This window comes from Phoenix dactylifera, chromosome 7 (genome assembly GCF_051530095.1).
Source record: "Phoenix dactylifera cultivar Ajwa chromosome 7, Ajwa_hap1_PhDact_Kaust_v1.1, whole genome shotgun sequence".
Taxonomy (NCBI): domain Eukaryota; kingdom Viridiplantae; phylum Streptophyta; class Magnoliopsida; order Arecales; family Arecaceae; genus Phoenix; species Phoenix dactylifera.
In genome coordinates this window covers 9,095,412-9,167,500 of record NC_143196.1, presented here as the reverse complement: position 1 = coordinate 9,167,500, position 72,089 = coordinate 9,095,412, and the positions used below count along the sequence as shown (strand labels likewise).

Here is a 72,089-nt window from a genome sequence, read left to right as displayed (position 1 = left end):
CTCCACTCTTTGTGCTGCATTTTCAGTTCATTCCAGATCTCAGCATCCTTGTCATTGTACTCCTCTTTTCCAAGTCTACCTTTCAAATTAAATCTGGGTGTCATTTCAAATTGGAAAATGGAACGGTGGTTGGTTATGGGTTTGTTTAGGACAAGAGTAGGACATGAGTTTGGTGCAACGGACTTCTTGCCACCATTGATGTGAGCCGTTGTCTTTTTGAGTCATTTTATCTGTTATCCGAAGGAAGGTTGTTTAAGGGTCATGGACTAAATAATTTGAGACAGCTTAAAGTCTCCAGACAAGTATAACAAATTGTCAATTGCAAGATGAGTGGTTCTTTGGCTTATTCTTGAAACAGAACAGGTGTGGGTCCTCAGTAGGCAGAGCAAGATCCAAAAGAATTAGAATAACACAGGCAACAAAACATTGGAAATAATAAACCTAACAATACAAAGCTTAAAAAACAAGTGAAATTTTTTAAAATTTTTTGGGTACAGCGAATTATGGAAGAGGTTGGTATAAGTCTTCTTTTTCTTTTTTTTTTGATGGGGTGGGGAGAGGGGAGAAGATGGAATTTTGTTACCTACTTTTTCCAGGTGATACATGTACATGGGATTTTTAATAAATTATGTTAATTCATAATATAGGGTCTTAACCTTCAGGAGTAGGTTATTTTTCAGGTTATGCTTATCAAAGAGTTGAATTCTGTTTTTAGGTGAGTGCTCATCAAAGAGTTGAATTCTTATGCCTCACAAGAGTACAAAGATTGTTAAGTGCCTTCTTATTAGGATGGCAAACCTGTTTGCAAGCTAGCTTAATATTTGGTTTTTACGGATTTTTTTTTGTATAGAAAAATATGAGTTGAGTTTGGCTCACCCAATTGAATATGCGTGGAGCTTAAACTAGATTTAGTCAGCTAAAATTAAATGCACATCACTCAAGCTCGGCTTGAATTAGCTTAAAAAACTGTTATATTAATCATATATTATTTTTATTACTCTTATTTAGATGAATAATTATTTTTATAATTATTCATTATTATATAAAATAGAATATACTTCAATTGTAAAATTAAAATATATTCAAAATTATTATTCTAAACTATATAAACGAATGTTTCAAGTAACATCGAATTTTACTTCTTCTTTTTTAACAAGTTGATCTCCGCGGCCTCCTTACTCAAGATCATCTTTTCAAATCATAAACTTAGTTACTAGACACACCAGTGCTCATCACCCTGAGTCATTGCTTCAGTTCCACAAGAACCTCAGGATATTTTTTATTGCTTATATCCATCGGTGCAGTATAACCTGATGGGTCTACCTGAAAAAAAAAGAATCATAAACTCAAGTCTCCCACTGGAGATAATTTCTTTGCAATTAAAGCAAAAAAGAGGAGGAAATATAAAAAGTTTAATTGTAAAATTAGTAAACAGAAGTATTTTATCTCTAAAAACAAGAAAATAATGGATGAAAATATGAGAAACGGGAGCAAAGTATTTGAGTTGCAGAACCCACCATGAGAACGATACTTGCTGCAGTTCCTATTTGACACAGAACTTTATTTGCCACCTATTAACCATGGCCCAAGCAGCCCCGTCTACCAGCAGTGTTTACGTACAGGAGTAGCCATGAAAAGCGAAGAGAATGTACTAAATCACATGCATGAAACTATGAAAGTTATCACGGGAAGGGCTACGGTGTTTTTTTTTTTTTTTTTTTTTTTTTTTGTATGAAAAGGGAGGGACGCCCACCCGGAATATTTTATTGTCATCGATACAAAGGTGACTTTACGAGGAAAAAGGTAAAGAAAGCATGAAGGAATGATTACGCAGAAGATTACAGAGGGGCGTGGGTAGGAACTAGGAAGGGATGATGAGGCTGGGCGTTGGTCTCGAGAGGACCGCGAGTGGACCTTCTTGCCTTCTTTTCCGGACTGGGCGATACCATGAGTCGCGGAATCGGAAGAGTTTGATTAAATACAACCATTTCCTTCCCGTGATAATAGGTAGGTAAGTTGGCGTTCAGTTGGCTGGCACCACTCCCACAAAAAAACCAAAAAAAGTTTCACAAGGATCGAGGTCTGAACCTATAAAAACAAGAATATATCTCAAACGAAATCATCCTGTTCTTCTCAGAACAAGGATCGTTCATGGGATCAGTCCAATAGTGTAGCTGAATGAAAAAATCAAAACTAATAGACATGCTAACTTAATATTGATAAGTTTTGGTGCACTTAAGAACTTGTACACAAAAGCTTTGTTATTAGCTTATTACATCTTATATAGGATAGCAATAAGATGCCTTTTGATCTGCGGAAAGATAGGACTCTAAAATTAGATTACCTCAAAATATGGGAGTGCTACCCAACATTGGTACACCTGAACTTAAATGAAAGAAGATTGGACCCTTCTCCTACAAGGCGGGGGTTGCGGCGGTGGAAGAGGGAGGAGATGGGGAATATCTTTAGAAAGTTGGAGGAGGTTGAAAAGGCCATAGCTGAGCTGCAGTCGCAGGAGGAGCGGCAGGGGAGGGGGGGGGAGGAGACTGATTGAGAGGGAGATGGGGGAGATAAGGACCCAGTTATCGATGCATGACTTTCTTCTCAGACAGCAAGAGGTACTATGGAAGCAGAAGTCCAGAATTCAGTAGATCAGGGAGAGTAACCGAAACACTAGGTTCTTGCACTAGTCGACGATCATCCGGAGGCAGAGGAACATGATCAAAGTAGTGAGGGGAGCTGATGATCATAGCACAAAAGACCTTGTAGCCATCAGGGGGATTTTTAAGCAGTTCTTCCGTTCTAGGTGGACGGATCTAGTTGGGACTGGGAGCCCGTAGGTGGTGCAGCCCCTACTGACTAGGGTCTCAGAGGAGAAAAATGCAGCTCGGGTCAAACCGATCATAGCCGAGGAGATACGGGAGGCGATGTGGTCCCTAGCTGAGGATAAGGCCCTGGGGCCTGATGGTTTTTTCCTTCTCTTCTTTCGGAGGTATTGGCCAGTGATCAGACGGAATGTGGTTGAGGTTATTCAACAGTTCTTCAGAACAGCTGCGATGCTGACGGACTGGAAGAGGACGTACGTTATGCTGATTTTGAAAAGACAGGATGCCATAGAGCTAGCCCCTACCGACCTATCAGTCTTTGCACAACCTTGTATAAGGCCACGACAAAGATACTAGTGGCCAGATTGAGATGCATACTACCGAGACTCATCATCTCGGAGCAAGGAGCTTTCATTGGGGGTTGGAGGATCTCCAACAACATTCTTATTGCTTAGGACTTTATGCATGATCTCCAGAAGGCCCTGACCTATAGAAGCCTTGTGGGTATCAAATTGGACATGGAGCGGGCATATGAAAGGATATGCTGGGACTTTCTGTAGAGCTCTATGGTGAGTTTTGGATTTCATGAGGACTGAATTGGCTGGGTGATGGGGTGTATCAGGTCTCCCTCCTTTACCACACTGGTAAATGGCATGCTTATCAGCTTTTTTGAGTCCTTGGTAGGGTTGCGGCAAGGGTGTCCACTATCTCCACTGCTGTTCATTTTGTGCTCGGATGGACAGTCTAGAGGCTTTCGGCAGGCTAAGCTACAGAGACTCGAATTCTGGAGGTGTATCATCTGGGGACTGGGTCTGCCCCGATCTCACACCTTTTATTTGCCGATGATTGTTTGCTCTTGGCGCGGGCGACAAGACAAACTGCATGGGTCATTCGGAGGATCTTGGGGGACTACTGTGCCGCCTCTAGGCAGTAGGTAAACATGGTCAAGTCGGCAATCAATATCAGCCCGAAGACCAAGCCACAGGTGAAGGCAGCTATCGGAAAGATTCTGGGAGTTGGAGAACAGATGGGTACTATGAGATACTTGGATGTTCCCATCACAGGCCGACGCCTTCGTGCTAGGGATTGCATCGATGTTGAGCTTAGCGTCGGACGAAGGATTGAGGGTTGGCAGATAGGAGCGCTCTTGATGATGGGCAGAATGACCCTAGTGCAGTCTGTGCTCAGCTCGATCCCCATATATCTGCTAGCGAACACTATTGTGCCAATGTCGCTTCTGAGATCCTTGGAGCAGTCTTTCAGGAACTTCATTTAGGGCAGTCAGGAGGGCAAGAGGAGCATTCATTTGGTGGCATGGGAGGTGGTATGTCAGCCTGTCAGTCAGGGGGGCCTGAGGATCCAGTCCGTGGTGGCGAGGTGGGAGGTGATGGTGGCAGGGCATGCGGCTCGGTATATATTGGAGTCTGACAGGTTGTGGTGTATACTAAGAGCCAAGTATTGGGCTCACACATCAGCAGCAGATTTTCAGGTCGGGCGATGATGCTCCCACATCTCGAGGGAGCTCTGTTCTTATGCGCCATTGGTGCTTGCAACGATCAGATAGGCGGTTGGTGATGGCAGATCCATTGGAGTCTTGGAGGATAACTGGGTACTCAAGTAGCCATTATGTCGAGCACTGACTCTGGTGGATGCCACTAGATTGGAGGTTTGTAGAGTTAGTGATCTGATCGTTTCGGACCAGAGCAGATGGAACAAGACACTGGTTAGGAAGGCCTTCGAAGAGCAGTTGGCAGAGAGGATCTAGGGCATTCCGTTACCCATAAGGGAGGTGGCGGACATGCTGGTTTGGGCTGCCACAGGTAGATCTAGGGTGACTGCCTCGAACTTACAAAAGGTGATGGGTGCGGAAGTTGCCATGCAGATAGTCGGTAGATGAATCTGGAGAATGCAAGTTCATCCCCGTGTGGTCTTATTCCTATGGAATGTCACATGGGGTTGTCTACCTACTAGGAGTATGCTAGCGGGGAGAGGAGTCACGATCACCCCGTGCTGTGGGTGGTGCCTGGATGTGGAGGAGTCCATCGATCACGCTTTGCTTAAGTGCCCGAGAGCTGCACAGAACTAGAGTAGAGCTGGCTTTACTTGGCCCCAGTTGTTCTGGTCAACGGACAACCTCCTAGACCAGATGAGGGAGGCAATGTGCCGAACGAGGATGATGGAGTGGGGTATCATGTGCGCCTACTTGGCGTATCACATTTAGCTGGATAGGAATGCCTGGATTTTTGAGAACTGGCGAGCGCCACTGAGCAGTATAGTGGTGAGAGCCACTATCCAGACTGCTGAGCTCACCTGAGCTACTACGACAACTTCATTGGGGATGGCTGGGGACATCTGGGGCACTCACATTGCTGATATAGTATCTAGGCTCGTCCTTGTCTCTTAGGTGCCCCCACCCCCCGACCATCTCAAGATGAATTCCGATGGTAATGTTACCAGGGCGGGAGGTCGAGCAGGTGTGGGTTTCGTGATCAGAAGTCATGATTCACAGATGATTGCTGTGTGAGGTTGAAGCATCGTCGGGCTATTAGCTATGGGGGCAGAACTTAGGGCAGCTTAGGAGGGCATCTCGCTTGCGAGGCGGAGGCTAAGAGCGGAGTGCATCATTCTGGAGGGAGACTCAGCATTGGTGATGGGTTGGATATGAGAGGAGGGGTGGAGGGGGGATGCGAGCCCTCTACTTTGCCACATCAAGCAGACTTTGAGAGGATGCAGAGTCTTTTAGGTTGAGCATATCTACTGGGAGGTGAACCGCACTGCTAACTGGGTTGCTTTTTATGTGGCTCAGCATTTCGGAGAGGTCCTCTAGGCTCATCAGGGGGTCCCTCCTGCACCTTTGTGCCAGGTTCTTATTTTAGATTCAGTTGGCTGCACCTACACTAGAGTAGCGTGAGCAGTCGTTTGTATCAAAAACAAAGAGAAAGATTGGACCTAAAACCATAGAAGCAATCTTTTGTAGGGTATTCCTTGAATAATAACACCAACAGGTTTCTAGCGATAACTTCGATGGTGAGTCATATCTCAAGCAGTACTCTTATTAAGGCTAAAGATGTTACTTATCTTGAAAATATTTTTTCTTTAGATATCAAGTCCCTGATCATCTTTTTTTGAATGATCCTTTTTCTATAACCCAAACCATATTGCATCAAAGCTTCCTTATGAACCAAAAAAAAGAGGAGAAGGGCTAGACCTGATAATAAGCATCGGTGAAGGATTCTCCACTTTTTTTTGTTGAAGATGAACCTTCCACCTATTTGGAGATGATATCTTTACCAGATACCCCTTTTTAGAAGAAAGCCATCAACTCTTAGTTCAAAATCAGTCAATCAAAATAAATTTTGAATACCGACCGACCTATCTCAAGGAAGCAAGTCATTAGGTTGTAAATGGTTATTCCGAAAGAAACTTAAATGTAATGGATCTATAGAAAAAATATAAGAGTAGACGAGTAGCTATTATAACTAGAAAAAAGGCCTAGATTGTTTTGACATCTATTTATATGTAGCTAGAATTATAGCCATTGAAATTCTTCTTAACAATGGTTCCATTTTCATAAGTTAATAATTCATCAAATGGATGTGAAAAGTGTATTCTTAAAAAGAGATCTAGAAGAAGTGATGTACATAGAATAGCTTGAAGGTCTTATAATAAATGGATAAGAGGATAATATGTGCAAACTTGTTAAGTTCTTATATAGTCTAAAATAGGCTCCTAAATAATGGCATAAAATGTTTGACAAAAATGTGCTATACTTTGATTTCATCAATAAGGATCATGATAAACATGTTTATTCCAAAGTCATCGATTATCATTATATAATTTCTTTATTTGTATTTCAATTATATTTCGATCTGTGGAATATCCTAAAAGATCATTGAAGATTAAATCATTTATATCCAACAAATTTGATATGAAAGAACTAGGTAAAGTTGACATAATCTTAGGAATGAAACTAATCAAAATCCCTGAAGAGGTAGCTCTCTCCCTTTCTCATTCCACTAAAAAATGATTAAAAATTTGGTTTCTCCAATTTAATTCAATATCCACTTTGTATGATCCTAGTATACACCTTAAGAAAAACTTAGGTGTCTTTGTTGATCAGTTCAGATTTTCTCAAGTTCATAGGTTCTCTCTTTTATGTGGTAAATAGAACATAACTTGATATTAGCTATGTTGTAGGGAGATTAAGTAGGTAAAGCAATAATCCAAATCAATCACGTTGGACTGTTCTAGAAGTGTTCTAATATCCTAAGGGAATCATTGATATTTTTTTTCTCTCACTAGATTCCTTGAGCTGGTTGAGGGTATTAGTGAAGCAAACTAGGTTACTAATCTCTAGATTATAAATCGACCCCTAGTTATTTTTTTCTACTTAGAGTTGCTGCCATAGCTTGGTGATCTTCTAAGCAAACTAACATATCTTAGAGCACTATGAAGGCCAAGTTGATTGCTCAGTCAGTTCCAGTCATATCAATCTATTATAATAATAATGTCGTAATTAAACTAGCAGATCAAAAAAGTACTAATAAAAAGATGAACTGGTATATCTAGCTTCATGAAAAATATATAAGACGATATAAAAAAATAACATAATTTTCTTGGATTAAGCAAGTCATAAAAAAAATTTGGCAGGTTAGTTAACCATAGATTTACTTAGGAGTGAAGTCCTAGAATCATTGAGGGGAATGTGCTTAAATATACCATTTGGTCACCAAAAATGGATACCCAACCTCTATGACTAGAGTACCAGGAAGGATGCCATATGGTAGGATAGAAGCTAAATGATCATGTTAGAGAACAACTTTCGGATAACATCTCCTTCCATCCTTGCAGTGAGTACTCATATCAATGACAAAATAAACTAAAAGGTTGAATTACACTCTTATTAGGTTCAAGATAGGAAGGCTACATGGTATTAGATCATAAATGTCCTTGGAGGACTAACTTACATGAGAACCGTCATAGAAGCTTGGACTAGGGATTTATTTTAGCCTTAACAAATTCTTACGAAAAGTCGAAGTACTAAATGTAAGGCCTTTAATATGCATTTACAAAGACTTAATTAATTTGTACTCTATGTGTGTGTGCAGAACTAAGATAAGAAGCTAGTTCAAAGTCTAATTGACATCCTAGGCTACTTGGACCTTGTGGATGTTAGGTGGGCAATCACATGAGCCTACACACACTCGCTTGGCTAGCTTGGTTGGCCTTGCCTTTCACATGCACATGCACCCGGCATGGCATGCACTTGCGCAATGCATACATGTATGGCTAGCATATTTTGCCATACACCTTAGCCAAAATTAATTTATATTTGACTTCATATTCATAACACAAGCATTACATATATCAAAATTTTTGATATGTGATCTTATTTGATGATTTTAAATTTGAATTCAAATTTGAATTTGAATTAGGCTAACTCGCACACCATAACATAAATCAGGCATTCATGCACGTGCTATCAGGCCTTTATGAAGTGCCAACACGTACAGGCAGGCCATTAAGAACTTGATGGAGAGCCATTAAGGCCTTTATGGGCCTCTCCATACCAAGCTTACATAAAGGCTCCAACGTCAAGGTCTTGAATACAAGCCAGGAAAAAGTTTTGTGTTAGTTAGTGAGCTTTTTTTTTCTTTTCTATGAGTTATCCTGCTTTGAGCCTCTTTCTTCTAATTTTCTTTTATTTTTCCTGCTCTCTTCTCTTCCTTCTTGGGCAATTGAAGGAGTTATTTGAGTCATTCCTCCACATGATCGTGCTTATGCTAGGAGGATTCGGGCTAAACTAGCTTCGCCGTACATCGGGGACAATCTTGTTGTATGCTTGCATAAGGGGCTGAAATTCATTCTTAAGACAATATCTTTTCACATCCCATGCCAAGAATGCCTTCAGATTTCTTTTATTATTTATTTTTATAATTATTCATAAATTTGTTTTATGCTATTGCTAGCAATTCTAAGAAATAGTATCCAAGGAAGCATCCCTTATGTTTTCATACCTGTTCCTTCATCTATTCGGCCTTTCTTGAGTCCCATAATTCTCATTACTGTTGCTTCTCCTGTTCACTGATTTATTTCTCTTATCTAGTGCCCAGCATTTGTAGCAGCCTTAAAATTGATATTTGATATTTGCCTTTGTAAAGAGATGTCTAGTCCCTAAAATGGAACAAGCTTTGTTGGAGGATTACTGTAACACCCAGTCCAGCTAATAAGAGATTGGGCCTGGTCTACTTGACTAGCCTAGTGTAAGATTTGGAGTAGGACATGGAAAAAAAGTAAGAGTTCTATTCGACTTGGAGTAGGAGACGTGCTTCCCCTCCATTCTGATTTTCTATGGGAGTTAGAAAATCTGGCCTCTATTGGTTATTTAAAGACCCCCACATCTCCTTTGCTTCGATGCTAATAGGTTTTGCCAATCACCACTACTAGACCACCATTGGTTCTTTCTCCTTCTTCTCTTGACATCTGAGGCCTTGACTTATCATACTCATTGGATATTTTAATTAAGCGCTCGCCGGAGTTTTAGGTTCTAAGGGAGATTTTTGAAATTAACTGGACTTGTTTGGTTTTGCTTGCAAGGTAAGTAATGTAACTCGTTTCTAGATTTATTTGCAAATTATAAATATTTTTTGAATCAAATTATTCTTGATTTATGAATTTGATGCATAGTGTTTATTATTATATATGCCTTTTCTAGAATATTGTATAATTCTTAATAGAACGTATTGGCTATGCTCGATTGATTTTGAGTCGTATGATTTTATGTATCTTATAATTTTGAATACTAAACGTGCTTTTGAGAAAATGAGTTTTGATTCGAAATAGATTTAGACTTGCAGCTAGACTATATTTTGATACCCTATACGTTGGCATTTCGATACTCTGCCAGTGGAGGTTGTATGTTAGCACTTCGATACCCTGTTAGTAGGAGTTATATATTGGCATCTCGATACCTTACTAGTGGAGGTTGTATGTTCACACTTTGATACCCTGCTATTGGGGGTTATGCAGTAATACTTTAATGTGATCATAGTTCATGGTTGATAAGATGAACTTGATGTTTTGAAAGAAGTTAATTTATAAACGATTAAACTTTTTAAATGACTGGATAGTATTTAAATTTGATTTTGAATTAATATATTTTGCATGCTTAATTTCAGCATATTATTATTATTTTTATTGTTTCATTTATCTAGCTAAAGTGTATATTGCTTACTGGGATATTTTGCTCATCATACGATTACTATTTTTGCAGATTTGAAGAACTAGCTTAGCTCGGAGATTTATCATAGGATAGCGACTAGATATAGAATTTTGACATCTTTATTTAGATTAGGTTTTTATTAAAGTTGATGTAAGATTTTAAATATTGTTGGTTCTACAAGATATTAAAATTTGGTTCTAGTTATTTAAATTAAAGTTTGAATATTGGTTATTTAAATTTATTCTGCTATTTGCTTTATAATATTGTGATGAGATGCCTCGTTTGCTTGTAGGAAGAGTTTTTTATGAGTATGCGACAGGTTGTCATGACCCCAACTCATGAACTCAAGTTCGTGGCGTGACAATTAATATGGTATTAGAGCATAAGTGGATCAATCATAAGTTATACAATCAGACATAGAAATATTAGGAATATTGGGACATTAATTTATGCTGATTTTGATAGAACTTAGAAACCTAGATTTGATATAGGTGTATTGGTGGGTTTAAATCAGAGTGTGCAGTGTTAATGTAGTGGTTTTAATTATTTTTTTAAGTCGATTAGAACAACAATTTGATGAAAGACTTGTTCTTGAAATTAGAGGGTTACTTGAGGCAATAACCCTTAAATTTGGAAGACTCTGGAAAGAAAATTTTGAGGATAAATTTTTTTTAAGGAGAAAGAATATAACACCTAGACCAGCTAATAAGAAACTGGGTTGGTTCATTTAACCGACCTAGATGTAAGAGTTAGAGTAGGAGACAGGAAAAAAAAATGCAGAGTCCTATTCGACTTAGAGTAGGAGACGAACTCCTATTCCATCCTAGTTTTCTATGGGAGTTAGAAAAAAATCTAGCCTCCATCGGCTATTTAAAGACCCCTACACACACTACAAGAAAATACATATTCAGCGACTAAGATTCGAGTCGCCGAATAACCATATTTGGTCGCCGAAACCTTTTCGCGACTAGAATACGCTTCGTCGCCGAACCCTAGTCACTGAAAGGTTTTGGCGACCAATATTGTGTGGTCACCTAAGGTACACCAATAACGACCAACGTTTGGTTGCCGAAGCAACTTTTCAGCGACCAAATTTGTTGTCGCTAATTCCCACGCCGACCAAATAGTTGGTCGTGGAATGTTTGTCTTCCGCTACCAAAAATATGGTCACTGAATGTCTATCTTCCCCCACCAATAGTTTGGTCGTAGAATGTATTGGAATGCATTGGCAACAAACATTTTTTGGTGGCAGAAAGTATTAACATGTATTTAATTAATAATTCAAATTATAAGCTTAATATTTATTTTTGGGCTCGTTCCAAATCCTGTACAACCAACACAGCCTATCCATTATCCATATTGCACAATACATTTGCTCATCGAAATAGAAGTATACACAATGTTGGAGAATCCATAATCATTCATTATAAATATCATCATCTATAAGTCTAAAGTCAAGCAAACCTATTAACCATTCATCAAAATGTTTCATCCATACCATATGTTAAGGTGATAATCATCACCAAACACATCAAAATGTAAATTAAAAATCCCAAAATATCTGATCTTGCAATTCATCCAAACAACCATCATGTAGATAAAAATATGAATAAACAAAAAATTGATTTCTGCTTGTAGACAACTCCACCATGATCATCTGAACAAAAGCTATCCATGTACCAAAAACTAGATTCACATGCTCATAACTCCACCATGTATCTGAGAAAACAAAAAAGAATACACAATCAATAACCACATGTGAAAAATAATAAACTAAAATTCAAGTATAAGTTCACAATGATATTTCGCTTAATTTGGTCCAAATCTCTAAATAACCTACGTAATATAAATGAGAATACATACCAACGAGTATTTGTGCCACCAGTTGATGACATGGCCCCATCATGATGGATAGACGACTTATGCGTTTGAGTCTTTTCCTTTAAGAACTCTGTCACCAAACTTGTAAGATGTGCAATTGCCAATTGCCAATCATGATGGATAGACGACTATATGACACTTCTGTTCTTCCTCTCGCTCTTTCTTTTCCTCCTCACGCTCTCTCCTCTCCTGTTCCAATTGCCTCCGCAGCTCCTCACGCTCCATCTCACGCTCCATCTTCATCTCCTCCATCTCAGCTTTAAGTTTCTGTAACTCCCCAACATAGTCTTGTGACACACGACTAGGTGTGGAAGAAGATGAAGAGGGCTTCGGCCCATCCCCAAATCCAAGAATGTATCTCTTCCTTTTTCCAAGTGCCTGCCTAGACATCTCCTCTGATGTTAATTGCACACCGGATTGGGAAGATTCTTCTCGCAAGCTCAACATCTTTGACTGTCAATGCAAAGGTAACAACAGAATTAAATGTATATATAATTTTGCAAAAGCATAAAGTGATTTAAATTATTATTGAGATTTTAGATACCTACATGTTTCACGGCGCAAATAGGATCAATCCACTCTTTGTTCTTCTTGGTATGAGTTTTCTTATAGAATTCTGGAAATTCAAGATTTTCATAACCATTAAACTCCGGCTGCAAAGTGTAATTTAGATTAGCATATAGCCACTATATAATAAAAAAACTAGAATAACTGTCAGATCTACTTGCATAAATGATTCCAAAAATATACATGCAGCAAACTAGAATAAAAAATCTACTTGCAGCAAATTATCCATTTTACAATAGCCAATGTTAATAGAAAAATTCTTACATGTACAATAATATATATGATTACTATTCCTACTATACGGTTGCAAATAAGTACTTTTCAATTGGATACATCCATCGATATTGCACTGGCCCTCCAAGAATAGCCTCGCGAGGCAAGTGAATAGCTAGATGAACCATGACATCAAAGAAGGCAGGAGAGAAAATCTTCTCAAGCTTGCAAAGAATAAGAACAATTTGGTCCTCTAATTTTTTCAAATCAGCTTTTTTTAATGCCTTGGAGCACAATTGCTCAAAGAAATTGCCTAACTGAAATAATGCAGTATTAAGTTCTTTGTTGAGGTACCCACGCATTCCAACTGGAAGAAGGCGTTGCAAAAGAATATGATAGTCATGACTTTTCAGACCCGATAATTTACCACCTTGAGTACTTACACAGCTAGATATGTTTGCCGCATAGCCATCTGGAAACTTAATCGATTTTAAAAAATTACAAAACCCTAGTCTCTCTTGCAGGGACAATGTGTACAATGCTGGAGGCTTCTCATAAGATCCGTTCGCCCGCTTTTTTAGGTGTAACTCCTTCCGTATACCCATATCTGCCAAATCCATGCGTGCTTTTTCTGTATCCTTGCATTTCCCATCTACGGCCAGTAATGTCCCAACAATATTTTCTGCAATGTTCTTTTCTATGTGCATGACATCCAAGTTGTGACGCAGCTTGAGTGTTTTCCAATAAGGAAGATCAAACAAAATGTTTTTCTTGGCCCAAATCGTGTCAGCATCTTTGCCCCTTTTTCTTTTCTTATTAATGCTTGGATGCTTGCCCAACGGCTTGTATGTCCCTGAATTAATTTGCTCCAAGATCTCTTCTCCCGTGAACTCTCGTGGCCTTGACCTGTCCTCACTTTTACCATTAAAGAGCTTGCTCTTTCGCCATATGTGGTTCTCAGGCAAGAAACGCCTCGCACCCATATAGCCAATCTTACTCCTCAAACGTTCTGATGAAGCATCTTCGTTACAAATGGGACAAGCCAAATAACCTTTTGTTGGCCATCCAGACATGTTACCATATGCAGGAAAGTCATTAATGGTCCACATGAGAGCAGCACGCATTCTAAATGTACTTCCACTAGAGGCATCATAAGTTTGCACGCCATCCTTCCAAAGCTCTTTCAACTCATCAATTAATGGCCTCAAGTAAACATCTATTTCTTTACTGGGAGCCGTTTTTCCAGGAATAAGCAATGACAGCATACAAAATTGCTCTTTCATACACTTCCAAGGTGGAAGATTATAAGGCATCACGATAACGGGCCACATACTGTACGATGTGCTCATATTTCCAAAAGGATTGAAACCATCGGTGGCTAGCCCTAACCTCATAGTGCTTGATAAACTTTCGATGCCCGCCTGATGTTCTTCTAGCTGGAAGCAGCCAATCCAATCCCATTAAAGGATATTTAACCCTTAGTGCTTGTAGTTGAATCGAGATTGGCGATTAGTACAAGAAAATCTATCTCTTTCTCGCAGCTCGTGCCACATTCCGCGGATCCTTGGAAAACTCAGAATGTTGCCGATCAAAGTTCTTCCATTCCTCCCCATCAGCCGGATGTCTTAATGTTTCGTCATCCACTCGCTTCTCCTTGTGCCATCTCATATCTACAGCTATTTTCGGAGACAAAAATAAGCGCTTCAATCTCGGTGTCAGGGGAAAGTACCGCAAAATTTTATGAGGAATCTTCTTACCGTTACCATCATTCAGCTTATATCTAGGCTCATCACATATAGGGCATTTCTCCAGGTTCGCATTCTCCTTCCAAAAAAGAGCACAATCATATTTGCATGCATGAATTAGCACATATCCCAAACCCAAATCTTGTAAAAATATCTTGACTTCATAAAGGGTCCATGGAACAGACTTATCACACTCCGGTAGAATTTCCTTGTATACCTTCATGTTCATGTCAAAAGAGGAATTGCTCCACTGGTTGTACATCTTAATATGAAGCATTTTAATAACGAATGATAATACTGTAAAAGTTTTGCAACCAGGATAAATGGGTCGTTGAGCATCATCGAACAACTTATCAAAATTCTGTACATCCTCCCTCCCCAAGTTATTAGGCAATTCGTCAATATCGTCATTCATGAAAGCGCCCATGCAAACATCTTCCAGCATATTAGACAATTCTTCCCTATCATCGGTGCCATCCCCAGCCATTCTATCCTCAACACCTCCACCATTGTCACAGTTAGCATTATTTGAAACACAAGATTGATGCACGTGAACCGATTCTCCATGTTGCACCCAAGTCTTGTAAGAAGGCGAGATTCCTTTCAACATTAAATGAATCTTGACAACTTGAATGCTTTGTTTTTTGTCATTCATGCACTCGACACAAGGACACCAAATATCATTTGCTGAGCCTATATTTGCCACCGCAAATTCAATAAAGGACTTCACCCCTTCTCTATACTCTTTACTCTTCATTCTATTTTTTATTGTCATCCAACTCTTGTCCATTTTGACTGACCTACAAAGTACTTCATCAAGTTAGATTGATTAGTTTATAGATTTATTTTTGTATCCTGCAAAAAAAAGTTGCAGCAGAAAACCAGAGACGGCCCAATACATTTGGAGGCCTAAGACAAATTCAGTGAATGAGACATTTTCTTTTTTTATTATTATAATAATAATAAATTTTAATAAGTACAAAATAGTTAAAAAATGATATAAAAATAGATAGCTGTCAAGTATACTATTTCAACAAAGATGCATGAATCTAACAAAGATAAAAAAGCCTCTTCAGTTTAATATAATTCTTGAATAGGAGCATGAAAATATATTTAGTTTAAAAAAAATCCCATCTCCCATCTTCCATCTCCCCTTCGATGCCACAGCATGGCAACCATTCAACCCAAATAGAAATGGGAATAAAAAATTAAAAAAATCTCCAGCCTCTGAGAAGTCCATCTCCAATCCCCCTATCTTTCTTCCCGATGGCCCAGCTGGATCGGAGTAACGTGAGGGAAGGAAAACCAAGACCAAAACATCCTCTGTTTCTCTCCACCCAAAACAAAACCACCGTCCCCAAATCCCTCCTCGCTCTCTCTCCCTGCCGGCCCAAGAAAAGGACCTCGCCCCAAATCTCCTCCCCGGTGGCGGCGGCGGCGGTGAAGGAGGAGAAGCCCTCCGCGGTGGATGCGGCGGCGGCGAAGGAGGAGAAGCCCTCGTCGGTTTCTTCTTCTCTCGCCTCGCCTCCAAATTCCCCGGTGGCGGCGGCGGCGGCGGCGAAGGAGGAGAACCCCCGAGGACCCCCGGCCACCGCTCCCTCTCCCTCTCCCTCTCCCTCCCGGCCTCTGCAAAATAAAAGGGTTTCTTCTTCTCCCGGCTCGCCTCCACTGGTTCCCGACGACCCCCGACGACCCCCGGCCACCTCTCCCTCTCCCTCTCCCTCCCGGCCTCTGTTTCTCTCCCAGCTTATCAAATCCTCTCCCGGCTGGCCTCCTAATTTCCCGACGACCTCCGGCCACCTCTCCCTCTCCCTCTCCCTCTCCCTCTCCCTCCCGGCCTCTGCTAAATTAAAATCGAGAAGAGAACGTACCTTGGGACTCCGACGCCGAAGGGATGACCGAACGGGCGAACCGGCGAACGGGCGATGCCGACGTGCAGACGTGCGGGTGAAGGCAGGGTGAAGGCGGGATGAAGGCGACGTGCGGGTGAAAAGGAGAAGAATGGAATTAGGTTTTTTTTTATTTGGTTTCCCTGCATTCATACTTTTCACGACTGAATTAGTTTAGTCGCTACTAATGAACCTTTAGGAACCAAAATTTAGTCGCCAAAACTTTTACCTCCAGCCCGCGCGAAATACTGGACTCGCGCCAACTTGGTTTTGATTTTCTACGATCAAATATGCATTTAATTGATGTAAAACAATCATTCAGTAACTAAAAAGGATGCGTGCAAATTTATTTCGGAGCGGATTTTCGATCCTGCCCGTAGGATGTCCAAGAATTCTATATATTTTTAAGCGAATTTTTGTTCCTGCCCCGTCCGCATGTCGCGTATCCTGTCGATCCATATATTTATTTGATAAGGAGTCAAGCATCGAGCTCGAGCTTTTAAAATTATATTATAATAATAATAAAAAAAAATTTAAGTATGAAGAAAAGTTGTGGGATTGAGATTTAGCCGAAGAGACAAGAATATGCATGCCTAAGTGAATTAAGATGTCAAATGGCACCGTTTGAAAATAAGCAGTTTTTTCTTTTTTTGAACTTAGAAATTAGCATTTTACAGGGGCTAGCACAACATCGTTAGTTTTACCTCCAGCCCGCGCAAAATATTGGACTCGTGCCAACTTAGTTTTGCTTTTCCGCGACTAAATATGCATTTCGTCGGTGTAGGATATTTATTCCGTCACTAACAAGGATGATGGTCGCAGATAGCCTTCTTTTCCGTGACCAAACGTTAGTCGTCCAAAGTTTTACCGCCACCCGCCAACTTGGTTTTGCTTTTCCGCGACCAAATATGCAGTTCGTCGGTGTAGGATAATTATTCCGTAACTAACAAGGATGGTAGTCGCAGATAGCCTTATTATCCGCGACCAAACGTTAGTCGCCAAACTTTTACCTCCACCCCGCCAACTTGGTTTTGCTTTTCCGCGATCAAATATCCATTTCGTCGGTGTAGGACAATTATTCAGTAACTAATAAGGATGTTGGTCGCAAATAGCCTTATTTGCCGCGACCACTATTCATGTAGTCGCCGAAAGTGGTCGCTGAAAGTGTATTTTCTTGTAGTGACAGCCTTTGCCTCACCGCCAATAGGTTTTACTAATCACCACTACTAGACCACCATTAATTTTTTTTTCTCCTCTTGACTTCCAACGGCCTTAACTCATAATGCTCATAGAAGATTTTAATTGAGCACTTACCGAGGTATTACAATCTGAGAGAAATTTTCAAAATTAATTGGACTTGTAGTGGTTTGGCTCACAAGATAAGCAACGTAACCTTTTTTTAGATTTATCGAGAAATTATAAGATTATTACACTAATAAATTTGAATCATACTATTCATAATGCATGAATTTGATGAATGGTATTTTATTATTGAACATGCTTTATTTTAGAATATTATGATGATGCATGGTCGAAAATATTGAATGTGTTCGATCGATTTCGATATTGTATGATTTCTTGTATTATTGTTGAACTGAGATATAAACTGCAAGATTATTTTAAACTCTCAGCCTGACTATATTAAGGATTCTACTAATGGAGGTTAATATATTGGCACTTAGTTAGTCCTAAATATTATGTCGCAAAAAGATGTACGACATACCACAAGCAGATATGCGTTTTCAAAGGACTTTACTGCAAGATGATGCGTGGCACACCACAAGAAGATGTGATATCATGACCTTGCCACAGAAAAAAATATGGTCATAGTTCATGGTTGATGAGATGAACTTAATGTTTGGAAAGAATTTGGATTTATAAATGAAATTTAATTTTGAGAAAAAATAAATTTAGCATGTGTAATGTTTTGATATTGCTGCATATTGGGATTTGATTTTGACTTAATGAATTTCATATCTTTATTTTCTATAAATAATTATTTAATATATTCTTGTAATGTCTTTCTTACTAGGCTGTCTAACTTATAATTTCATGTCATACTGTTTTTATAGATTCTAAGAACTAAGATGGTACAGAGTTATGATTGGAAGAGTGACTAAAGGCCAAAACAAACATATTTAATTTAGATCAAGATTTGAATAGAGTCAGTAAGATCTTTTAAATATTGTTGGTTCTATGTTCTATGAGATATTAAAATTTAATTTTAGTTATTTAAGTTAAGGTCTGAGCATTGATTATTTAAATTTATTCTACTATTTACTTTATAATATCATAATTAATTAGATGCCTTGTATGCTTGTGGAGAGAGTTTCCTACAAGTATGCGGTAGTTGCTGCGACCCCAACTCACAAATACAAATTGGGGGTGTGATAATTACTATAGAAGCACATGCTACTAACCGAATGATTGGATTGTTATATTCTTTTCAAAGGCACGAGCAGATCATTGGGACAATGCAGTCATATCCTTTGTTATAGTTGCATTTTTAGTAGATTTTTCCTTCATGATGTCCACAAGAGTTCAATGGTTGATAGTAAAGGAAGGTAAGGCACATGATATAGGATCCATCCCCATATTGACTATGAGTAGGTGCAAGTAATGAATAATCAATTAGTGGTTTCTTCTATAGTGCGATCAAGCGGGAAGGTCAATGGTGTTGTCCAGTTTCATTTATTTAAATTTTCTACTACAAGGATCTTCGTTTCTTTAAATTTATCTTATTTCAAATCCTTATCTCTCTGCAACTTTATAGGATAGCCACTTTATGGGATATAGAGAATTTAGCCAATTCTTAAAGGGTCATCCTGATTTGTCAAATTCAGATGGTGCCAATAAGAGTCTTGGACAATCTTTTTGCTTCACCTGCTTTTTCTATATTTTCTCTACAAGACTTAGTCTACAACTTTATGCATGTTATATATAACTGTAAAGAAAGGCCATGTTCTTGATCCCACTACACAAACTGCTCCAAGGATGACTGTAGTCTAACACATTTGGTATGCTTTATATGCATTGGTATATTATTACACTGCATATAGAAGATCATTGCATGTTGATTTTGTCAATTGTACTTGTTGGCGAATCCAAGATCTCTATCACATGGCATGGCCACTCTCATACTTCAAAATGTAGAGAAGTATTCTTGGAAATCCATATGATTTATTATTCTTTACCATTGTTCATGTAGATATTGGTTTTTCTTTTTTGTAGAAAGATGCTTATAAGTAATTGGCTACATAATGGGAGCTAGTCCTTTCCTAATTGCTACTAAACCCTAAGCCTTAGTGAAGATGAGATTTGATCCTAAGTCACTTGATAGAACTATCAAGGAATTCATCTGGTTATATGTGAACAACAAATTCACAAATGTATTCAAAAATCTAGAATTCTTGTGATGGTATATAATGTTGATTAAGTGTTTTTTAGGCATCTCAAAGTATTCATCATAGCAAGCTGGGCAATTTCAAAAATCTTATTTACTTATAATAATATAAATACCCTATATCATTGCTACATAGTTATATTTTAGTTTCCTAGGTGACTTTTATGCCTTGTAAGCTAGCTAGTCATTGTATTTGAGAAATTAAAAATTAGTAATATTACTCTTTCTTTTTTTTTGGGGGGGGGATTAGTAATTTTATTTTAAAGGTTGGGCATAAAGAAAGGGAGGAGTAGGAGTAGAAGCGGCAGACAAGAATGAGGGAAGAAGAAAAAGAGGGTCGAAATGGAAGTAGAGAGGGAGGAAGGGATAAAAGAGGGGGGGGGGGAGGGAGAGAGAGAGAGAGAGAGAGAGAGAGAGAGAGCTCTTAGTAAGTATGAAAATTTGATAGGTAGAGGATCATTTTGAGAACAAGGTTTCGTTGGACATTTGTCTCTCCTTTGAAATAGAGTGGCATCACCTTGAGCTGGAATAGGATTTGACCCATTCCAGCCAATAGAATGAAATTTGATATTCTCAGAATTTCAAATTAGAGCTTACCCCAACTTTTCAATAAATTGCCAAATGAACCTCGAGATAGTTTTAGCCTATTTAGGGCATGTTTAGTAATTCATTAGGCTTGGGCTGGGTCTCCCATTGGATCATAAATTACACGGTCGATTTAATTAGGGCCCATACAACCTAATCCCTCTCCAACCCATATCCTTTGGGATAAAAGAGAAGACCTCCATAGATATTTTCTTCATCCTGCAGTCCAACAGGCCCATAGATAGGATTTAGGCCGAGACTAGAACAAGCCTTTAAAAATATGGGTTGGAGAGGCTAATAGACCCAATTCCTATAAAAAATCAAGCTCAATCTTGATAGATTTTCCAAATAGACCTTTAAAGGCTATCTATTCTGTTATATGATCCAAACCGTCCGAGATCTATTAATGAAACTCCATACTTTCATAGTTCTAACTTACATACATCATATGTTCCATGTTATACTAGATGGGAAAAGTTTTGGATCATGGTATCTAGCAATAATTACATGGTAATAGCAGAAGATTAAGGAGGGCCTTGATTGAATAGAATGATATCCGATGTGTTGGATGAGAAATTGTAAAATATAGGGGAAGTGTTGGATCATATCCATGCTAACCCATATTTTGTTCTATCTCTCATCATAATCACTAATTATAGCAAGCTAAACTGGTTCCCTATTAAATGATAAGAGAAGCAACAACTTTGGTTTAATATTTAGAGTAAATTACAAAAACCTCCTGAGATAGGGATAAATTATACTTACATTCAATAATTTGATAAACCTATGCTTACCTTCCTAGAGTTTATTTTTACCCAACATTTTAACCCATAACTTAACAGAATGTTAGTCCAACTATTAACCTTAAATAAGACCCAAAAACCACATCAGAAAAAAAATTTCTGAAATAACTACAATAACCTTAAGTAATATATAATAGCCACCTAAGGATATGAGAGAATATGTGCATCATCCTCCCCACCGAAGAATTATTTTGACTTTTTACATGAGATAAATGGTTTCACTAATGCTATTAATTTAACTAGGTGTAAGTGTAGATTTTTTAAACTATTCGTATAAATATAATAAATATAAATCTCAAGGAGATTTTTGTAATTTATTCTAATATTTACAAATATGAAAAGACTAAAACCATAACACAACCTCGATGTGAGTTTCTTCACAAGAAGATGGGTGCAAGAGGCTATTAAAATTCATGATCATGAATTATGATGAAGGTACTCAACCTCAGTCACAAATATCCAACCCTAGTAACTTTAGCAAGGGAACTAATTGACAATTGGCACACTCACTAACTTTTGTTCCCTTTTCTCATCTTGCCTTTTTTTCTCGAGGGTTGTCCTTGCTTAAATTTCAATGAGGCTAAGAATTGGCCAAATAGGTCTCAAGCTAGCTCCGACCCATTTAGAAAGTTTTCTATTCATGGATCTCGGTTGTATCCTTCGTGCAAAAGAAGGATTCACCCTTGTGTGGACTTGTTCACCATCAGATCACCCACTACATAGCTCTCAAAGCACTCCAAACATTGTCATTCATTTTTCTATACAGATCTCAAAGCAAGCAATGGATGATCCAACTATGGATTCATGCGAGGTAAGATGAATCCTTCTTTCATGCAAACTAAAATCCTCTACAAGATGACCCAAACTACTTGAGTGCTCTGTTAGTAAAACTCTACACTTTGTGATTCAACGTTGCATGCACCATATATTCATCCTCTACAAGATGAAGACAGAAACAACATTCCCATACCAATAATTGTTACAATACTAAAACTAAACCATAAACAACATGGTCTCTCATTGGTACGTGACATATCTTTCAGTTATGTGCAAATATTTTGAGAATTCAATAGGCATATATTTTGAGTACCCCCTCCAATTCCACTCATTCCCTCCAAACCCTCTATTCCCATTCTCCACTACAGAAAAATGGGCATTTTCCGGCATTTTTTATAGCCTTTACCGATGCTTATAAGCGTCAGTGAAAACCTAGCCGACGCTAAACAAAGCATCGCAAAAGCGTCGGCGATACCTGAGTGGGAAAATTTTTTGCCAACGCTAAAGAAAAGCGTCGAAAAAAATCAAGCTTTACCGACGCTTAATAGTGTCGGCGTATCTGTTTTTCCGACGCAATAACGCGTCGGCATAAACGAAAACTTGGGCGTGGCGGGATTTTGTCCGACGCTTACTGCAGGTTTTTACCAACGCTTCAGAGTGTCGCTTACACATTTTTACCGACGCTTTCTTGCATCGGCGAAAGCATGCCAGCCCATGCCAGAGGAGTTTTTTAACGACGCTTTAAAGCGTCGGGAGTGGATTTTTTAAAGAAAAAAATAGAAAAACAAATACATATTAAGAAACATATTATAGCAATATGTACATTTACATCAAAACAAACATTCAGATCAATCAAAAAATTCATATTGTCATATATGATGAAATTTACATAATAAGTTTAGAATTACAATGTATTTTGAAAAATATAAGAAAGATACCTATAAAACTCCTTAGATAACAATCTCAAAAATATCAGGGACCGGATTCAGCACCATCATCATCTCTACAAGCTGTTGAAGTATCAAAAATCTACAAAAAAAAAAGAGAGAAACTTTAGAAGTTAGAAATATGAAAATCATTAACTCATGAAAATAAGTGATAATTATGTAAGTCATCAAATATATATATTTATTTACCTGAGGAGGGAGAAATCGCTGCAACATAGATGATATATGCTCAAGCTAAGACTGCAAAGTTTGTTGGTTCTGCTTCAGCTCCGCCAACTCTGCCTGATGGCGATCCTTCATATCTTCAATTGTTGCCCGAAGTCTACAAACTTCTGCATTGCTACTACCTTCTCCAGCATTTCTTGTATGCATATCCACTGTAGACAACTGAGTGGGGATAACTCCAATGCCATAACCCCTCACTCGACCATAACACTCTAGGCCCAATGATTCGGCAAGCACCTGAGCTTCAGCATGACTAGTCACGTCGAATGATGATGACTCCCCGACATGCTCTGAAATAAGAGTTGTTGCCCTGTCCTATAATGCACAAAAGAAAAAGTCATATTAATGTATAGCAATAATAGAACTAGTAATAATATCGTTGAAAGATTCAAAGATGAATACATACAACTATATCTTTTGCCTCCTTCCGAACAAAACTACCATCTCGATGGGTGTGAGTCATCTTATAAAACTCTACCTTACCATGCTCCCTCCCATTATCATTCATCTACAGCAAAAAGTATATTAACAAGCTAGTTATCATAATACATGCTATATGATAGAACAGTTTAAAATAGTTGTAAAAAATTTCAAAAAAATTTACGAATTCAGCTCTACGCCTAGCATAACTCATCGAGCCTGAAGTATGAGGAATAATCTGAGAGGCTCTTGGAGCTCTACCAATATTGAAATATGTCTTTCCAAAAAAATAATAAACAATATAATATATTTAATGTATAAATTTGTAATCTATATTATTAGTAAATACAATCTAAAGTATTGAAAAAATATACACAACCTGAGCTTTCTCTGAAAACCAGTAGTGGACAAGCTCCCTCCATTGATGAGGAATTACATCAGGAGGACAAACACGAGCCACCTCCTCTTCAGTCATGTCCACGTGCTTCCAGTCCGCCTTTAGTTTTGCCTTATATTCTTTCCATTTGCGGTTGAAAGACTTCAGCACCCAATCATGGCTATTTGCAGGAAGGACAAACTTTTTCTACACCAAAGTCAAGAATGTTATAACAATGATAAATCAAAAAATAAAATTATGATAGTAAGCAAATTCAATTCTTTACCTTAATAATTTTAAGAAGCTCAACCTTATACAAAGGAAGCATTTCATTCCATTTCGTATAGTTGAGCAGACACAACTGACCCTTCCGCACAACCGATCCTAGAAAAGTCGATAAAATGCTTGCAACCCTCTTGATAGGCTGCCCCAGTTCATTGCATTGGACGACGATCTTCTCATCCTCACATAGGCTCCACACGTCCCATGCTCAAGTGGGTCCTCGTGCCCTCCTCACTCTCCCCAGTCCATCTATAAAAATAAAATAAAATATCCATGGATTGTAAGAAAAATTAATATAAAAAATGTAAATCAAATTACCCTGGATGTGCACGTCGTTTATGTCTAGACAATCAGCAGGTGGCACGTGCTCAGACTGAGACTCGTGCTGCTGGGGCTCGTCGGGCTGCTGGGATCGTAGGGACTGATCAGAAGAAGATCCCACGGATGTGTGCTGAAACTCAACATCTCTGAATTGTTTTCTTCGCGGCATGTTGTTACCTAGTATGCACAAAAAGAAGCAATATTAGTTAAATAATAAATAAAATCTAAATGAAGCGTCGGCACAATTTGGCATGGAACCAAAATTTTTCAACGCTTTTCCCTAGCATCGAGAAAAAAGCATCGAAAAATCTTATTTTTCCTGTAGTGTCCTCAGGATGAATAAAATTTAAGCAAACTCTTGCCACCCAAAATTCATGCATCTCTCTGAATACAGCTTGAGAAGGAGTAGGGGGTTTAGCTTTTTTCTGAAAATAGAAAAAAAAAAAAAAAGAAGCAAATCTACAACCCAAATTCACTAAGCTTATTCCCTATCCACCAAAATTCTATGACCACCATAGTTCCCAGTCCATGTAGAAAAATACATGAAATAGGCATACATGTGGAATTGAAGTGGGACACTCTAAGCACAAGAAAATTTTGAGGAAATAGAATATGGAAGACCAAGATCGTAGTAGGAGGAACAAGCAAAATAGCAAGAAGAACAAGCTTGGAGAAGCGAACAAACAGTCAATATTTCATTACTCAAACAAAATTACGAAGGGACTGACTTTGAGATGCTTAACATATTACTTGCTCGCTTGGTTGTCCCACATACAAAATGGCTGACTATAAGGGTTAATATAGATGCAATATAATCTCGTGTATGTCCTTCACATAAATCTACCACTACAACCCAAAAGGCACCATTACTGAATAACTATATAGCTCTAAGAGACATTACTTAAAAGCACTAAAAGACATGGTCATGAACACTACATTAATTAGTTCTTATTAATTTGTATTAAATTTGATTTCCTTTTTTACACCTTTTTTAAACACAATTTTCTTCATTTGTCATTTTAAATAGCACTTCTAGCTATGCCTCAGCAATCTCTGATATCTCGGCATCCACTCCTACAACGACCTCCCAAAGATCTTGCCCTTGGATGTATACTTTCATGGAAAGCCTCCAATATTAGTAGTTAATGTTGTTTAGCTTCTCCACTTCGAATTGGTTTAAACTACTGCAGTTGGAGTCCATCCTTAGCAATACACGAATCATCCACAGATATGTTTTTCTGTTGGTCTTCCTCCTCGCAAAGCTGCAGATGCCACTAAGCCTTCCAAGGAATCCCTCATATTGTTTAGAGAGTAAAACCATTGTCAAAATTGTAGGTAGCCACCCTAGACTACACATTCAGGATCGTAGCAGAAGGATGAAATAAAATACCAAGAAGAACAAGTTTGCAGTTGCAGATAAATATCCAATATTTCATTACCTCAAATAAAATTATAAAAAAAATGGCTTAAAATCTATCACATCTCGACCTAGGATAGGGTTTGTATCTTTTGCATGAAAGAAGAATTTACCTCTTTCTCAGGCGGAGGGAGATGGGATCGGCTGGTCAACGCCGCAAAGAAGGGAGGATGGGAGGAGGATGTGGACGGTCGCCCAGCACCGGAGAGGAGGAAGCAGAAGAGGAGCTTGGCGTCGGACGTCGCTTGGTGCCGGAGAGGACAAGAGACGGGGGAGGCGGTGGATTGATGTGGACGCCAGAGGGAGGAGGAGAGGAGAGTGGCTTGGATTCGTGGCTCAAATCCAGGAGACAGGGGAGGTGGTGGATTGATGTCGGCGCTGGAGGGAGGAGGAGAGGAGAGTAGCTTGGCTCAGATCTAAGAGACGGGGGAGGCGGCGGATTGATGTCGGCGCCGGAGGGAGGAGGAGAGGAGAGCTAGGGCATCGAAAGGGGTTTGAGATGGGGATAGGTTTTGAGATGGTTTTGGACTCCTATGACGTTTATAAGCATCATCGTAGATCCGACTTTCCACAATGCTTAAAAAGCATTGTCGATTCCAAATCTCTACGGAAGCTTTTTAGAAGCATTGGTATAATTTGGCGCGAAACCAAAATTTTCCGACGCTTTTCCCTAGCGTCGGAAAATCTTATTTTTCCTGTAGTGCTCCATCCCACAATGGTTATCCAATGACCACCAACATCCAACCCTCTACTCAAGTCTTTTTATTCCTCCATTCTTGCACACCAAAAAGACTTCGTTGAGCCATAAAGGAAGCTTCAACTTCTTCGGCTGCTAATGCTTTTTCCTCAAAATTTTTTCTTGAAAACACTTGGTGTAGATAACTCTATATGCTATAATGTTTGTTTTGAGGCTAAAATTTGTCTGCACTCTATTTTTTTCTTAAAAACCCTAGGTTTACAGTTGTTGTGCATATGATTCTTTGTTCTATATCCTCACAGAAAAAATTCATGGTTTAATTTTATTTAAATGCATTGTTCACTGGTCAGTGGTGCATTGTCATCTCTTTTCTAATACCTATGGTCTAATGATTGGTGTCCGATAAGAAAATTTTTTTGACTTTGTTCATGTGTTGTGGTCCCTTTTCTATGATTTGTGTGCCTCATTCATTGTTATTTATGCTAAAATATGATTTGTATGCCTCATTCATTTTCTATTATTTGTATGCTCATTTTTGTGGTCCCTTTTGACCCTATGCCTATGTCTTAAGGGGTTTTTTATACTAAACTATGTGTATTCCATTGTGGTCACTGCAGTCAAAAAGCTACTATGGTGTTTTATGCTAAACTCTGTGGGGTTGAACGAAAAGCCACAATGCACATTAGATTGTATTAACTATTGAGGTTTCTTATGCTAAACTAACTAACAAAATCCCAATTGACTTGAACATTATTTCAGTTGGTTACCCCTTGAAACAGGATTCAAGGCTATATTCATTGTTGAAATAGAAGTTGGTTGTTTATTTACGGACTTGAACACTACCCATGTTCCACTATATTCATTGCCATACCTTATAGTTTGCAATGGCTACTCATAGTTAGAGCAAAAGAATATTAGCAATGGTTGCTCATAGTTCTCTTTATTAGGAAGTATGCAATCTCATGCTTAAGAATATGTCTATAAGGAGACATCAATTAAGACAATAAAGCAATTTTCTTTATGCTTATGTTTTATCATTGATGCATTATTTATTCTTTTTAATGTGATTTATAATCATTGTAGAGATAGTACATCCACATGCAAGTTTTCTATTTTTCAATATTTGGGATTACTTGTTTATGTGTAATATCTTTTGACTGATAGATGAATCATTTAATATCCTTTGTCCACTATAGAATAATATTTCTATATTGATAGTATTTGTTGCAATGGGGTTATGAGCAAATGTCGATTTCATGTGTCTATTCTAGTAGGGCTGGAGAGTCATCTATTGGCTGCTTCTTCTCCACATGCACTACAACAGAGGATCTGTGAGCCACTTCAATAATTGTGACCCAAATAGAATGAGTATTATAGAGCTTGAAGACATGATGGAGTAGCTAGGGTACAAGAATTGTATCAAATTCTACTATCTCATACTAGGACAATTTTAAGAGTGGCTTGAAGGAGCTTAGCCATGGATATGTTGGAGGCAGTGAGAGGGAAAGATGCAGTGTAAGTCTATATAGGGCATAAGGTGGATGAAGTGAATGTGAGCCACCATGATGTTCTCTTGCTTCCATCCCATCACCCTTTACGGGTGTCTACTACTTCTAGTGGTGACAAGGAAGCTAGTGGAGAGATGTACAAGAATCGTATCCAATTCTACTATCTCATGCTAGGACAATTTTAAGAGTGGCTTGAAGGAGCTTAGCCATGGATATGTTGGAGGCTGCTAGAGGGAAGGATGTAGTGTAAGTCTATACAAGGCATAAGGTGGATGAAGTGAATGCGAGCCACTAGCATGTTCTCTTGCTTCCATCCCATCACCCTTTATGGGTGTCTACTACTTCTAGTGGTGACAAGGCAGCTAGTAGAGAGATGCCTCAAAGGGGCAATGAGGTTGAGGTAGAGCTAATTATAGCTATAGCCACTAAAAAGGAAGCAACTAAGCCAAGCCAGAGCATGAAAATCAAGACCAAGAGACTTGTTGTAAAAGAGTTGGTGGGAAGAAAACAGCTATAATTAAAAAGGGGAAAGGTGGTCAGGACAACAGAGAGTTGTAGCCACTATTGACGGGGACAGAGCTAATGGGAAGGAAAAGAAGAGAAAAGGTGCAGCCACTACTAAGCATACAAATGGTAGTAACAATAGTAGTGACAGTAATGTTTCCCTTAGTAAGCTAAGGTAGTCAGATGATGAGGATGATGATTTGTTTGATGAGTATATGGATAAGGACCTTATCGATGAGCAGATGAGAACATGAACTGGGCATTGTAGGATCAACATAGATACAAATGTTCTTGCAGATGAAGAGGCAGTGGGCCGGGAGAGGAGAGGAATCTAGTAACAGCTACAAGCTCAGGAACCTGAGTGGTAACAGTGAGTCAGAATAATAGGAGTTAAGGTACACACTATCCTACATTCAATAAAATTTCCGATTTGAAGAAGCATATCAAGCTTACGATTGGCATGAAGTTCAACTTTGCAGCTATATTCAGGAAAATGCTCAAGCTTTATTCAATTCAAGAGGGATTTAAGATCATCTATAAGAAGAATGAGAGAAGCAGAGTTACGGCTATATGCAAAAAGTATGGATGAAGGATACATGCTTTACCATTGCAGAGGGAGGACACCTATTAGATTAAGACTTTCCAACAAATTCGCAAGTGTGGAAGGCATTTGAGAATCGTTACGTGACATCCATTTTTTGTGCAGGAAAATATCAAGGAGATAAGGGCTGATACAAACTAGAGTCTCAAAAGCTTCATTTAGGAGGTGAAGAGAGATATGAAGGTTTTTGTTTCTAGGTCCTAGTGCTATAGAGTCGACGCAAGAGCAATGCAAATCATTCAAAAAAGGCACAAGAAGCAGTATTTCTACCAATGAGAGTACTGCCAGATCATTAGGAGGATAAATCTTGGAAGCACCATGTTGTTAGATGTAAAGAGGCCGAATGACACAGCTAGGCCACTTTTAGGAGGTTGTATTATTGTCTTGTTGTATCCAAGAATAGGTTTGTAAGAGGATGTAGACTCATCATTGGCCTAGATGGATGCAATCTAAAAGGATCTTCTAGAGGGCAATTTCTAGCTGCAGTGGAGAAGGATGGCAATACCAACATATTCTCCATTGGATGGGTTAAGTGTAATTATGCAGTTATGTGCCCATATTTTAGAACTACTAGGGTACCTCTATTTTGCCAAACTATGGCGGGTGTGTTTGTAATAGCTTAAAAGTAGAAGAGGCATCGTTGCAACCGAATGAAAGAAGAGATGGTATTAGTGGAACTACTGGAAAAGTAGAGGGGGTGGAATGATGTAAAAGTTTAGGAGGTGACTTTATTGGATAAATATCTATCTTTGGTTATGTAATTTAACTTGAAAATGTGTGAGGCATTTGGAAGATGCTTGGGATTAGAAAGCATTGGAGTAGTTCCGGTGCAAAATTGCTCTTAGTGTATCAGGTAAAGCCATTTATTTAAACCAACAATAGCATTTTCATTGCATAGGTAGTTTAGAGGTTATGAAAGAAGTTGGGGATAGTCTCCAAAACAAAACATCCATCCTTACCTACAAAACATCCAACCTGCAACACTCCTCAAACCCCAAAAATGTTCAACCTAGGACCCTTAACATATCAAACATTCAAAATCGAGATACTATAAAACAACTAGCCACAACAACCTAGGATGCCAGCATATAGAACACCGCCCATTTGATCTTTCTTTTGCAGCTTAAAAACTGGAACTCGAGCTCCTTGTTCTGCTGCAAGAGCCTGTTAATGACCTCCTTGTCCCTTGCATTTGAAAGTGGATCATGCCAATGGAAGAAACTATGGCCATCATTTTCCTGGAACACCAACTTAAGATTGGAGATTGAAACAAAAATTGGAGAATAAATATGAAAATAGGACCAAAATGGCAACATACATCATATATTATACATCCAAAGAAACATCAGCTATGATTTGTGCTAGTCCATGATGTTCTCAAAGGTGACCTTGTTCCACCATGGTAGAACTTGATAGGGTGGGAGAAAAAGAAACCGGAACTTGCGTGAGATGCCTCCATGGCCTCTCCCTCTCCATTTTCTGCCACCCTCCCTCTTCCATCCCATTTGCTTTGGGGTTTCTCTGGTAGTTGAAGCAGTGATTATTAGAAACGAATCACGTGTGATTGCATGATTTGCGATATCTTGGCACTAGGACTTACATCCCACAAACAACCGATACAAAGGGTACTTAAGTCATAATATAATTTTATGCTACCATGTGATGGTCATGTAACACTATATTGTTAAGGAAGAAGAATGACAGGACCAATTTGGAACAATTTGAAAACTTGAAGAGCCTGTTTGGAATATTTTTTTTAAAGTCGAGGGGGTGTCTCTCTAACAACTCTAAGTTGAGGGGGATCTCTATAACTTTTGCTTATTCTTTAAAGAAAGAAAATTACTAAAAAAGAAAAATAGTAAAGGTAGAAACCAGCAAAAAGGAAGTCAATTATCTACATAGATAGTAACTTCTTGATTCTCACCCTCCTAACAGGGTGGGTATTAGTCGGACCAGATCCACGTGGTAGACCAGTCCAAGCGTGAAGCAATACGCACAAAACCCAAAAAAAAAAAAAAAGAGCATGCAATGCACGTGCATTTGTGCGAGTTAACTGGTCCAGACCTCTAAGAAAAGACCTCACTACCCCTACATGATCTACTCAACAGTGCTCTGAAAATCCTACAGGATGACAGCTTGCTACGATAAGCATATCCCACCCAAACCGCAAGGCATCCTAATATTCTTTAGCTGCATGCAAACTAAAGCATCTACCATGGCAAGGCTATGAAGGGATCGAATGGCTCTTGCATACCGAGCCACATGCAATCAAAGGATAATGATTCACCAACGCTGCAAGATTTGTTCCCCACCGTATCTACTTTTTCCGCGGTGTGCAAAGGGTATACCATTTATCACTCTTGCACTCACTGGTCGCTCTAATAATACACCACCGCCCTTCCCAGAAAATGGCAAATTTGTTTGAGAACTGCAAACTTCTTGGATCAGGTTGTACTTTTTGTATGAAATAATGATCGATCTTTTTTTGGCAATATCAACTGATAAATTGCATCTTGCACAAATTTTAAAATAGTTTAATTTTTTTCTTTCATCTATCTCTATAGATCTTGAAGCGATTACCGCAAAATCTAATGGTCAATATGTCATGCAACCTAAGAAGTTACAAATATGTCTCTCTCTTTTTTTTCTTTTTTTCTGAAATAGATGGTTCATACGGTTCTAGCGTGAATATATCCAATAAAATCACAAAATAATAAGTTATGGAGCATTCTAGGCAATCCTTTTTTTTCAACCCATAGAATTTCTTAGGAATAACTAACTACATATAAAATCATCCAGTCTATAGTTTCATTTATTTTTTTTAAAAAAAATTTGGTCTGAAAAGTCTCACCGAGAATTCACAAAAAGTTCTGCAGTGGCCCAGGACTCATGCGGGCTTAGCAAATTAAAGGCACCACGCTGTAAACACCGAGTCCATGCAGAGAGAAACGGGTACGTATCACAACCGCCTTCAGCTCCGCACCAACAATTGATGAGCTGAATTCCTTATCCATCGTCATGCACAGAGCACTTGGCCACAAAGTACGACACCACAGTAATTGACGTGCGTCAGGACTCCACGCGTGCACAAAGAATGCAGCCACTTCAAAACATCTCAAGACACGTGTCACCAGCATGATCCACCAACCGTTGTTCTCCTTACTATATATATATATATATATACACACATATAAACACAAGCCGCCGCTCTGCCGTCCCGTGTCCTCTTTGATCTCTCTCCTTCTTCAGAGTTCTAACAGATAAGGGAAGGTTATCTGAAAGCCTAGCATCTAGTTGGGAGCAGCATGGCATCCGCGGTGGGCGAACCCCCGAGCATCCTGGACCGAATGGACCGGCTGGACGCCTTGCTGGGATATCTAGAGAGGAGGGAGAGCCGAGCGGCGGCAGCGGCGGCGAAGAGCCCACGCGCATCCACGACGTCCAGCGGGACGGTCACGACGAGCGATGGCGGCAACTCGTCCGTCAACTCCTCCCCTAAGTGCTTGTCAAGAAGGTGGTGCCGCCCGGTCCACGACGTCCTGATGGAGGTCCAGGCCAAAGGCAGCCTCATGGACCGTGTCGACCACCTCGAGCACCGGCTTCTCAAGGCAAGTTGGTTTCATATATAAATCTTACTCTATCTATCTTTTACTCTATCAAGTATACGCTCTACAAGTTAAGCTAATGAGCTATCATTTATTGGTGAGAATTGGGTAGAGTCGTCATTTAGTTCTATGTCTGTTCGAGAAAATGGTTTTAATTGGGTGATTGATGATTAGTTGAACTTTTGCAATTGGAGGAACAGATAGAGGACGAAAAGAAGAGGGAAGAGGCGGAAAGGAGCCCGAGGAGCGGCGACAAGAGCAAACATGGGAAAGGGTTGAAGAGTCTGGTGAAGTCTTGTGTGAAGGGGAGCCTCAAGACGAAGGACTGAGCGAACCAAGTCTTCCCGAGCTTTTTCTGGAGCCGCTTCTCGTTTCATCCGCTCGCTCACTCGCGAATAAGCACCATGTTTTTCCGACCTTGAGAGAGTGTTTGGGCTTTCTATGTCGTGGTCCAAAAATGGGAGGAATGGATGTCTTGCGCTCTGTGCAGGAATCCCTTAAAAGCGTCATGTAAGTATACATAAACAACAAATATGTAATAAGAAGCAGCAGTCAAGGTTTTTGTACAGTAGGGATGGGTAGCCACGTGCTTACAAAATCATTACAGGACACATGCTAATCAAAAGATTGTTGATAATATGATTTGGGGTAAGCAAAATAATTTTAAAAAATAATGATTTATATCATATTCATTTAATTAACTCTTTTATGTGCTGAATCCTCTCGTCCCTATTTGTCTAATTGTGTTCTAAATTGTTCTATATTATTTTGTATCTTGTTTCTGGATGAAATCAAATCGATTAAGAGCTGTAGATTTAACTAAATATCTATTGGCATTTTTTCTCTCCTACCTAGAGGTGTGCCAGAGAAAATTTGGAGTTACAGGAAATTTGGTTGGCTGGTGAAGAAAGATTAAATTTTGGTACCACCGATATTTGATCAATTAGAAAGGTGATGATAGAGATCGAATATAGGATTAAATTTTGGTACTTAAATTTTCTAGAATTCTTATCATACTGCTATTCGAAAATATATAAAGAGTTGTAGAGAAGGATAAAAAATTATAGTGTTGGGTTATAATAGAGATATAGTATTAGGCTAGGTAAAAATGTAGTGTTGGACTATAATAAAAAAATTAAATTATATTTTTTAATATAAAAAATAGATTAAAATAAGATAAAAAATAAAAACTCAATGTATCAATCATCAAAGAATAATTTATATAGAGTAGAAATTTAATATTCATAGTAAAATAAAATAATTGTTCAGTATGATTCCTGCCCACACCTGCTTCATTGCTGGTGGTTGCGGAAAACAACATCAGTGTTTTCCACTACTGCACGTCTTCATTTAGTACCACCTATCCACTAGATCTTGTACTATATGTCAGGCTAATAGTCTTACTCAATCTTGTACTATATGTCAGGCTAATAGCCATCCCCAATCAGTTGAATCTCTTTTGATGTAAATATTATCACAAATTAATAAAAATGCATTTATGAACTCAAACTAGCCAAACCAATCGCAAGACGCTTGGCAAATAATAGAATATGATTCACGGCCAACTCCCACGTCAAAGAAAAAACAGAAATTTAATTGCCAGTACCTCCATAGACGCCACTGTAATAGAAAGCCCCGTTGACTGACTGTGTAATTACCGGTCCATATATAGGACTATTGCTTCTATAACATCCGATCCCTATCCCATCCCTCCCCACCATGAAATGCCAACTCTACCCTTCTCCACCCATTCCCTCACCTACTAAAAAAAATGCTATCATATTGTGCTCATCCTATCCATCTTCTTTTTTGGATTCCTTATCCACCAACTCCGTAGAAAATGGGTCTCTCTCCACGAAGTAAGGATGGATAAATACCATCTCCTGTATCCTCACTTCGGGATAAAGCTCTATCGCACCAACGCACAACGCCATGTGTTGGGCTATGTTGCCTCTCGCATTGTAGCTAGTCGAAAAAATGCATCCGTAATCGCCAACTATGCCTCAACTTCGCCACCCACTGCATGGGACGCCACCTACTTGAGCTTCACCCACAAATCCTTATAGGCTATAGGCAACCGATACTTGGGCCAGGCGGTTGTCCATCAAGACAGCACTACAAAAAAACTTTGTCTTTTCCGACACTTTATAATGTATATATCGATGCTTTCTAAAGCGTTGGAAAAGCATCGGCAATATCAGGGTGGAAATTCTTTTACTAAGCGTCGGCAATATCATGGTGGCAATATCAGGGCATTATTAAACGTCGGACAACTGTGTATCTTCTCATATTCAAGATCCAATTCTTTTACTAGTTTTTTAGCTTCATAAAAAAATGATAGCAAGGTAACACCTTCCGAAAATGCATCATTTAATAATTAGAAAAGCATAATAAAAGACTTGCTAGACCACCCTTTCAAATATTTCTAATGAAATAAATTGATGCAACACCGATCACTGGAGGAGGCTGCTGTGGCGACAGAACAGGAAAATCAGGAGAAAGAGGGAGGAAGAAGAGGAGGGGAGGAAGAGAAGGAGAAGAAGGAAGGAGGGAGAAAGAGAAGAAGGAGAGGGAGAGGGAGAGAGAGGAGAGAAGAACGTGGGGAGGAAGAAATCTTAATTCACTTTTATTAAAACCCTAATCATAATGAGGGTCCCCTATTTATAAGGCTCAAAACAAGAAATTAACACAAAACCCCTTATACACAAATAATTCCCAATAAAGCCCAAAATAACACAAATAAAACCCTACAACCATAAAGATGCAAACAAGCCCAAAAATAAAACAAAAATAAAATCCAAAAATAAGAATAGTGGACTAGACGAGCGGATTATCAGCTCTGATATCCCCATCAACTCCTCCTAGGTTAAAAAAACTCGACCCCGTCGAGTATAGGTCTGGCCAGCTATCGTACTGCTCCAGAAGATCGGGGTCAAGGCGCAGCAACTCGGCTCTCGATAAATGTGGGTGCAATGCGAATAACTGTGCAGACTCAAGCGCTCTATACTGATAAGATATGGGGATCAGATCTATGGGCTGCCTAGGTTTGCAGCCATGCACCACATCGAATGGACTCATGCTTATGGATTTATTGACTGAACTATCATATGCAAACTCAGTGGTCGGTAACACTAAATTTCAGATCCTAGCATGTTCACCTACCAGACATTTTAATAGGTTTCTAAGGTTACGGTTGACAACTTCAGTCTGACTGCTGGTTTGAGGATGATAGGTAGAAGAAAATTTCAGTTTGGTGCTTATCAAATACCAAAGGATTTTCCTAAAGTAGCTCATGAATCTAACATCTCTATCAAGCATAATATATCTTGGAGGGTCAGGGGGTCTAACAACTTCATCGAAATAAAGTTTGGCAATTCTAAAAGTATCAGAAGTCTTAGAACAGGAAAGAAAATGAGCCATCTTTGAAAATTGGTACACAACCACAAAAATAAAATCGTGCTTGGTAGAAGTACGTGGAAGCCCCAACACGAAATCCACAATGACATCTAGCCATCGGCATTCGGGACGAATCCGAATCTGGTGGTACCCACTCTTCAAATTAATCTTAGAAAAGATCATAGCATCAGACATAGAATCTAAAAGGTCGTTTAGCCTAGGAATGGAAGAACGATACTTAACCGTGAGTTTGTTGATGGCACGGCTATCAACGTACATCCTCCAAGAACTATCTTCTGTGGGGTTGAGGAGTGCAGACACAGTATAGGGGCTTAGGCTTTCACAATCATACCCTCTTGCGAAGAGTTCATTAATTTGATGCTTCAACTCAGCGCATGCATTTGGGTTGAGCTTATGATAAGGGTAAGCAGAGGTGCTCGGAGGACTAACTCAATTGCGTGATGGATATCATGCATCAGAGGAAGTGCATCCGAAAGATCATCAGGGACTACAGAATGAAACTCCTCTAGAAGAGGAGCTATCATAGGGAAATGGTCAAGGTTGGATTCCTCATTGATAGCTTTAGCCATATGTGCCAACACAGGAGATTGGCTCTCGATATCTTTTACTACCTCTTTCGAAGTAGTGATGCGAAGTAGTGTGTTTGTACTTAGGTCAATATTTTTTTTTTGAGATCAATCTGGACAAATTCTAATCCGGTGAGTTCGTCTTCAAAGTCTTTTACATAATTTTATATATTTGGTTCACAGACTTGTTCGACATATTTGGCCTCTTAGTTTCTATCTTCTAGCTCAGTAATCAGGTAGATCTTAGTAGAACATTGAGACGCTATGCGGCAGAATTGTTAACACCTAGAGCATTGGATTTGGTTCCTAGAGGAATGGGGAAGGACTATAGTTGGTGCGGCCAAACCGATATTAGGTTGGGCTGCAACGAGGGTTGGCGGTTTAGGGGTTCTAAAGTTTCGCATGAGCTCACGGACCTCTTGTTTGATTTCTTTTCTTTGAGCATGTATGGCAGCAAACTGGTCCATGAGGAATTTTAGGACTTCGGAATCCATGGTAGCTAAGGGGACTTTAGGTTGGTAGGCTTGCATCGGCAGAACAACGATGAAGGCGACGACGGGCAGCGGGGAGCGGTGATGGCGGGCGGCGGAGACAGGTGAAGGCGGCACGAACGGAGGAAGAAGGTAAGCAGTTCCTTTTTTCCTTCTTTTTTTTCCTCTTTTTTTTCTCTTTTTTCTCTTTTTTTCTCTTTTTTTCTTTTTTTTTCTCCGGAATGGATCCGGGCTGGTAGCTACGGGCTAACGGGTTTGAAACTTACCCATCAAGGCTGATCTCCTTCAACCTCTTGACGGTTGCGGGAGGTCGCACCGATCTTCACAACGCTGGCTGCGAACAGGGCTCAGTATCCTGCGGCGAAGGGATGGCCAGTCACGGGCTCCGGCCGACGGTGGCTTCCAGCGGCAAATGACGGACGGCAAGTGGCGGTGAAGGCGGTCTCAATTGAAGGGGGCTGGTGACGACGAAGGCAGGATCGGACGCGGAAGGGGCGGCGTTTTCAGGTTTGCCACAGGTCGGTTGTGGGCGGCGTGAGTGAGCTGGCGGCGCTACTGACGTTGTGCGCGGCCTTTCCTTCTTCTTTTTTTCAAGCTACTGTGGGAGGATCCGGCGGAAGGGTGATGTTTTCTGTCTTTTCCCTTCTGTGTGAGAGCCGAGAGAGAGAGAGAGAGAGGGACACCCTTTTCTGGTGAACAAAACTGATAGAGGGAGGTGCCCTGTCCTGGGTGTTGGTGGGAACCGAGGGAGAGGAAAGAAAAAAAGAAAAAAAAACTAGATCAGGTCTTTGGCAACAGAGGTAAAGCCGGCTGACTCTAATACCAAGTTGATGCAGCACCGATCACTAGAGGAGGCTGCTGTGGTGACAAAACAGGGAAATCAGGAGACAGGGGGAGGAAGAAGAGGAGGGGAGGAAGAGAAGAAAGAGAAGAAGGAGAGGGAGAGAGAGGGGAGAAGGACGTGGGGAGGAAGAAATCTTAATTCACTTTCATTAAAACTCTAATCATAATGAGGGTCCCCTATTTATAGGGCTCAAAACAAGAAATTAACACAAAATCCCTTATACACAAATAATTCTCAATAAAGCCCAAAATAACACAACTAAAACCCTACTACCATAAAGATGCAAACAAGCCCAAAAATAAAACAAGAATAAAATCCAAAAATAAGAATGATGGACTAGACGAACGGATGATCAGCTCTGATGTCTCCATTATAAATGCACAAGAAAAAAATCTTCATAAAATTCTTACACCTCGAATATAGTTCTTGATCACAATCTTTCACCAAGTTATGATATCGAGCTGTGTCATCAGAATGTATAGGTTCCTCAACATGCATAGAATCAATAAATGTGCACTCATTATCTATTACAGCTGCTTCTTGTCTACTAAAATTTATTAAATTTCTAATACTATATTCAAGAGTATATTTGAGTAAGCTCCTTCTATCATCTTCTCCTACATAATTTCTTTCCATGTTACTGGATTCAAAACTAGAGGTATGTTCTATATAGGAGGGTTAGTTATATGGAGACGGCAATATGAACTCTCCATGAAATACCCATTTAGTATAATCCTTTAGAAAACCATTCCACACCAAATGTTCTTCAACAGTCTTTGGAGCGAGAGAAGAACTATTTACACATTTTTAACATGGATATAAAATCTTTTCATTCATATTAGATTTCTCAAAAATAAATTTAATAAAATCTACACTCTATCTAAATATTCGGCACTAGATCTCGACTTATTTATCTAACTTTTGTTCATTCTATTAGAATACTGATTGAACTGCAACTTATCTAAAAGATAAACAAAATTAGGGTATGAAGAAGAATGGCATAAAATTTATTTGACAAAAAGATCAAAGAAGAGGATGTTAATGAACATGTGGTTTTATATGTCCCTTATATGTCTTATTCAAATGGGCTTTGTGCTTCTGTTTTTCTAAGCTATTGCTATTGTCCAGAAGAATAAAGAAATTAAACACTCAGTGAACAAAACTCAAGCAGTGTGCTTGCAGTCAAGGACCTGGGCCACGGCAGCCCAGGCCTATCATAAAGCCTAAAGATTTGAGAGAATTCTTGTCATCCAAGGTTTACTATGGAGGATGGATGAGCTGCATCAACTCCCTATTATTTGTATGCTTTAGTTCCAAGGGACATGGAGTATAGCTGTAACACACTTATCCATCGATCGAGAGATTATTCTACTTTCCCAAGCTCATTTCTATTGAAAGTGCCCTTAGCCGGTAGCTGGCGGATAAAGGTCACATTTTCTGCTGTTAACTCATTTCTCTTTACTTTTCCGATCATTTATCTTGTGTAATCTTACTGTTCCTCTAGGATGCATCGGTGCTTTGGAGGTCACTTTTGAGTGCTTGTAGAGAACATGGGGATGTTGGGTTGGCAGAGAGAGCAGCAAAGTAGATGAGTCTTTTTGATAGCTCTTGTTACATTCAATTGTTGAATGTTTATGCATTGATGGGCAGATAGGATGATACAAAGAAGGTGACACTACAGAAAAAATAGCCTTTTCTGACTCTGATCTGCCGATGCTAGAAAGAAGTGTCAGCAATTTAGTCACCGCGTCAAAATTTGCCGACGCTTTTCAGTAGCGTCTTCAGAAATTAAACTAAGACGATGCTTATAAGCATCGTCCAAAACCAATATTAAGACGACGCTTTTCAGTAGCATCTTTAGAAATTAAACTAAGACGATGCTTATAAGCATCATCGAAAACCAAGGGAAGACTAAGACGACGCTTATAAGCATTGTTGGATACCAAGATTAAGATGATGCTTATAGGCATCGTTGGAAGCCAAAGTCAGGAAAGATTAAGACAATGCTTATAAGTGTTGTCGGAAGCCAAATTAAGATGGTGCTTATAAGTGTCATCGGAAGCCAATAATAATCCCAAACCCATCGCTGATACAATATCATCCTGATTTCCCTCTTTCCTCTCCTTCCTCTCCGGCACCCGAATCAAGCGACCCACCCGCCGATCTCTGCCTCCCCAATTTCTTCCTTTCCTCTCCTTCCTCTCCCGCGCCCGAATCAACCGACCCACCCACCAACCTCCGCCTCCCTGATTTCTACATTTTCGCTCCTTCCTCTCCGGGGCTCGAATAGACCAACCCACCCTCAGATCTCCACCTACCTGATTTCCCTCTTTCCTCCTTCCTCTTCGGTGCCCAAATCGACTGACCCACTCGCTGATCTCCACCTCCGCCCGTCTGCGCAGGTATCCTTCTCCTCCCCCTCTTTGGCACCTCCTTCTTCTTTGCCAACTTCCTCCTCCTTGCTACCCTACCCACCGCCAATCCGCAGTGTTCTTTGAAGATCCGTCCAACCATCCTCCTCCTGTCGACTGCCTCCTCCGTTGCGGATCTTAGTCGGTCTTCCTCCATGCTAATAAGTTTCTATGCCCAGAATATTCTCCTTTTGAGTTATTATTTGAATTTTGGCATGGAATTTTAGAAAATCTAGGGATTTCTAAAAGTTTGTTGTGAATATTTTTTGTATATTTATTCATACAGAAATCATATTCTTTTTATTGTAATCTTCTTCAAATGAATAATTTTATTCTAAAATTTTGTTGCTATCGGTATGGCATCTTGACCAAGGATACGAGTTACAGCAACACGGCAATGGAAATGGTAACTCCATGCAGCACCAAGTGTATCCCATGGTAGTCTAAACATTGAATACTTATTGGCATCAATACAATAGACAAAAGAGCTTAAGATTGATGTTTTTATGATAGTATAGATCTTAGACATCATGTGCCAAGAAAATATCTTTGTCATCAGATGATCCAAACCTAAAAAGTTACATCAAGAATTATTAATAATATTAATAGTCGAATAATCAAGTATTTTTATATGTAGACCAGACCATCTACCATGTGAGATGCATGAAGTTGTATTAAGATTAAAGCCGAAGTATACTTAAATATATTTGAAGTATATTTAATAGATCAGTGTCTAATTTTGTTTATCATTTTTAGGTAAGTTGCAGTTCAATCAGTATTCTAATAAAATGGACAAAAGTTAGATAAATAAATCGAGATCCAGCAAAGAATATTTAAATGGAGTTCAGAATTTCATTAAATTTAGTTTTGAGTAATCTAATATGAATGGAAAGATTTCATGTCCATGTCGAAAATGTAAATAACTATTTATAAAGACATAATAAGGGTGTGCCAAGAGGATATGACCATCCTGTCTGATTCAATTACTTATAAAACATACATGATAATAAGGGCAGCTATAACGTTGACTTGGTAGTTGAAATCGGGAGATTTTGTAGTCACAAGGAGACTTATTATCCACTCATCTTTTCTTGCATTGTAAAGGAAAGCACATAAATGTATTTCTTCCCACCAGCTAATGGTTTTCCATTGTCTTCCATTGCAAGTCATACAACATGCAGGAAGGAATGAAATTTCTCGTCAATGTTGGATCTTTTCCCTTTCTCGCCATTTCTTAACTGCATTTCTTTCTATTTCTCTTTTACCAATCTCCACCTCCATGTCAATGGAGACTAAAGAACTTCTTGAATTTGTTGGGGTCACTTGTGATGACCATTGCCAAGTGATCAGAATTTCTTTTGCAAATTTATTATTCTTTGGCAAGATATCACTTATGATGGTATGGGCGTCGCGATCATAGGAGAAGGTGATGATGGTAATAGGAGAGATGGATTTTTTACTTTTTGTTTGTAGGTCAGATTTTCTACTTCAATCTGACCTTCTTGTTCGAGCAGACCATCCAAAAAGACTAACCAAGCCAACCAAATTATCGTGCCCTAGTTCATTCAACTCTGTCAAGCCAAATTTTGGTGGCAACAGAAAGCAACCTATTATATTTTCACCTCCTTCCAGTTTGACTCCAACAAAGCATTTCCCCCTATTTCAATTCCTACCCTCTAACTGAGAAGAGATTTGAGAACCATTGAACTCAACCTCATCGATGAATCCTATATCCTTCATAATCAAATATCTACCCATCGTTCTATCAACACCTCGATCGGGTACCAGCATTGTTGAGTTCTCCTAATTTGAATCCAAAACCATTACAGTAATGGAACTCTAACACAGATAATCACATGGCTAGAATTGAAAGTGATAGCTTGAGCCCACGAAAAATGTAAGTTATCAATCCGTTGGTGTGTAAACAAAATGGGACAGGAAAAGTAGAAAAACAAGAAGAAAAAAAATAGATGGAAGTTGTCTTTGCTGGAGAAAACGGACGGATGATCTACCCTCGTGTAGAAACTTGGATGAATGATGCATTTTCTTTTTATATTTATTTAGCAATACGTGTGGCAGATGGGTTGAGTTGGAAAGATCGAAAAAGATATGGAAGAAAAGATGAAATAAAGTAGAAAGGGGGTATACTAGTTCTTTTAGAATTAGAGAAAGTGGGTAGGAATTTGGAGTTATAAAAATTATTATTGTTGGACCGAGTATTATAGCTTTGGTCATTAGGGATTAAAAATTATAGCCCAGACTATGGAGGGATGAGGCGGGTAAAGACGGTTGCGTAGCTTACTTGGTAAAGTACTCCTTTAGTTTAGCGGTCGGGTGTTAGTTTTCCCAAGAAAAAAACTCTATTCAAGTTTGACTAGCTTTGCACTAATTCTTGAATCGGCATTGTAGGCTCAAGTGGATGGAGACAGATGAGCTATCTTGCATTTTAAAGAAGAATAAACATGGGCATGGTTCAGCATTATTTTTGGAAGGCTAAAAGGTATTTCTCGAATGTCAGAAGCTCCTCTTGATAATTTTAAAGTATTTGATAAGAATTTTGAAATAATTATTTTCAAAAATTAAAGATATCTATTATGAAAAAGTTCCAATTTAGAGCTTTCGAGTAAAAACTCCATTTAAAATGAGTGAAAAAAAAAGAAACCCAGATTCGAGTCCTAAAAAATAATTTAAAAATAATTTACAAGTTAATAATATTTTATCATACAATGCAATACAATATAATATAATATAATAAGTATACAATATAATATTATATTATAGTAATATTATATTGTTGCCATTTTATTAATATAGTATAATAATCATATCATGTTAATCATATTATAATAATATCATATTAATTATACTATCATAATATTATTATAATATTACATTATTAAAAAATATTATGATTATAAAAAATTTAAAAATTACATTATCTATTATATTATTTAGATTAAGTACTAGGCTAAATAATTTATGAATTAAAAATACTCTATAATAACAATTTTTTATAGTACAAAAAGTTAGATAATTAAAAGCATTATGTAATATTAAAGCACTCTTTCAGTTTGGTTAGCAAATAATTATTAAAGTTTGATAAAAATATACTTACCAAATAATAAACAGCTTTTTAAAAAAAAACCCTACTAGCAAAAATTTTACTGTCCAAAATTGTATAGATAAAAACTCTACTAAATATAGTCATGCCAAACAAAATTTGCCCTAAAATTTTGTTTCTCCCAATTTTTATCCTTTTTCTCAAAAAAATCCCAGACTTATCTCCAGCTGTCCGAGGGAAGTTCATATTTGGTACAACGAAATAAGGCTTACACCTATTGGAGCTACCATCATACAATGATATGCGGGTGCCTCAGTCTAAAAAGGGAAAATTTGCAAGTTGGCAAGATATTTTAGAAAATCATGCAGGGAATTCACTGTTGATTAACCTTGCAATGACTCATTAGATGATGAGTATAGTTTTTACATACATGCACGTACATACGTGTGCACATGCAGACGTACACGTACGTGCGTGTGCACGTGCAGACGTACACGTACATGCAAGTGCACGTGTGTGTATACACGTGTAAGTACGTACATGTGTATGTACATGCGTTGCATGGACTTCATGGAGGGCCACAAAAACCAGTTTGCTCAAAATGCTACACAAAATTGGTAGGCTCTCTGCCGACTTTATAGGGAAACAAAAATCAGTTTGTAGGGCAACACGAAAATCAGTTCACTCGACCAAACACAAATTTCCAGAAGTTGTAGCGCTCTCTTTGGAAGCGAGTTATCACTTACAGGCACACATGGTTCCTGCACCAACACAATTACAGTAGGAATGGACTACAAGGAGGATGGACATTGCATCTCAAGGCTATAACAGCAGCTCCCCAGAAAATTCTGTAGTTTGGATCAAGCATATGAAAACAAAATATTTTAAAGAACAAATATAACATGTTACATGGAGCTCATAGAACTCACCTAAGCCCCTTGAAAGTCCCCTTGATCAAAACCAGCATTTACCATCCAAGTTTTTCTCAGCTTTTGGCTTTGAAAGCATTAAATTCCTTTGACCGGAACCGAGATGGTCCTCCAAAGAGACAAAGCATTAATCCATTCCATTCTTTCAAAAGAACTGTCAAACTATACAACAAAAAGCTGAGATTAATGGACGTGCTCACTGTTCTCAAAATCCATACACTGCTCAAGAGCCATTCTGACTCGAAGCTGCAAGAAAAGGCCATTAAAAGTTAAGATCAACAGTAACACCTGTAAATCTAAGATGAAAAGAAGCTTGCATTCGGATGCTAAAGATACAAAACCTTGCAATCCAAGCAGGGATCATTGACCATAGTTTTTATTTGAGATATTATCCCAGCATCTCGGAGTCTTGCAACCCTAGTAGATGAGCATAAACCATCTCGATAGGTTAGGTTAACTATGCACCACACAGAAGCCACTCTTAGTAAATTTTCCTTGCTCTGCAAAAACTTAATAATGAACGAGGGGTTGTTCCCATTTGGTTGCGGTGGAACAAGACAATTCAACACCACCTCCTTATGAAACTCATTCCCAGCCGCAATATTAGCAAGCAAAAACATTCCCTGAGAAAAAAGTTTAACAGGTCATAAAGAATGACAGAAGCAACAACAATAATTATCTCCATACTTTGGAAGATTCATATAGATTGTTCAATGCTATCATACTGTGTCCTTTTAATAAACAAGATATGGATTGGAAGACAATTACTTTTATTGGTAGCATTTCTATGCACCTATAAAAAGTTCTGATCAGATCTCTGAGGCTATGCATTGCAAACAGGTGCAAGACCTGTACTAAAGTATTAGTAGATTCTGCTTCTTGGTTGCAAGCCTGCCCAATCCATAGACAAGTAGAACTGTAATGTAGGATAATTTTGGCCTATTTTCAGGCTCATTTTAATCTTATGTCACCCATATATTGAATATGCAACCTAGCTATGAAATGAACATTTCCCTTTTGATATCTTGATAATAGTCTCATTTATCATAAGAATACCCACATTAAAGCTAGAAGTTGACTGAAGAATTTTGTAATTAGACATGAGCAAAAGACTGACCTGCATGCATACTCCTGGAGAGGAAGCACTATGTAATATTCTAGTGAGAGCATTTATAATGGCACTATCTTCTGCAAAAGCATGCTCAAAAGTGTCTCCACATCCATCAATGAGATTGCTAACCAGCGTCAAGGCCTGCTCTTGAATAGGATGTTCAGAATCTGCAGCATTTTATATCATTAACTGTTTATTCTACTGTTTAATATATCATTTTATATTATGAATTATGTCTTCTAATGTCTAAAATATTATTATGAAGTAGGGTCAAAAAGAATATAGAATTACCACATATTAGGCTAGCCAGATTGGATACTGTTAGCTCCATAAGAACACATTCTTTATCTTTTCTGTCTGCAAGGAACATCAGGTTCCTCAGAGCCCATACAGATTTCAGTCTGAGTGTTGAATCCATGGACTTGGCTAGTTGAACAAGCTGTGAAACACCTCCACATTGAATAAAAACAGACTTTCGAGTTGCAAAGTTGACAGCCACATTGCAGATAGCACCAAGCGCAGCAACCTATAACAAAAATATTACCAAAGAAAATCATTCAATCTCTTATATACTGTCACTACAAAATTTTGACCTACCAACTAAAAGCAGTAATCAACAGCAGTAGACTCCAGAGCTATTTGGTGATGTCCAGTTCTAGATACGTCATGTGGACTAGGATCCTTCAGTAAGGATGCCAGAATATCAACATGCTATGAACAGTTTTCGATATTTAAATTATAAGCACAATAATGCTCAGAACATTGAAAATTTGAATAACAATATCAGTAGGGAACTGCCACAGACCAACAAATTTGTATTTGATTCTCATAAAACAAAATAATCACAACAGGAAATTTTTTAAAAAATGAACTAAACATGAAGATGTAGCCAAAAAGCCAATGGAAGAGAGAAATTCAGATTTTTCCTTCATGCATGATGATATTTAACTCCTAATGCGACATCTGTACATTCTTTGACCTATGTAACTTGTTTTTCTCTTTCTTATTTGACTATAAACTGTAAAACTTCCATACCATCTTGATTCAAAAGATGTAGTTTGTCCTTGATCTCATTTGTTTCCTTAGCAGGACAGTTTGTTGCTTAGACTTGTACATTCTTAGTTATCATTCCCTCAAATTCTTTAACCACAGATGCACTTGGACCATGAAAGGGTGATTCTTGAGCTGACCCTTTTTTCCCCCAAACATGCATCTTTTTCTCCCCAAATGAACAATAACGAGCTGAGGCTCTAATAAGGGTTTGAGATCAGATCACGATGAGTGTCGTAGGGCATGAAGGAAGAGGCCTAACAGGCACGGGTGGTGGCTGGCGGGTCCAATGTTATGAAGATAATACTGAGTCGTGAAACATAGAGGGTGTTAGATCAGACCAGACTGTGGATCAAGTCACATATGTTAAGATTTTTTCCTAGTTCTTTCAAATATTTTGTAAAAACATAAAATTGTGAAACTTGATAAAATAAGTCAATATAATGTCAAAGATGAAAAGCCCAAGATATATGAGCTCTACTTTCCACCATCATAAGCCAAATAAAGCATATCCCATGAAAACAACGTTATGTCCATCATTCAACATAATTATGTTCTACCTATCAACACAATTATCCTAAATAGAACAATTTAGGAGAAAATGATAAGGTTTTAAGAAGTGGCTGTAAAAATATAAAAACTTGCCTCTTGCTTCAACTCCATTAACTCCTTTTTTTCACTTTCTATAGGTTAAAAACCCGCATGGCTAATGGACTTGCTAACTTTATGTGCTTGAGGCTTATTGGGGATAATAAACAACTTTAAAAGCCATTTAGCCAAGAGTGAATTATATAAAATGGAAAATGAACTGCTACATAATTTAATATACAAATAACATGATGAACTTGGATCCTGTGATTTAAAGGATTGTATGATTCATTATATGATTTAAAATTTTATGACTAATCCCAACCCATGGATAAGATTCAGATTGCTTAGGGCTATGCAATCTTGATCATGGATCATAAGATTCGATAACAATGGACAGGTAAAGAAAGATGCATGGGAATTAGGGCATGGAGTAATTAAACATTGTATGCATAAGTAATTAGGCACCCAAGCATTTCTAAGTGCACTTGGAGACAAGTGATGCTAGTAAAATGTCGGATACAAAAAAGAACAAAATCAATTTCCAGGTTCTGCTTCAATCATATTTCAACCGACAAAGAAGAAAGGAGGCACATCAATTAAGCTTCTCATTCTATTCTAAACCACACGCTTACATTTAGACACAAAGGATAAGACAATTGGTACCTATACAACTCAACTCAACTAAGTCTTAATCCCAAACTAATTGGGTCGGCTACATGAATCCTTTTGCTCCAATCTACTCGCTTTAGGGCTATACTTTCTAAAAGATATTGAGATATCAAGTTCTTCCTTATTACTTCATCCCATGTAAAAAAGACATAAATGCCATTTCTAGGGCTTAAACCTGGGTCGCAAGCATAAAAGGCGGAATACTCAACACTATACTACAACGACCTACAACACCTATATCATTTTGGTTGTCATTTACTTCACTCCATGATCCACAGCTGCATTCTTTTGTGCATCTAGCATATGTAGGGGTGCACATGGGTTTGGGTCAAACAGAGAAGCAAACTGAACCAATGTTGAGGGGTCCATTTGGTTTGGATTGATTTCGGTTCTAATTTTTTGAAACCCAATTGGATTGGTTCGGATCTAGTTTAGGGGTTGGGTAACCTAACCCAACTCAAACCAATCCATACATGTATTATATACACACACATATGTGTGTGCGTGTATATGTATGTATTTGTATAAGAGATATATATATTGTATTATGTTTAATTAACATTTGCTTATGCTTGTATTAAACATTTGGATGATGACCACTCTCTTTTCTCCTCTTTTACAAAATAATTTTGTCGGTTCTCTCTTAACTTTTTGGCATTTAGAAGATAAATTTATGGTTAATGTGATGGATAATATGTTTTTTAATAAATCAATGCTTTATTTCTTTTTTAAAGGAAAAACATTGACCCAAGAACCAACCCAATATTGATTGTGTTTAGTTAGGTTGGTTCACATTCATCGATTTGGTCCCAGTTCCAAAAATCAAGAACCAATTGGGATTGGGTCGGGGTCCCAATTTAGCTTCTAACCTAAACCAATTTGACCCATATGCACCCTTAAATATATGTATCCGAACTTGAGGTAGAGAGATTTAAGTTTATATTTGAGAAATATTCAGCCTGAAGTCGAATATCCTACTTTTATTTATCTTTGAACACCAATATTGTGCCTCCTAGAAACAAAAGCATCAAACCTAGCTTCCATGGCAACCATTATTTAAACCAAGTTTACCACAAAAGACTCTAAGAAAGTAGTACAAGTTATAACAAATGCTAAGTTATCTTAGATCAAAGCATCAATCTAGAACTAAGATCAACATTAATTATCATAGTGGAAAGAAGAGAAAGGAATCAAAGAAAGAAGGATAGGAAAAAGAGCAAATAAAAAAGTAGAATGTTTGGCTCTAACATCAAATTATTGCAAGCCTACTTGGGAGTGCCTAGCTTTTGCATGGCTCAATTAAAAGGGCTGAAAAATTTAGGAAAACAAGGTAGAAAAGAACAATTTTCTACTGATTGAAGGATATATGTTAGTTTTCTAGGTCTTCCTAAAAATACAATGTGTAGGGTTTTGTGTTAGGAAAAGGATTATTCAATATTGATCCAAAATCAAATTTCAAACAGCAATATAGAAAACTGCAAGTGAAATTGTGAACGAGAAGATTAGAGGAGGAAAGAAAAGAGATAACAAAAGAATAGAGAGGAGAAAATAAGGTAACAGGGGGAAATAGAGAAACAAAGGGAGACGGGAAAGAAACCACTTCAAACTACATAATTAATGTATGATAAGATCTGAACCATTCACGTTTCAATAGCCAAGATAGACTCTAATAAGAAATCCATACCAAGGTCCGCCAAACTAGTACCAGAGATGTACCAGCCAACGACTGGTTCAAGACAGTACAAGTCCATTCCATGCCACTTTGGGACATACTGACATTGAGAGAGTTGGAGAGGAAGGGAGAGAGAGAATAAGGGAGAGAGAGAGGAAGGGAGGGAGAGAGAAAGAGAGAGAGAAAAATCCTAACCCTGACCCTGCGAGAGAGACGGAGAAGGGGGAGGGACGCATACCGATGATGTTGGTGGGGGGAAGCTAAAGTCGCAAACTATGAGGGGAGGTGAGGCCGTGAAACAAACTTGAGAGGGCGAGGATTGCTAGCTCAAAGAGGAGACAACCGAATAGATATGTCGAACTGTGCTAGTAGCCAACCAGTCTGTTCGATATGCCCCGAACCGGTTGGTTCGGTAGACCTTGCTCCATGCAGTAGAATAAGGGCCTAAAACACCTTGAACATTTTTACTTGAACATTTTGGGCTCTAAGTAGAAAGATGATGATTAACTTCTTGCGCTCTTTTAATAGAGAAACAAGAACAGTGTGCCAATCAAAAGCAAAAGTGTAATAATTATGTAGACAATACAAAAAAAATATCTAGTAGATCCAAGCCATCCAAATACTTCCTCTCACAAGCAAAAATTAGAGTTTAGCTATGAATGTCATCAAATCATATGCTCAGCATGTCTTGAGACCACGCCACCACATGTGGCTGACACAAAACTTTTCACATCATGGTTTCACTTTTTCTTTCCCCTAATCTGAGAGCCAAGCATGGAAAACTATGTGAATGAGAACCATACCTAATAATATCCCAATCCAATCTCTACTATTATTACCAAACTTCTTTTACCCAACATCCACAAGGTTGTGAATCCCATATCATGAGCCAACTCCATAGCAGAAAAAAAAAAGGTATCATGAGCCAAATTCCCTCAAGAATATATTTAATATACTCCACATTCAATCTTCAGTGAATATCTACAAAAAAGTATATGAACTAAAATGGGATGTATATTTATCAAATTGACTGCAAATAATCTTCATTAATGGAATCAAAACCATTCATAAAATGCTACTCCACAAATTAGAGAGTTTGCAGTCACATTTATATAGACTGGAAGCTGACTTCCATAAGTTTAGAAAGCTAATCACAGTGTACAACACTTGCTAAACTCTCAATCAGGACAAGGCTGCAATATATGGACTATGATAGAATGATAATCAACTTGAACCGACAGATTTTCCTGGCTAAACGAAGGCTCATATCATATAGAGAGCTTTTCCAGCAAAAAACGGTATTTTCTTTTAAAAGATTTAACATACATAAATGTATAGAATTTCTCATAGCCACTGACCACATCACCTGCATAAGTTAAGATGATGACTAGGCTAAACAAAGGAGAGTTAATAATGACCTGCTAAAACATAGGGCAGCTATTTCAAAAAGAAACTCATTAACAATTATATGCATACCTGTACAGAACTAGATTCGTCGTGCAAAAGCTGGACCAAAGGAACAACAACAGTTTCACTGGAAAGATGGCCTGCACTCAGATTCTAAATCCCAGCCTATCAATAGAGACCCTAAAACATTTAACAGAAATTAAAAACAACAAAACAAAATTCTACAGGTTTCAAACCTTCAGTGATCGTGAAATGTTCCTTATACAGCTGCATGCTGCAGTACGAACATCAGTGCAATCATGCTTTAGTGCATCGACAATAAAGTTTAACACCTGTAAGATCATACTTTAGTCAGCGAATAAATGCATGCAAAGACATCATAAGCAAGGATCACTCTGCAAAATTGTGCTGATGCAGATTAACCTAAGCTGGGTACGTTTAGATATAGCATGCCTGTTATTATAAGGTTTTAAATTTCATGAAAAAAGAGTCAGGGAGGTGTATTACTAAAATCCAAATGCAAGGAAAGTTCGCACCAGTATCTCCCGACATAAATAAAATCAATCATTGTGTGATATGTAAAAAGAACCATGTATTTTCAGCAGGCATGTTCAAGCAGAAGAGAAGAAATTTACATGATGATTGATCATCATTTACCTGCATGACAGCAATTTGATAATGCAAATGAATTATGAGTTCCAAAGATACAAGTCTGTTCAGGGAAAAAATTAATTTCATAGAATGGCTGGTGAGGTGGGATCCAGGCCCCCATCACAGTCATTCTACAAGGTCCACAAAAGTGACAGCATATGGGACATCAGTAGAATTCTAGGACTCTAATACATATTTTTTAAAAAGAATGAGAAAGAAAAAAAATATGCTATTGAGGCACGGTAAGGCTGTATAAAGCCTTGAAAGTACTGACCAATGGTGCCAACTAGTTCAACAGTTGAATGATGTCGACAGGTCATACCTGTCTACATCAGAATGAGTTGTATGAAAACTTGATTAGATTCAATATTGTTTGAACCTCAAACTTCACAGAAATAGACAGGACTTGGTATCAATCATGCAAAGGTTGCAGAGAAATTTATCAGGTTTATATTGGACAGAACTACATGGAAACAGAACAGGTATTTCTATCAATATCAGTATAGATTAGAAACGGGCTTGCTGCATTTTCATACATGCATGCTGAAAGGGACATGGCAGACTACACAGGAAAAATGGACAGGTATAAATAATTCATTTTTCAGTTCAGGATTTTTTAAGATACAAGTGAGAAACAACCCAAGTGTCTAGAAAAAAAATCATGTAGCATCTTCCTCTTTGGATCAAAACTTAAATACCAGTGTTCCTTCACAGGGCAATGTTAATCCATGTATAATATGCCATCTTGGTTTCGAGCCTTATACCGGTGCCACGCTATCACTATATTGGTACAGTATAGTACCGGGCCGGTTCAGCATACCGAGTATCATTACGTCCTCCGTACCATTTACCGAAACCCAATTGGTACGGTACGGTACACCCCGTACCGTCTGGTATGGTACACGGTGTACCAAGCGTATACATATTCTCTTTTAAAAGCTGATATTGCTAATATACTCAACCTGTCTTAGAGATACCTGATCTTGACAATTGAGTCCAAAATGGTAAAGCACTCAAGTCTCAAATAACTAATTGGAAATATATGCATCTTTGTGTGTAGTCAATAGGACTAAGGCCAATGGAACAGAGTGATGGCTCATATACTTCCCATTTACTTTGTTAATAATTCTCATCTGGCTTATTTGATGTCAGCAAAATGAAGGCAGATATTGTAAGAGTTACAAGCACATAAGATATGCTGTCAAGTAAGCCGAGGCATGAAGAAGACAATATATTGCAACCATTATCGATCACCAGGAGTCGAGTTCCAGGTGTTATACAATTATCAGGTGGCTTAAAGTTTCTGAGCAACAAACTTCTTACAGATGGAATCAGCAATAAAAGAGAGGTGGATAATATGGAAAACATCATACTCACCTAGTAAAGAACCAACATAGGGATGATAGTTATAAAATAGCTATGAATAATGGATGGTCTTAGAAGCACCAAATAAACCTAGGTGTAGTCATTTTTCTCTAGGCCAATGGCTATATGTTAAAGATCATCTCAAAAGATACAATCTTCACCAGTTTCCAAAGAAAACCTAAATGTGAATCAACTAATTGCAACAATTGTCCTTGGACCTACTTAGGCATGAGTAAGTCATATGTTTGTCTCCTTGGTCATTTTTCACAGTTGTATGTGCACAGGTATAGTTGAATATGTAATATACGTGAACGATACAGTATAACTTAACAACTTAAGAATAAAAAAGTAAATGATAATTATCAGAAATGGGTTGAACATGTATGTACTAATCACTCTCAATCTAGTTCTCCAGTGAAGCAACAAACCTGCAGAGATATAAGCTGAGATCTGCACTTTTCCAATTTTGAGCAAAGCTCAGCTAGTGCAAGCAATATTCCCTGGAGACGCCTAGCCTCTATTGGACCCTTATAAAAGAAATTGCAGAGCTTCTCAACTGCATTAATAGAAATGGCCTGCTTATGTAACTCCTCCTCATCCATTATTAGATTTGTCAATGCAAATGGAGCCTCATCCCCTGCTTTACCAGGTTCTTCAAGGAGCTCGATTAATATTAGTATTAGTTTAGTTTTGATTTGCATCTCTTGCACATAACAAGGAGAAGCATGCCTGATAGCAATCAAGCATATACAGGCAAGCAATCTTGTCCTAGGATACCTGTCCTGTATTAACTCAATCAAAGAACTCAAAGCTTTCCCGTTGTCGATACATGCAAATTTTTGAGCAACTTCAGAGTTATTCCTGACAATTGCTTCTATAGATTCTAAACAAGCATCCCTTTGATTTAGAGGTCCCCCAAGTAATTTAACAAGCCTCTGCAAAACACCAGCATCGCAGAGTGCCTTCTGCTCTTCATGTCTTTCACAAGAGTGTGCTATAATACTTGCTGCAAGTTCAGTCACATTTTCATTCTCTCTGTATAAAAGTGATAGAAGAAATTTCATGTTTTTCTCTTGAAGTACATCATATTTTGGTGTCAACTTTGACTGGAATATCATTCTAAGTGACCGTGCTCCTGCATCCACAACCTGTAAACAAACAAAATCAACCAAGATAGACAAAGAAATTTCCCATAAATACTAGAAAACTGACATAACTGTTACTTTTTATGATTATCATCAATAATTACCAGTTCACCCACACAGAATAATTTCAAATCATCATGCTGGATGTAACAAATGCAATTGAACATGAAAATTTAATACATTCATCTACAAACATTAAATCTCCACATTCACAATGGGTTTAGTGGTGGATTCCGCTTGTTATCTACCTTCTCTTACTTAGCTTCTCCTCTATCTCAATCTCTTCCCCTCGTTGATTAACCCCCTTGTATTTCTTGTGTCATAAGCTCTCATTTGTCGCTGAATTTGCCCCCTCCCTCTTAAGTACCAAGCATTGGTGGAATTTCCCCTTTATTGGATAGAAAGCAATCAAACATATTTTTCCTAAAGAAATGGACCTGGAGATTTACTCATAAGGAACAAATTTTCCTCTTTACAACATCTCTAAAAATAGCTACAGATATAAACTTTAAATCTACAAGTTTGAAAAAGTGTAAATAATTATATGTAGCTCCAACTAATACTCTAGTTTCACTCCCACTATGTGATCTCATCTCAAGGACATCTTGACATATATCAAATGCTCCATAGTTGAATCCCAAAGATATTATGATGTCCATTCGAAATATAAACAATTACTTTAGCTCCATCTGATACTCTAGTTTCACTTCCAGTATGAAATCTTGTATAAAAGTCATGCTGACATACATCAAATGCTCCATAATGAGTCCCTAGGATATCATGATGTCCATTACACTAAGCCCATCAACAATTAAATTATTCATTCTTTATGTTCTTTGATCATGTTATTGGTGTGTTCAATCAGCTGTTAGACCCTATGTTCAATCTGCCTTTTCAGAAATGCCTGATTGGCAATTACAGTAGATTGGATCTTAACTGTTAGACCCTTTCATTCATCTGACTGTCTTCATCAGAACTTCCCCTACTGTATGAGATGACTGTTTCTTAAAAGTCACGATCTGAAAAGTATTGCATAAAAGCACTGGATGTCTTCTTCTGCAAGAGACCTTAGAGGTTAGAATTTTCTTCTTGCAACCTCTGCGGCATAACTTCAAATGAGCCTTGATGTCATGAAATTGATGTACAAAAAAAAAGGATCTGTTTGTCATATTAAATGCATGAAATCTACATGATTTAAAATCAGTGTTTAGAAAGAGAAGGGATAACACAGAGTATAGGGCTTTTAGTTAAGTTTACAATTAAGAAGAAATTCATTACATGAAATATTTCACATTTATATAATTAAAGAAATAAAAAATTTGATTCAGAACTTTAAATCCAACAAATGCTGAACTTTTAAAAGGCACCATATGCTACCACTATGATCCACATCTTTCCTTAATTCCATGAGGATCCTAGCCTGTATAGACCCTAGACCTGCGGTAACATTTTTCCTAGAAATAAAAGAAAACTAAAAAGGAAAGTCAATCTAGGATATTTTCCTAGCACTGAAAATCATGGGACTTAGAATAATTTCAAAAGATACAAAATAGAAACAGAAAAGTGTTCTTAATTGCACTAATTTTCAAGATGCATCGCTCTTTCAAAGCTCTTGATCTCTTTTATCCTTTGGGATTTTAGTGATACAATACTCTCAACAACCCAACCATCTGTAAACAAGCTGTCTTGAAAAGCATGACAAAATAGGCTAAGGAAGCTATATTACTGTTCAATGCACATCCTTCATTCAGCAACATCTCCAAAATCCAATACATTGTATCTACCAATTGAGAGGCTTCAACAAATCTTGCCTCTGTAGAGACTCCAATTGCACTCCATCAGTCATATCTGTTGTCCAAGGTACTTCTTGCCCCTTTCTAAGAGCTACACTACTGGGCTACTCACGCTATATCCTTAAATGCCTCCATCCATCCTAACAGCATTGCTCCCCTCTTGAATATTATATTATAGGACATTAGGACTTTTGACAGCATAACCTCAAATAACTCTATCCTAATAATTTCACCTTTACATGTTCTCTATTTCAAATCCATTTGATAACCTATAAATTGTTGCCCATCTCTTACCATGAACTCATCACACCTTGATCTAGTAGCAATGGCTAACTAAATCAATCATATGTTTTTATAAGCCACTTAATTTTCTATATGTTCTTATAGGTTGTTGGATCTCACAACATGCAGTTTTACTGCATTTTTCTGATTCTTAATTTTTGGGACCATAAACTAGGTCTTATATCCATTTCTGATCTTCCATATATTTTATCCAACTGTTTTGAGTCTTATTCACTTTAACCGTATGTCAGCTAAAATGCTTGGTTGTTCCTCCATTCACTGAACAAAGTTTGTGGCTTGTTTTGATTGTTCTACTATAACAATTAGGGAAATGACACCACATCTTCCATGGTGGTTTTCTAATTATGTTTATTCAATGATTATTTACGCTTTAATAAGGTCTGTCTCATGCATTTAATGATTGATGTTAATTCATGAATTCAGCAACTGTGTAACAGATTTAGCTCCATGCATAAGAACAACAATTACCGGCTTTTTTCTTTTTATTCAGCATTTGTGCATACTAAGGCACTCCTTAGAGGGGTTAATTTGTTGCCATAGTCTGCTCAAATGGATTTACACAAGACCTAACGTACATGAGTTTTATGAAAACACTTTTTTGGTTGCTTTCTAGAATGACTTTTTTTGAGAATAGGTCTCCTGTTTTTGTATAAAATCAGATTTATGATTATCCATTTCCATAAAATTCACGAGGAACCAAACAGCCATTTAGGGATACCTTATTACTCTATGCTTAGCTAAGCTTCTCCTTCTCATAGAACATTGTAGCAACAGATTTTCCTCTATAACCACTATAACCCTTGAGCAACTTCCAATTGTTTGCATTGAGACTTGACAACCCAAAAGGCATTGTATGCTGCTCCTAACCCAACTGTTCCACTTTAGAGCTCTAGTAATGCTCCCTTCCATACATCAGCTCTACAGTTGAGCTCCTTGCCAAGATGATGGTATTAGTGCTCCATTTTGTCCGAAACCCATCAATCACCTGATCATTTTGATTCTCTTATACATGGCTCCTATTCTTCAAATTCAAATCCTTTCTTGTAGCCACTTTTAATTACTTTATGGGCAAGTGTCCTATCGAGAGGTTGTTTAGTTTACACTTAAGCCTAACAAATCATTAGTAGTTATCAAAGTACGCAACTAGTATATGGTACATAATAATAAAAGTGAAATCCCACCTAAATCTCTGCGGTAGCACGTGCGGATTACATCTTAAATTCTCAAAATCATTGGGTTCTCACGAAGCAATCTGCAGTAAATAGTGTTCACTTCACGGTTCCATATCAACAGCCCTTGATCCTTAGACGACGCTATATCCATTATTCATATATTATCATCCAGGAAAAAAGTATTTCACCGTCCTGAAGACAGAATGTTAGAAATAAGGAACCAAAAATGCCATGAGTGTACCTAGTACATGAAACTACTATTGCAACCTTTAGAATTAAGGATATGGAATTGACACTTTCAATGAATGCTCCTAAGTAGAAGACAAAAGAACATCAGCAATGCCAGCAACCTATCAAGAGATTAAGAATTGCCCTGCTTAACATCCCATTTCATCCCGTACAGTCCAATACATGCTTGTATGGCTTGTGTTCTGAAAAGTCACCTTATGCTACCGGATTGCAATTTCCTCTGCTATGAACTCAACAGTGTTGGACCCAAATAAAATAAAACAGAATATAGAGAACTGATACAACTGCAAGGAGAAACATCAAAGTTTTCTTCCCGCAAACTGCATTTGTTCTCCTCCCCAATCCCTTAACTAATGTGTCACAATTACACCTCACACAACAATTCTTCGCATGAACACAGTTGAATATCAAAGTATAATCCTGATAGTCATGCTTGAAATTAAGCTGCAGCCAAACTTCCATCAAAACCCACCTTATCCTACATCAGCTCCATAACCCAACCGGTAGGGAATCAAACTGAGTTAAAATTACTGCAAAAAAGGCATCTTTCCACGTCGATAATCTCCTAATAAGACAATTTAAAACAATATTAATTAATTTAAAAATAACCATCGGTAATTCCATCAGAATTATATAATTCCTCTCAATTTTCCTAGTTTAAAGCATAAAAAATCAAGCACCATGTTGACAACAACAGAAACAAAAGAAATTCGTGCAAATTGTGTCCATCAAAATTACCTTCTCATCAGGGTAGGACAATATACGGGTGAGTTGGGGAACGGCGTCAGCGTCAAGAACCGCCCGAACTCCATCCTCCACTCCACACGCAAAGCTGCCTATCGCGGCGGCCGCCTGGACAATTAGTGCGGCATCGCCGCCGCCCTCGGCGGAAGCAAGGACGGAGACGATCCTGGGGACGGCGCCGAGGTGGAGGTAGAGGAGCTTCTTGGTCTTGTTTCCGATGATCTGGTTCTTCACCTCCCTCAGCGCCTTCAGCAGGGCCTCCCCCTCCGCGGCGGCGCCGCCCACGCCGAGGCGCTCCACCAGCTCCTCCGGCCGGTTTGCCGTCGCCGACGCTGGCATCTCCGGCGGCCGGGAAAAAGCGAGACGCACCTCCGGGACCGGCGCAAACGAATTAGAGAGGGATGGGAAAAGGCTGGTAAACAAGAAGAGTTCGACGGTGGTTTTTTTTTTGGTTTTTCCGTTTTTCGGGGGCTTTATTCAATATCAGCACGCCTGCCACTCGGAGGGGTACCGCCTCTAAAATGGTCTATTTTTTTCTTTTTTTTTAATTCATCTCAGTCCTCCATGGAGTATCCGCAGGAGGATCACGCCGGATAAGCTTTCAAACACGGTGAGATCAGGGGCTCATTTGGCCATCAGTAGGTTGGATCTTGCCCAATTTGGACCCAGATCCATGAACTTCGATTGGTTCTGGCATGCAGGGGATTTATCCCGCTTTATCCCTGGAATAACTTCCAAACAAAATAACAAATAGTATCCTGGATGTGAAATTAAACCCCGTATAAACCAGGATAAGGGCATTTGTTATCCCGAATTCAATGAGGAGAAAATACCGATATTGCCCTTGCTCCTTGGTACCTTGTCAGCTATATGCAATGATTTATATTTATTTATTTTTTTTTGGAGAAGGAACATGGCTTGCCCAATGGATTCATGTCACCTATGAGTTATTTTTTATGAGAAATTATACTCTACAGCAGCACCACACTAATCAGCTCGTCTTTTTTCCGTGGGCTAATCACTGAGATAAGCGTATGATGAATAGAGCCCATAGAAAAAAAATGAGATAATTGGCATGATGTACGACCATATGGTGCAGATGTTATAGAGTATAATTTTTCATTTTTCATTGTCCTTTGCTTTGTCGATTGCTTCGAAGCTTAATCTAGAGTTCTTTGTAGTTGGCCATGTGGATAATATGATGGATTGTGAGCTTGGTTGTTTCATTATGACATGGAGGAATTTTTGACATGTTTAGCTGAAGCTTATATTTCGGCAATAACTTTGGCCGGGGATAATACTTCATCTGCATTTGAAGCATTATATCAATGAAGCCACCTATAATTTGTAAGTTGAAGTGTGGATGATAGTGTTTACTGTTTATGAGATAAGTGTTTGATATAACAATCGAATGTATCTGATTTTAAATCTTGTTTTGAGACTTTAATTTTTGTGATGCAATTTTAATTGTTGTGCAAGAGTTTGAATGAAATTTTCAAGGATGTGTTCCTTGTACTTCCCCTTTCTAGAAATTATTTGACTTCATGAATTTGTAAATTTGCTGAGCTCACATCGATCTGCGGATCTGCGTTGCTGGGAACTTCTTTCACGTTATGGGTGGTTATATTCAAGTCTTTTTGTTTGCTGTAAAGTGTTACATAGTTGCCATCGTTATGCTCATTACCCTCTTTATCCTTTTTCTTCTTCTGTCTCCTTTTTATTATAGTTAATAACTCTTATTGTCCCCTAATCAAATGGAACAGTTTTGTACTAAATTCATAATCTACCTTCATCCTTGCAAACACAATAGTTGATGCACAGTAACTATCGCCGAAAATGATTGTCTGCTAGCTTGATATTTAGACAACTATCACACCTATGTTTTTGTTGATTTTTTTTTAAAAAAAAGAGAGTTTACATAGGACTTTACCAACAAGGAAGTATTTTACATTTCATATAACTAGAATCAAACTAATGCCGTGTGCCTTTTTCATTCCCTACTTCAATAACCTATGAATTAATTGCTATGTAATAAGTCAAAAATGCTAGCTATATATTATTCAGGTCTTTAGCCTTTATTTTGGGGTCTATAGTGGCTCTTAGTTGTGATCAATTTATGGAATTTACCTAAGAAATAGGAATTTGACTAGTATCCATTATTTATATTAAGGTTAATTTTTACATGGAAGCCATTTTTTGGTGCGGATTGTGCACATAGAAGGTGTAGGCCATGGGAGCTTCAAAGCTCCCTCCTCGTCGAGTAGCAAACTATCTTATGGAAACAAACAGGTTTTATCATTGGATTCGATGACGGTACCATATCTTAGCCAAGGCAGTCAAGCACTAGTTTCTGGGTCCATCGTATATAAGCAGATTGCCCTTTCTTCTAATCAGCAGGCAGGCATCTCCATATCCTATTCCTACATCGGTTATTCGTCGAAAAGATTTTGGGTACAATGATCTACTGATATTAATTGTGTTTGTCATGACCCTATTCCTAAAAAAATCGTCTTCTAAATGTGATAACTCTTGATATTGTCTTGTAGGTTATGGAGTGTTAGGATTATTTCTAGACTTAAGGATGTACTTTAATATTATTTAACTCATTAATTCTGAGAGCCATATCTATGTGTATGAGACATAATATCCCTTACTTTATGCATTTACAAGTAGTGTAGCTTATATTATATCATGCATCTTTCTCTATTATGTTATTGCAACATGTCAATTGTATGCAAATTGTGATGGAGATTTACAATAGCTAAGCTAATGTGATGAACCACATTGGGGCATATTTAATATGATATTTGTTCTATACTAGAGAGAACTTAGGCATTTATATAGGACAAAAAAATTTAAATAATATCTTTCAGCTAATTTTTTGAGTGATGTCCTATGTTGTTACATCTAGTGTGTTGATATGGGCTGCAAAGCATGGTCCGCCCATATTAAATGGGTGGGCAACTGTTGCAAATAATAGAAAGGGAATGATAGGCAATGATGACAACTAGAGCTGATGGGTTTCAATATGGAGGTACACATATTGGTGCGGTCAACCACTAAATTTTCAAGAATGATCCATAGTGACTAAAGCCTAGGTTTAGGTACACAGACTTTCTAACCACATACATTTTATACTACCATTTTACAAGCCTACAAGAAACTATGTGACTCAGTCAATTAATCCTAACAAATCTCCAACAAAAGGATTGTAATTCTGGGACTTGGCCAAAATATGTGGTCCAACCTTCTGGAGCATATGATCAAGCTTCCATGACTTAGCTAATTTTTGCCTTCCAATAGACAACAAACCATAAAGCCTTGAAAATTTGGTTAAATTCAAACTACTATAAGGACCTGAACGTCTAAAGTCTTTTGTGTTACTGTTGATTTTATATCATGCTACAGACCTGTAAAGTACAAGTGCAACCTCACATAATTCTCGATCTTCTATCAAATACTAATAACATTTCTCAACTACTATGTACAAGTACCATATAATGTCTTAACAACCAAGAAATTATAATATATTTTAAATCAAAATACTATTGTAACATATTACACAATACTATATTATATTAAATTACATCCTAACTACTATAATTTACATATTGTAAAATGTAATACCCGTATTATATTATGTTAAACTTCTCTATACTTTAATTTACAACATTTAATACTATTATATTATATTATACTGTATGCATGATATATTAATATTAAGCATGGAATAATAAATAATATTATATTATACTAATAAAATAATATGTTATTTAATAATTTATTGCATCATCTTATATCTTACTATATTAACTTTTTATATAATCTACATTATTGCAATATATAATAAAATGTTAATGTATACATAATATAATAGTAATATTATGATATTATATATTTTGTTATTTAATTCTATTGTTAGAAGCATACTCATGCTTCCTCAAAATATCCAAACATAATTTCTACACTATGTGGAATAGGATTGGGAGGATTGGAAAAGCAAATTTATTTGATTTAATAAAAATTCACCTTTTCCAACAACTTATCCCAAAAACGTGCAAATAGCATTTCTTATTTCCCATTAGTATCCAAACATACAAAGAGGATAATTGCGATCATCACTTCACAAAAAACCATTTTTCCTAAACACAAAATACACATAAAACCATTTTTTCTAAACACAAAATAAAGTTTGGGTGCCCGTTTATGCTGGTATAAAATAATACCCTTTGGTTTAACTTCTTTTTATCCCCAAGAAACCCTTACCCAATCCGCATGAAGCCTTAGAGTCAAATACTATCCGTAGGTAGATCATATTTCATAACTAAAGTCTTGCACATGTGATACACCTTGGACGTGCATGCATGGACATGGTTTTTAAGAAAATATTTTGTTATTTTATAAGAGCAGTGCCACAAAACTGAATGGATGCAAAGCTTTTTTGTATTGTAGGCATTGTGTTGGTAGTTATAGGAAAATAAATAGGATTATAATAAAAGATGTATCTTCTTATTTTCTTAGGAACTAAAATAGCAACTTTGAGGTCGGCCATGTAAGGCTTATTTCAAAGTGCTTTCTCAGCATATATAGTAATTAGATAGATCAATATTTTTAGCCGTCCTTTTCCATCGATCAGATTGAAGGGTGCAGGTATCGCTAGCCATATTGTGCAACTCTGCGGGCATGCCATTGGTCTCTAAAACCAAAAAGAGAAAATGATGGTAGTGTTGAACCTACGATCTTAAGCTTTAAGAACTTTTACTATCAAAGCATCGCCTTCTCGAAGGAGAAGGAGGTGTGAACCTAAGCTAAGAACTACAAGTTAAAAGTAAACTGAGATAAAGTAAGGTAAATAAAGATATATAGGAAGATAAATAAAGATAAATGATGGATGTTTGATTAGCCAATGGTCTTTTTTTTTTAAGAATTATATTCTAGTATTATATAATGCATTTTAAATGGTCAAATAATGGTCCATCTCTATTGCCCATAACTGTCCAGACCTAGCCTCCACATCCTTTTGATGGTTCCAATAGTTCTCTTCCATGATTTCCACTTTACTCACTATGGTAACCGCTCACATTCTTCACTACATCACAACTCTTGCTATTAAGCTGAAGGTCCAATTCTCACAGGTCATTGAACTAGGTTGACTTCGGACTCAGTATATTACCAGTTAATGCTGCTCAGCCCTATATCTTTATAAAGTTCATTCAGCCTACCTTGGCCATATCTTTATAAATTTCATTCAGCCTATCAAATATCACGTGGTAACCCATCTATAGTCTTTTTCATTCATCAGGTTTTTCCACATGGCATCCATCTAGGTGATCCTATAAGTTGTCAGGATGTGGTGAACCTAAATACATACACTAAAAGAAATGAGGTTTTTTGTGACCCATCTTTTGCAAGGAGTGGTCAACATGATGTACATAAAATGTCGTTGGAGCTATTGAGGGAAAAGCTTTCTGTATGTTCTTCAAATTTCAACTCAACTCAACTAAGACTTGGTCCTAAACTAGTTGGGGTTAGCTAGGTAAATCATTTTCCTCTATTCTGCCTTGTTTAGAACTCTACTTTCTCAAAGATCTTGGGATATTGAGTTCTTCCTTACTAATTCGTCTCATGTAATTCTTGATCTACCTCTACCTCTTTTTCTTTCTATATATGTCAAATCACTTCTTTGTAGCAACGCATCCCTTAGCTGAACCATTTAACTTATCCTTCTCTCAACTTGCTCTTAATTAGTGCTGCCTCTACCTTTTTAGAAATATCTTCATTTCTTAGTCTATCTTTTCTTACATTACCACACATCGACCTTAATATTCTCATTTAAAAAATATTGAAACTTTCGGATTGGATCCGGGTTTGAGGAACCCGACCTGAACAAGCATAAGTTACCTATTTTAATATAGGCATACATACAAATAAATAAGAATACATACATACATGCACATATACACATATATAATATTAATTTTGTTATATATCCTTCAAATTGAAAAATTAGGAAGTAATAACATGTTAAAACATATCTAGGTGTTTATACTTGATAAGGTATTGTTTGGTTGCCAAGATATATGGATAAATTATTTTTAACAAACCATTGTTTTGTAAAAATATATTTTGCTCCAACATGTTTTACTATAGTTGTTGTTTAAAGAGGGAAATTGATATCTTTAGACTTATTAAATGGAAAGGATAGAGAAGTTAGTGTTGGGAATTATATCCTAAGTGTTAATCGTCAGTATGTTGATGATTGAATTTTGTAAATGAATTGACAAATTAATAAAGTATTATTTGGTATTATTCATCATTTCCTTGTACATCTTCAAATGAACTCTTATATGATGAAGTCCTTAGGACTTATTTTATGATAAAAGAGGATTTATCTTCAAGTCTTTAAACATGTTCGTGATCAAATGATATGCTGTTACTAGGACGACAGCATTATCGAGAGTAGGTCGTTGTGTGACATATATGTTGGTTGTCCTCTTAACCAAGGAGTGTGGAGATACTGATATGTCACACAGGTGAAGTATAGGAGTATATTTCACTAAACGTGATCAATTCCGGAACGCTCTACTGTCAAGAGATGTTCCGAGTGGATATGGATATAAGTATCCTTCAGATCTGAGATCACTACAGTGATTAGCAAGCAACTCACTGTACTTTGGTACCGGACTAACAGAATTTCTAATTTTGGGATGAAAGGTTACTGAGTGCAGTCAAGTACTTACAAAATCGGTGCGTGAGTCAAGATGGAGTTGACCCCTCCTGAAAACAGGAGATAATGCTTTGTGTTCAATTTAGCAAAATTTTGGCCAAAATAATCCTTGTGATGAGTCACAGAATTTCTAAAGTTGATCACATAGCGGATGTACTGATTAGAGAGTTGACAAAACTCTGAGGTCATCCTAGCATTAGGAGTCAAAGGAATGAATTATACAGTAACCATAGTTCAGAATTTTAGAATATTTGCTTCGCATATATTTGGCCTATCCAAATGTCGGGTACCATTGCTAGATGGTCACATCGATTAGTGCAGGAAGTCGTTTCTGTACTACCGGCTTAGGTTCGAACCTATGAGGTCACACGCATAGAAGTTTCCTGATTGATCAAGATGGCTGATGGATGATTGAGAATCATTCAGGGATAATTTGGTCAATTCGATTGGCAAATTATCCTATAAAATAATTAAAAAAATTATTGAAGGATTAATTAAAAAGTAGATTACTAATAAACTCAATTTGATTAAGTAAATGGAATAAGGATGAGCCAAATTGAATTGGATTCAATCTTGGGTTCAATCAGGGTTTTGACCTGATTGGGGTCGACTCGAAGTAAAGAGGGGTCGACTCGAGATGGGCTGGGGTCGACTCAAGCTTGGCTGGGGTGGGGTGGACTCTCTTAGAGAATCCAGAGAATGACTTCTTCTGTTTTTCTAGGTAGGGTCGACTCAAGTTTTCTTGGGGTTGACTCAAGCAAGTTGGGGTCGACTCGAGCTCTAAAGGGGTCGACTCGCTGGGCGTATCGGGGAAGAAGCTCTCTATCGTCTCAACCAGGGTCAACCTGTGAAGCTCTGCGGTCGACTCGGGAGGACTTTGGAGTCGACTCGAAGGGGAAGGAGTCGACTCGAGTCGACTCGAAGGGGAAGGAGTCAACTCGAGTCGACGTGGAGTCGACTCGAGATCGGGAAGGTTGACTCTTTCTGAAAATCCTGAAACTCGCGGACGGGCTGAACTCAAGGAATTCGATCAGGACGTCGATTTTCAATGAAAAGTGATGGGATTTGGATTGTGGGAGATGTGGGAGAATGGGTAGATGATTATCAATGGAATTTTGAATTAAAATTGAATGGAAAAATCAGCACCATCCATTTCGATCTTATCTCACTCGCATGAATCATTTATTGATTGAATTTTGAATTCAAACAAGATAGGATCTATCTTGTTACAACCAACCCCTTCATGCGCCAACAAGATACCAGATTTTCATTTGAATTTCAAATTCAAATGATCAGATGGCGTGCCATTAAAAGGATGATCTCCTTGTGTCACCAACACAATGAAATTCAGCCTTGTCCATCTCGCCATTTCATCCTCCTCTAAATCCATCTCGCCATAGCTGATAGGGGTCTCTGATAAGAGCCTTTAGATCATATCTAAGTCCTCTTCAATCCCTACTAACCATTCCTCCAAGTTCTTCCAAAAAGGCAAATCAAAAGTTGATAGCGCCGGGAAGATCAAAATTCAGCAAAGGAAGATCCTGCGCAAGCTAGCACTTCCGCGGGATTGGATCACTCTAGGAGCTTCGCGTGGAGTACTCGTAGAGGCCAAACGAGTATGTAGCTATGAAGCTCGAGCATCAGATTCGTTACTTTCAGATTTCATAAAGGTATGAATCTAGATCCAAAGATATTTCTTATAGGTTCCAATCCCCGAGGGTTAAACCTCTTTTTTGGGGCTCTTCACAGAGTAATCTTCAGAGCCTATTCGATGGGCATTTGAAGATTAGTTAGGTATTAGATTAATTGAGTTTAGAACTTAATTAATAATCTCATTTCAGATCTGAAATTAATCGTGCAATGATTTTTAGCATAATCGTTTAAATGATCCCGACATATTAATCATGAATACTTGTAGTGGTACATTGAAATTTGATTTCTTATGCATGCTAGAATTAAAATGTTTAATTCGATTTTTCCGCTGCGAATTTCAAAATTAAAAGAACTACGTGTAGCTTGATCCCCCTTGTAAAGGGGTACGTAGGCAATTCGAACAGGTACAGCCATTGATTTTGAAAAAAATATAAATTTCAGAATGCTATCACTACTAGCATCATAGGATCGCTTTCAGTGGTATCAGAGCTAGGTTCTTTGTTTAATCTTTTATGTTTTAATCATTGCAATTAAATTTGGAATCATGAACATATTTAAATTAGATCTAATGTATTTTTATGATTGATTTAATTACTGATTATGCATGATTAACTAGATCTAAAATTTGAATGCATGTGATGCAATGAGTTTATGTTAACATATGTAACATGAATAAATATGAAATCATAAAATATTTAGATTAGATCTAAATAAAATATATGATTTATTTAATCACTGATTTTAAAAGAATTATCAGATCTAAAAATAAATGCAAAAGTTGTATGATGTTCGAATTAATTCATGAAAGTTTATATATATGATGTATGAACATAAATCATAATGATTTAAACATGAATTAAAAAGATGAATTATACATGATTAATTATCAAACTCAAATCTGAAAAATATTTTAAAAACTGAAAGTTTATAATTAAGGTGTAATTAAAAGGATTATGCAATGATCTAAATTTTCATAAGCTTACACTTAATTAAGAATTAAGTGATATGAAAACCTAGATCTAAAATTGTAACTCAATTAAATGACAATTGCATAAGCCTTTGGGAGTTTGGGTTAGCTTGAATCAAGTTCTTAAGATTAGGTTAGGCCTAAGGTTAGAATCATTCATGGACTAATAGAATTAATTGATCAAATCTAATTAAGTAGTAACTAGATTAGGTCAAGAAAATTCTAGTTCAATTTACAATAGTTGTAGATTGATCAAATTCATGTCTTTGATTAGACCAATATGGAACTTGATTTAGGCTCATAGGTTGAGCCCGAGTCATTTGAGTAATCAAATCGAAATTGATTAACCAGTCAGTGTCTAAAGTAAGTTTGGCAGACTTGACCGGTGGTTTTTAATTGGGAGCTACTCACACTGATTCGTCTTTGTCGAGTTAATGGCATATTCCTTCCACCGATCTCACTTACGTGGCTGACATGATCAATCATATTTTAATTGGATCACTTAATGATTCGAGTTGACCCATGCCTTTAAGAAAAATCAGTATGACTAATTTAGGTGCCTCCTTAACCGAATTGAATCTAGTTCTTATTAATCCGACTTGATGAAGTCAATGTGAGGATCTAGATTAACCAATTCTTCTCATCTATTTTCAATTAAATCAAATCTTCTAAAATTATTAGGTTCTTAAAATGAAATAGTTATGGAGATAACTAGGTCATAGCCTCCCATTAAGTTGGATAATAATGGGTCCAATGGCTAAAAAATCATTGGAGGCGCCACGCGCCTAATGATTATTTGATCATTAGAATTGTCATTCAATATATGATGAGTTGAGTGTACCTTCAATAGGTGATCAGGTGGGCCGAGCCACACTCGGGCTTGATCATCTATTAGTAAATTATACGGAACCCAATCATTTAATGGTTGAACCTAACCAAAATTTTCGGTGGAGGCGCCACACGCCTGCCGAAGAGACTGGGACAAAATTATCACTAAAAATTGTTTGGTAAAATAATTGATTCAGAACCTACCAATAGGTGCATATGGGTTGGCCGAGCCACACTCGGGCCCATATGCGATCTATTGGGTTCTAGTGCTCACTAAAGAGTTTAGTGTAATTTTTCGAATTTAAGGTAGAGGCTACAAATTTGTATAAAAGAGTGAAAGAACCTTTAGACTATAGTCCAAGTCTTTAGGATTTTGTCAATTCATATACTGATAGCCGATTTTTTTTTTATGCAGAAATGGCCACTAGTTTATCACTTCGTTCATTGTTGGATAATGACAAGTTAACTGGACCCAATTTCAACAACTAGCTTAGAAAACTTAAGATTATGCTAAAACATGAACGAATTCTTTATGTGATAACGGATTCAGCACCTGAGCAGCCCGCTGCTAACGCACGAGATACAGTTAGAGACACTTATCAGAAGTGGCTCAGTGACGTATCACTGTCTGCTGCATTATGCTTGCTGTAATAAACGACGAGTTCAGTCGTAGGTTTGAAAATGCACAGCCTGAAGAGATCATTCAAATATTGAACGAATCTTTTGGCACTCCCGACGACGTTGAAAGGCACAAGACTAGTTATGTTATTTTCAGCGCATGGATGAAGGATGGGGTGTCGGTGACCGATCATGTATTGTACATAATTGAGTTGATTGAGCGCCTGGGCACTCTCAATTTTTTCCTTCATGATCAATTGGGGAAAGATGCTATACTAAACTCTCTTACTGGTTCATACCGCCCATTTCTCACCAACTTTCGTATGATGAAAACGGTAGTAAATTATCATCAATTATTGAATTTACTACAAACTTTTGAGAAGAATCACCAACTCCTAAAAGGGTCGGTGAATTTAGTGAGAGGTTCATCCAGAGGTCGTCGTCCCTTTAAAAAAGGAAAGAAGAAAAATAAAACTCAAAAGAAAAAGGTGCATCGTGCCGAGCCGAGTCAGACAAAGAAGATAAAGGCTGATCAAAGTAAGGCAAAGTGCTTCTACTGTAAGAAGTAAAGACATTGGAAAAAGAATTATCCTTAGTACATTGCCTCCCTTGACCCAAACAGGCAAAAGAAAAAGATGCAATCAGTTGCTGATCAAGGTACTTATATGATAACACCTTGTAATTTCTCAATATGTGATAATTCGACCTGGGTATTAGATACTGGAAGCCCATTTAATATTTGCAATTTGTTGCAGGGACTTCAGGTCAATAAGAGATTTGGAGAAAGCAAAAGATTCCTGAACGTTGGAGATGGGAGATCAGTTTCAGTTCAATTAGGAAGTCTGAAACTTGTATTCAATTATCAAGAAATTATCTAAGATGATTGTCATTTTTGTCCTTCTTTCCTATTGAACATAATTTTTGTAGGCCTTTTGGCCATGAAAGGTTATGAGATTTCAATAAAAGGAAATTATTGTGATATCATTATAAATGGTGTTACTGTAATGCATGCACATTTGAGCAATAAAATTTATATATTGTCATAGCCTGTTAATATAATGTACAAGTCAAGTAAGCACCCTAGAATAGATAATGTCACGGATGTCTACCTTTGGCATCATATGCTAGTTCATATTAACAAGAACAGAATGAACATGTTAAGTAAAGAGAGAATCCTCAATGTTAATGATTGTGAATCATTGACAATCTGCAAGTCATGTCTTCTTGGTAAGATGACCAAATCATCTTTTACCGAAAAAGGTGAATGAGCCAGTGACTTATTGACCCTTGTACATTCTGATGTATGTGGGCCAATGAGCACAAATGCTAGAGGTGGGTATTCATATTTCATTACGTTTACAGACGATCTTTCTAGGTATGGTTATGTCTATTTAATGAGACATAAATCTGAATCATTTGAAATGTTCAAATTATATCGTAATGTAGCAGAAAAACAAACTAGAAAGAGTATTAAAACTCTTCGATCAGATCGAGGAGGTGAATACCTCTCCAGTGAGTTTTTGACATATCTAGGAGAAAATGAGATTTTCTTCCAATGGACTCCTCCTGGTACACCCCAATATAATGGTATGTCAGAAAGAAAAAATCGAACTTTATTAGACATGGTTTGATCCATGATGGGGTTTGTTGATCTGCCCATATCCTTTTGGGGATAAAACACCACATGAGATGTGGAGGGACGGAAACCGGTACTTTCTCACCTTAGGGTTTGGGGGTGTCCGACTTATGTCAAACTTGAAGCCAAGTCTGACAAATATTTCTTTGTCGGTTACCCTAAAAAAACTATCAAAAGAAGTTCTTTCATTAATAAGAGCCCGAAGGCTAAAGTACAAAATTGAGGATCGGCCGTACAACAAGTTTGGAGGCTGACCTCTCTTACAACAAAAGAAGAACGAAAGGAAAAGACAAAAAATATAACAAGTCTCAAGAGGCTGCGGCTTCATCGGTACTGGGATCGTCCACGACGATCACTTGGGGGTCCTCGGTGGGACTCGGCTCGAGACCTTCTGCGGCGGGCTCAGATGAAGCTCCGCCAGCAGTCTCGGGAACTCCCCCGGTAACCTCCCCAGCGGGAGCCACTTGAGCTAATTGATCAGCCTCGACGGCCTCTGTCTCGGCAACCTGTCCCCTGACCTCGGTCTCGGCGACTTATTCCTCGACCTTGGTCTCGGCGACTTCTCCCTCGACCTCGGTCTCGGCGGCCTCTCCCTCATCCTCAAGTACCGAGGGCAGGTCGAACTCGCTCTCCTCGCCGAACCCCAATCTTGGCCGGATCCCCGAAAGGTCGAGCAAGGGGCAGAATCGCGCCATCTGCCTCCGAAAATTTTTGAAGCCCCGGAGGAACCCGTCGACGGTCTCCTCCTCTAGCATGTCGCGGAACTCTTCCGACTCCTTGAAGAGCTCCACAGCATTTTCGGCTTGCTCAAGTGCCCTCTTCTCTCGGGCCTCAAGCTGCTCAACCTTCAGGCGGAGAACTCCGCCCTCGTACTTGTGGCCGGCGACTTCGGAGCGAGCCTCAGCAAGACGCGCCTAGGAGGCGCGCAGCTCCGATCTCGCCAAAGCGTGCGCGACCCTCTCCTCTTCGAGCTCATTGATAATCGCTCGCCGCCCGGCCTCGGTGGCCTCCCTCCGTGCAATGGCTTCCGCCAACGCGGCCTCCGACTCAGCAAGCCTCTTCTCAGCCGACTCTAGTTGTCTATGGAATTGTCGAGACTCGTTCTGGCATTCAAAGGCAATGAATACTAGAGTATCGATTTCGTAAATATGCTGCAGGAAAAAAACAACGATAAGTAAAAATAAAGGAAACACCGATGATTAAAGA

General features: G+C 38.0%; 4 protein-coding genes and 1 long non-coding RNA gene across 10 annotated transcripts; 1 reads left to right on the top strand and 4 right to left on the bottom strand.

Annotated features, from left to right (window-relative positions):
* Nucleotides 1–11,565: 11,565 nt before the first annotated feature.
* Nucleotides 11,566–14,102, bottom strand: LOC113461311 (uncharacterized). 2 transcript variants are annotated; one of them, XM_089924279.1, is made up of 3 exons: nt 12,473–14,102; nt 11,911–12,381; nt 11,566–11,766 (listed from the first exon to the last, which is right to left on the bottom strand). In XM_089924279.1, exon 1 carries the CDS (start codon nt 14,100–14,102, stop codon nt 12,792–12,794), a length of 1,311 nt encoding a protein of 436 aa, XP_089780405.1. In that variant the 3' UTR covers nt 11,566–11,766; nt 11,911–12,381; nt 12,473–12,791. The 2 variants fall into 2 exon arrangements, with proteins under 2 accessions (XP_089780405.1, XP_089780404.1); XM_089924278.1 differs by having other exon boundaries at nt 12,477–14,102.
* A 130-nt stretch (nt 14,103–14,232) lies between these two features.
* On the bottom strand, nt 14,233–15,243 carry LOC149753134 (uncharacterized). Its single transcript, XM_089924119.1, has one exon. The coding sequence runs from the start codon at nt 15,241–15,243 to the stop codon at nt 14,233–14,235; it is 1,011 nt and encodes a 336-aa protein (XP_089780245.1).
* Nucleotides 15,244–29,778: 14,535 nt separating this feature from the next.
* Nucleotides 29,779–32,277, bottom strand: LOC148702897 (uncharacterized). Its single transcript, XR_015967287.2, has 3 exons — nt 32,060–32,277; nt 30,527–30,729; nt 29,779–30,446 (listed from the first exon to the last, which is right to left on the bottom strand). It is a non-coding gene; the product is annotated as an uncharacterized LOC148702897 (long non-coding RNA).
* A 108-nt stretch (nt 32,278–32,385) lies between these two features.
* On the top strand, nt 32,386–33,510 carry LOC103717801 (uncharacterized). Its single transcript, XM_088701196.2, has 2 exons — nt 32,386–32,816; nt 33,008–33,510. The coding sequence occupies exons 1-2, from the start codon at nt 32,514–32,516 to the stop codon at nt 33,140–33,142; spliced, it is 438 nt and encodes a 145-aa protein (XP_088557322.1). The 5' UTR covers nt 32,386–32,513; the 3' UTR covers nt 33,143–33,510.
* Nucleotides 33,511–44,208: 10,698 nt separating this feature from the next.
* LOC103717785 (ARM repeat superfamily protein) lies at nt 44,209–59,209 on the bottom strand. 5 transcript variants are annotated; one of them, XR_003387759.4, is made up of 10 exons: nt 58,449–59,002; nt 53,477–54,196; nt 51,269–51,364; nt 51,102–51,185; nt 45,935–46,169; nt 45,650–45,810; nt 45,301–45,423; nt 44,874–45,155; nt 44,533–44,778; nt 44,209–44,451 (listed from the first exon to the last, which is right to left on the bottom strand). XR_003387759.4 is itself a non-coding variant. In XM_088701195.2 (10 exons), the coding sequence occupies exons 3-10, from the start codon at nt 54,164–54,166 to the stop codon at nt 44,716–44,718; spliced, it is 1,734 nt and encodes a 577-aa protein (XP_088557321.2). In that variant the 5' UTR covers nt 54,167–54,196; nt 58,183–58,275; nt 58,449–59,209; the 3' UTR covers nt 44,209–44,715. The 5 variants fall into 5 exon arrangements, 3 of the variants coding, with proteins under 3 accessions (XP_088557321.2, XP_026664778.3, XP_008804523.3); XM_088701195.2 differs by adding an exon at nt 58,183–58,275 and having other exon boundaries at nt 44,209–44,778; nt 58,449–59,209; XR_015967285.2 differs by lacking the exon at nt 45,301–45,423 and having other exon boundaries at nt 58,449–58,980.
* Between the last annotated feature and the right edge of the window lie 12,880 nt (nt 59,210–72,089).

Bases quoted from the DNA above. Each gene is read 5' to 3' on its own strand.
- LOC113461311 (XM_089924279.1), bottom strand. From the start codon at position 14,102: ATGAGGTTAGGGCTAGCCACCGATGGTTTCAATCCTTTTGGAAATATG.
- LOC149753134 (XM_089924119.1), bottom strand. From the start codon at position 15,243: ATGGACAAGAGTTGGATGACAATAAAAAATAGAATGAAGAGTAAAGAG.
- LOC103717801 (XM_088701196.2), top strand. From the start codon at position 32,514: ATGGCATCCGCGGTGGGCGAACCCCCGAGCATCCTGGACCGAATGGAC. The intron at 32,817-33,007 runs GCAAGTTGGTTT...TTGCAATTGGAG, and splicing joins TCGAGCACCGGCTTCTCAAG to GAACAGATAGAGGACGAAAA.
- LOC103717785 (XM_026808977.4), bottom strand. From the start codon at position 58,793: ATGCCAGCGTCGGCGACGGCAAACCGGCCGGAGGAGCTGGTGGAGCGC. The intron at 51,365-53,476 runs GTTTGTTGCTTC...ATGATCTTACAG, and splicing joins CTCAGCTTATATCTCTGCAG to GTGTTAAACTTTATTGTCGA. The intron at 51,186-51,268 runs GTTTGAAACCTG...GCTGGGATTTAG, and splicing joins ACATTTCACGATCACTGAAG to AATCTGAGTGCAGGCCATCT.